General features: G+C 44.7%; 4 protein-coding genes across 5 annotated transcripts; all 4 read right to left on the bottom strand.

The window, feature by feature from the left end:
- Positions 1 to 324: 324 nt before the first annotated feature.
- LOC117864976 (uncharacterized) lies at positions 325 to 2676 on the bottom strand. The gene is made up of 2 exons (XM_034749037.2): positions 2499 to 2676; positions 325 to 2397 (listed from the first exon to the last, which is right to left on the bottom strand). The coding sequence occupies exons 1-2, from the start codon at positions 2536 to 2538 to the stop codon at positions 422 to 424; spliced, it is 2016 nt and encodes a 671-aa protein (XP_034604928.1). The 5' UTR covers positions 2539 to 2676; the 3' UTR covers positions 325 to 421.
- A 2458-nt stretch (positions 2677 to 5134) lies between these two features.
- LOC117863076 (3-hydroxyacyl-[acyl-carrier-protein] dehydratase, mitochondrial) lies at positions 5135 to 7690 on the bottom strand. Of its 2 annotated transcripts, XM_034746661.2 has the most exons (4): positions 7102 to 7536; positions 6865 to 7001; positions 6657 to 6784; positions 5135 to 5522 (listed from the first exon to the last, which is right to left on the bottom strand). In XM_034746661.2, exons 1-3 carry the CDS (start codon positions 7519 to 7521, stop codon positions 6682 to 6684), a joined length of 660 nt encoding a protein of 219 aa, XP_034602552.1. In that variant the 5' UTR covers positions 7522 to 7536; the 3' UTR covers positions 5135 to 5522; positions 6657 to 6681. The 2 variants fall into 2 exon arrangements, with proteins under 2 accessions (XP_034602552.1, XP_072151494.1); XM_072295393.1 differs by lacking the exon at positions 5135 to 5522 and having other exon boundaries at positions 6314 to 6784; positions 7102 to 7690.
- A 16489-nt stretch (positions 7691 to 24179) lies between these two features.
- On the bottom strand, positions 24180 to 27452 carry LOC117865265 (protein ALP1-like). Its single transcript, XM_072295223.1, has 3 exons — positions 26519 to 27452; positions 26212 to 26437; positions 24180 to 26126 (listed from the first exon to the last, which is right to left on the bottom strand). Exons 1-3 carry the CDS (start codon positions 27071 to 27073, stop codon positions 25684 to 25686), a joined length of 1224 nt encoding a protein of 407 aa, XP_072151324.1. The 5' UTR covers positions 27074 to 27452; the 3' UTR covers positions 24180 to 25683.
- Positions 27453 to 30081: 2629 nt separating this feature from the next.
- On the bottom strand, positions 30082 to 32053 carry LOC117862922 (uncharacterized). The gene is made up of 3 exons (XM_072295222.1): positions 31843 to 32053; positions 30629 to 30726; positions 30082 to 30531 (listed from the first exon to the last, which is right to left on the bottom strand). Exons 2-3 carry the CDS (start codon positions 30709 to 30711, stop codon positions 30402 to 30404), a joined length of 213 nt encoding a protein of 70 aa, XP_072151323.1. The 5' UTR covers positions 30712 to 30726; positions 31843 to 32053; the 3' UTR covers positions 30082 to 30401.
- Positions 32054 to 60948: the final 28895 nt, after the last annotated feature.

The raw sequence follows: 60948 nt of genomic DNA, 5'->3' as shown, positions 1-60948 counted from the left end.
AGTTTGTTTTCGAAATCGACTTGATGGACTTTGTTCTTGCTGGGATCGCAGAGAAATTGGGAGGGACCAACCATGCCGCTGTTCTTGCGTCATTGAACAGAGTATTGCACCTTCGGATTGGATAACTGGAGGGATTTTTTATTTAGTGTCGGATTGGTCTTTTCGCAACCTAAGATTAGATTTGATGGATTTGGACTAGCTCACAATTGGATACTCATCCATTACCACCTCAGGATGGAGTACACAAATTATGGAGTTATAAGATGCGCAAACATCTGAAGACTGTATCCCAACCATTAGGAATATTTGTTACCAGGCACCATAGGAACAAACAAAAGGCGAATAGCTTAATACATTATTGGCTTGCATAGTTTATACACAAACACGGATTAAACAAGTGATACAATACAATGATGTCTGTCTATTCGCTAGGTGCATAAACATGCCGGTTAGAGGACACTTGGTGAAGGTGGTCTGTCATAAGCCATACCAGGGTTGTGAACTCACCACCACTGTTGAGCTTCTTTGCGTGGGACTCCCTGCTGCATCGGTTGGCCGTGTAGATCAGAAAATCGGCCCAGACCTCATAGACCAGGTCCAAGGCGTCATCCGTGCTGACCAGTATTTTGGCCAATTCGATTGCCAATTGTAAACGATAATTCTGAACAGAGCGTTCGGATAGCTCCTTGTATAGGGCGCTGGCAAGATTCTCACTTGGCTGGAGCCCAGAATCAGATATGAGTCCATTGCTGATGATTTCATTCCACTGAGTGGCCAGGCTTCTCTTTGTCCATTGGTACAGCTTGTTCTGAGGAAGGCCCGGTAGCATGTCAGGTTGTTTGACGAGGAGGAACATCATGTAATTGGATAGTATCTGCACTTCCTTGACACGCTGTTTATCCTTAGCCTTGGTATTATGCCTTCTAGAGAGGAAGATGTCTGTGGCGATGTGCCAGATGATGATCCCCTCGTGGAGCTCAGCACCAAGGAACTCGTCTATGATAGTAATATTACTACTTTCTTTCCAGCGCTTCAGCGCCTCATTGCCCCAATTCTTTCTGACCATTCCCAGTGTGTTCACATACCCACTCTTGATCATGTATTGTATGTAATCGACCACCAAGTACTTGAGGCCATCTGGAACACCAACAGCCGGCATGCTATAGCCCAGGATACCTGCCAACCTCCCAGGCCTTGTAGTGCACATCTCCAACATGTTGTACTGCCCCATGGTGCCTGACCACCTCCTTGATAACCTGAAGAAGCCAGTGATTCGTATGCTGTGGGCAAGACGTCGAAGAGAAAGGACCATACGACGAAGTTTGTGCCACCTCTCCAAACACAAAGCTGCGTGTCGAAGACCACTCCACTGCGTTGCACATAGGAAGGAGAATGTCCAGGTAGACCAGAGTGCGCTCAGCAGCGATGTCATCTCCATGAGGAAGGCACTACCCAACAAGATGTAGGTGATAGCAATGTCTGTACGTCTGTTTCCCTCCCTGCCATAGAACAGGAACAGCAGAAGGGAAGCAACCACGGCGAGCGGTGAGACAACTCGGATGCAGTAGCCAGGCAGAGTGTGGAGCACGGGTGCCTTGGTGTACAGGACGTCATACATCAGCGACAGCTCCATTTCCACCAGTGTCCACATATACCCCATCTCATTCTCCTTAAGGTATTTAAGTATGCCAACCACATAGTTACCTGGGTTCTTTGAGGAATCCACCATGGCAGACTTGCAGACGCGGAACACAGCGTGCGCACGGAGCATGAGGAATTCCTCTTTGTCGACTACCTTCCCTTTGAATCCCCCCTGAGGTGGTTCATCCTCAAGGTAAAGACGGCATTTTCCTTGTTGCTCTGTGTTCTCAGCCTCCAGAGACTCCCTGATGATGGTGAAGTCAGCACATCTGAGAGCCCATGTCTTCTCACAAAACTTGGCAACCGCAACAGCGCTCATCAAGGTTGTACCTAGCGAGAACAAGATCCCACTGCTGGCGATATGCTTGTAGACAACATACCCAGCTCCCAGGACCTGCACGACAAGAGTCAGAAGATGGCGCTTCCACAGCTTATTATCCTCAAGGGAGTAAGCTGTGATGTTGTCCGGGCCAGCAAGGTGTAGCAGCAAGAATGGCGCCCAGAAGGCGATAAGCCGGTTATGGCGCAGGGTGCTCCTGAGTGAGAGGTTGCCAAGGGCATACATTGCGGTGCTGTCAGCCAGCTGGTATGCCAGCCAGAGGAGGAGCCTTTTGGGGCTACGGCCTTGACGCCTGCGGATCCCAGAGAAGAAGAGCAGGATAACCTGGTGTGTGAGGCTCAGGATTACAAGGATCTGGGTCGCCCATCCATTCCAAAAGTCCAGCAGCCGTTCGGCAGCAACTCTTGGCTCCAGAACTGATTCATCAAATAACATGCAATGTGGCAACATCAAATGATAATGATAGAGCAAATTACATGCGAACATCGAAAGTTAACTAGAATTAGTGTATACATACTATGGGTATCCCCTAGTTGATCAGGACCAAATTTAGTCATGTACCCAGCAGAGGCAGAGATAGGCGACGGCCGGAGGTGAGACAGAATCAAAGGTGATGAGTATGCTGGATTGATGCTTGATTACACCAACTAATTGAGCATGCATGGTCTAGTCTACTGGGTTTTTAAGGGTGGCCAGGTCATCCTGCTGCACCAAACCATATAACAAACAGGGAGAAAGTATTAGCATTTTGTTATTGTTTGGCTGTCATTGTACAAGCTACATTCAATTTGCTAACCATATACTATACATCCATTCACAGAGTGAATCCAAGCCTTCCATTAATCAGTGATCGGGGCCATGTGACGGCTGGAGGTGGATGGCACATGCGATTACACCAACTAATTGAGCATGCATGGTCTAGTCTACCGTGTTTTTAAGGGTGGCCAGGTCACCCTGCCGCACCAAACCATATAACAAACAGGGAGAAAGTATTAACATTTTGTTATTGTTTGGCTGTCAACCTACAAGCTACATTCAATTTGCTAACCATATACTATACATCCATTCACAGAGTGATCCCAAGCGTTCCATTAATCAGTGATCGGGGCCATGTGATGGCTGGAGGTGGATGGCACAACGCACAAGTACAAATATCCTGCCAGGCAAAGACATGGCGGCGAAGCTTATCCACTTCATTAATACATAACAATACTAATATGCTTGGGTGGCATTATTAGTCCAATCTAGATGGCTCAGTATCTTTACTCATTCATAAATCAGGATGATAGGTGCTAAAACTTTTGTGGTGTTCTTCAATAAGAAAAGTAACAGTTTCAAAAACCTTTTACTATATGAAAAACCTACTTCAACTTTCTACAAACGTTAATTAATTCAAGCTCCAGGATTTTTTTTCCAAACTCCAAAATGCTTGAAGTGAGGTTAAACTAAATATGGCTCCATTCAGATGAACTGATCATTGTCACCCTTATGTTCCAGTATAAATTATCACAATGTTGAGGGAGGGATCTGTCAGGATTGGGCCTTGGAGGAGGATTTGGAAAAGCTAGGCTCCTCTGCGTTGTAAGTTTTTCATTTGGTTAGTGTTCTATAACAAGTGCTGGACCGCCGACCGCTTGGCTAAACGTGGCCTGCCTCATCTAGAGGCATGTCCCTTTTGTGACCAAGCTCCGGAGATGATCCATCACTTACTGGTTGGCTGTGTTTTCTCCCGCCAGATTTGGGCTCTGATTCTCCAGCACCTGGGTCTCATAAATCTGGCCCCTGAATCTCCTGAGACCCGCTTCTTTGGCTGGTGGAGGAGAACTTTCGTGGCTGTTCAGAAGGATAGGCGTAAGGGCCTTAATTCTCTGATAATTTTGGTTGCATGGGAGATTTGAAAACATAGAAATGATTGTGTTTTTGAAAGGGTTAGGCCAACAATTCAGGAAGTCCTTAGGGCCATAAGCAATGAGGGAGGCCTATGGTGTATGGCAGGAGCTTCCAGGCTTAAAGAGCTACTGTCCAGGTCGCCATCCCTGGGAGCGTAGGCTCTGTACTTCTGGTCGCCTATTCATACTTCTAGTGCAGCCTTAGTTTTGTTCCTACTGGGGTGTGTGAGTATGTGGGTGTGTGTTTTTGTACCTGGGTAGGAGCTACCCAAACCCTTTTGTTTTCTTCTACCTTAATGAAATGACGCTCCTGCATAGTTCGAGAAAAAAAAATTTATCACAATTACATAGTGTTGCACTTCTATATAAATTATGCTGACACAAAGCGCAATACTTTCAGATGAACTGATCCAAGTAAGGGACATTGTTTGGAAATAATATTATTTGAATAGAAATCTGCAAACCAGGTATCCGTTTTTGGCAACTGAGGGTAGCAGCATTACAAAAGCTGACAGGAGCAGGGAACTCCATCTCAGATCCATGTCTCAGTCAGGAAGCAGTTAGCGCATATCGAGAAGCCAGTCGTCCTGTCGACAACTGCCGACTAGTACCCATGATTTATTGTGCAACTGTCCTTTGTTGACATGCGTAAAGACCATTGTCACCCTTATGTTCCGGTATATAAATATCTCAAGGAAATGGCCATGTTTTATGCCTCCTCGTTGAGCAGCCGCCTGAGCTTTCTCTTTGTTTAGAATTGAAAGAGAAGTTTTTGATAGTGGGGTGCGTGGTGTATTAAAAGTGGATATAGATCCCGGACAAGAAAGCCTTTTCATAAGCACAAATGCGGTACTATTTTGAGCAAGCAATCTCTTCTTTCCATTATACTAATATCTCCAAAAATGACCTATTAAGGCTCTTGAGCAAGTGGCAAAGTCCAAGGAATTTCCCTACTAGGAAGCCCTTATTTACAAAACTTCTTCTACCTCTCTGAGTAACCTTACACTGTAAATAGATGCCCTCTCCCTCATTTCTAACATCATTCTACCATCTACCACTCTGCCACTCAACTGTAGATTTCCGCAATATACAAGAGGAGAGAACTAGTAGAGAGAGATTGGGAAAGAATGCCGCATGGAGACCAGAAATTATCAGAATAAGAACCCAAGATATGTGATATGTGTGGTTGGTCGGTCCACAGCTGGTAGGGTTTTCGCCTAGAGCAAATTTGGACCACATGGTGTTAAATAGATAATCTAACCAATTCAAAATTTAAAATCTCATCAATTTCAACATCTGTGGGGCTTGGTAAACAATATTGGTCCAGGCATGCTTGACTCTGCTTCTGGCATACAAAATGTACCTAATACTTAGTGATCTACTAGAAGACTAAAGTGGACTAGAATTTGGTGCAGCCAAGATTCTGCTCAAGCAGCGAACCATGGATAAGGTTGAAAGAATGACATTAGCTGTCACAACAAGAATATTAGCATTATTTCGAAATGTTTGAGAAAACAACCTTTTGGGGTTTAGTTGAAAATCCAAGATCACTATAGCTGGGGACCCAGTGCATATACATCCTAGGGGAAGTAGACTGTTGTGGCAAAGGTTTTGATAAATTAAAGATAGGCCTCGGCCAGTTCCTTGGTTTCCTGAAAAAAAAAAGAAGAAAAAAGAAAGGTCAACGCGCAACATTTGAATTCAAATATCTTGGAGGGTACTGGAGTGAAATATTTGCACTTACAAATAAAAGGAATGGAAATGCTAAGCCAGCACCAGCGAAGGCTAAGAACCAAGCCAGTGGCAATTAAACATTAACGTTTGCTCCACTAATAATTGTAAAACGAGATAGAGTAATATACTTCATGATAGAAAATAACACCAAGAAGCTCTGACTGTAAACATGAAGGTAATGTCATATCAGAAAATAATCCCCATTTCCTCTTGCCTCTTGGCAGAATAGACGCCCCCGAGCAGATTCAAGCATGAGATTGAGAATTTATTTAGGAATAGGCATGTCAACTAGCTGAAATAAAGAATCTACACTACCAGTTTCCAAACTTCAGTGACAACATTGTTCATCTGCCAAGTGCCAACAACATTTGATAAAAATGAAAATTTAAAGATTTATGTTTGACAGGATTGCCTACTGTTGAGTAAATGGTTTCAGAAACATGAGTAAAAGAAAGAAAGAAGTTGTTTCTGTTAATTGTCATCAGGCAACCAATTTCATTGAAGTTATAGATTATAATTAGTTTGCTAATATCATAAGTAATATAAGAGGAATAGGCAAGATTGAAAAGTGAATACAGCAACCAAAATATCTTGATTTTACACTGTTCTTACTCACTCTTGACATGATTTGGATCATCTTGCACAGATCCCATCACTTCACTGGATGACATAAGTTGATTACAGATTGTCTATATGGTATGATGGTCTATTTATGAAACAACTTAGATACTCTCATTGATAAAATGCAGAAGATATATACAGAAAGTTTGTGGAAGCCCCTGATTATATGGCATTTGCGAGTAGACAGCAGTTAACAGACATGATAGTACAAGATAGACAGGCGCTGGTGCTTGGCCCACTAAACATACTCACATGGATTCATAATTTCTTAGGGAAAACAACAGGTTCACTTCACTGTCCTTGCAAAAAATGTGGCTGCTATAACAAGTTCAATTCACACACAGCATACCCCAGCACACGATGTTCTGACTTGTGACTTGTGTATTGTGCTACTTGTACTAGTACTACAATTAAGCAACAGCAATGGTCACCTTTTTACTACTACTTGGTAGTTGACTAAGAGCTGAGCTCCAGTGTGGGTACAACAGCCATGGCTTCCCCTTCGATCGCCAGAGAGCCCCCCTCTTCATCTGTGAAGCATTTGGTTGCGAACTTGACGCTGCGCAGCGCAATCAATAATTAGGTTAGGATGAAGCCTTAATTAAGGCAAAGGGGTGAGCAAGGCTGCATCGCACATACACGTATCGGTTTGCCGTGCTGCTGTTCGCTGTCGTCATGGCCTTGATGTGGAGTGCCTGAACGCGAGCGACCACCTCATCTCCGACGTACACAGGCGCCGCAAACTTGAGGGTCTGGCTCGCGTACACCGCGCCAGGCTGCACCAACCAAGCATTAGGTGAAGGCACACTGTGAGTCTCCACGCTCACGTGCTGTTCGACGAAATGCCGGGGAGAAGAGAGTGAGGAGCGCGCGTACGAAGCTGGCGGCGATGATGGAAGGGAAGAGGGAGGCCACGAGCATCCCGTGCACGACGCGGCCACGCTGGAACCCGCACAGCTCCCGGGCTACGGCGTCGTCGAGGTGCACCGGGTTGCGGTCGCCGCTGACCGCCGCGTACGCCGCCACGTCCGCCTCCGTGAAGCACCGCCGCTCGCGCAGCGCGTGGCCGACACTCAGCACCGCCGGCGGCGGAGGCGCGGCCGACGTGGTGGAGATGGTGCGGACGAGGGGGAAGATCGCCCGGCGGCCGAGGCGCATGGCGGCGGCGCAGATTGGGAGTTCGGTGGAATCGGAGGATGAACGGACGAGGAAGCTGACAGGTGGGGTAGCAGAGAGTTCCTGAGCAGTGGACTCGTGAGAAATTTTGATATTGGACACCCAATTCGAGCACTTCATTGCTCTTGATACTCAATTTGCGAGCCTTTTAAAAATTTATCTTCGATCCAAGGGATTTTTTTCATATATTTTTTTCAATTCCTCTCTTCTCTTTTTCATTTCTGCATGTAGCTCATATTCGTGGACCATCCTTGTGCCTTATCTCTTTAGGCCGTTTGGATATAGGCAAACCACGCAAATCTCCTCTCTCTCTCTCTCTCAACAAAGAACAGAAGCCGCCGCCCCCGCTGCTAGGGTTTGGCTATCTGAACTGAAATGTCAGCTTTGGGTGTCCGGAGCGGCATGAACGAACGTAATGATCCCTTTGAGGTCCCTCCCATGTAAGCTAGGAATGGCTACAACTAACTACTATTGGTACTCGTTAGTACCGACCCGGATGCAGCATTGAGATTGTGTGTTCAGATTTCTCAGTTCTCAGCCAAGCTAGATGATGGTGGATAATAATGTTTTGGCATGTTCTTTCTATGAAAAGGAAGACAAATCGTAAGCTATTTTCTATTTGTGGATGTTAAGAATAGACCTCTATATAGTGGCTGCCGGCGCGGTGGCGGGGCTTGGCGCAGCCTGTGGTTGCAGCGCATCCTAGCCAGCAGCAGTGGCGCAGCCTAGCGCGACGTGCGGTGGCGGCGCCTCGTGCCCGGCCAGCACCTGCAGCCGCAGCACGTCCCGGCCAGCAGCCCCGGCCATGGCGCACGAGAGGGAGCGCAGCTCTGCCGGCCACGGTGACATGGCCATGGCGCAAGGGGGGGCATGGCCCCGCAGACCAAGGCCCAGCCAAATAGGCGGAGGCGACGCTGGTCAGTGATGGTGGGGAAAAATTGATAGAGAAGAAGGGGAGGATGTGGAGACGCAACGCTCACCTTGAGCAGTTACTGGAAAGTAGGTGGCGCCGCGGTGCTGGTTTCGGTGCTTGTATACTAGGCGCTCAAGCACCCTCACCTCCTCTTGCAGGTGACGCAGCGCCGCCCGCAGCCACTACTCCTCGTCATCCCTCGCCGCCTAGATCCGACGGCGACGTCTGCAGGTGGTAGATGGCGTGGCGGCATGGCTCACAAGAGAGAGGTGAGAGCGGTTGGCTGGCGGGAGCAGGCCCCCCAACGGCAACAGCAGGGATGACTGTGGTCGTGCGGTGGACGGGTTTCGGAGAAGAATGCGGGAGGGACGGCCGACTGGGTGGGTCACACAAGTGAACATGAAAGAAATAAATGAACCATTTTCCCGTGTAATCAGCGGCATGGTGGATAATTACCCCACAGCTCCATGAGGATGTCTGAAATCAAACATGGGTCTGGCTCCAAACTCCACTTTTTTTTTCTGGAGCTAGAGTTGGTGGAGCTAGACGTATTTGGCATGGAATTTTATGAAGTTAGTTTAGTGGAGTTGTTTTTGCTAGAGTGGAGTGCTGCAAAACACTTCCTAAGTCACATGTTTCAAAGGTAGTAATGAGCAATGCAGTCACAGATGCTATTAGTGGATAGGTAAATTCAAGCAATGAGCCAAATATTCCTCATGTGATTGATCGGGACACTCTTGAGATAGTTCCAATTGCAGAAGAGCATATGGGTTCTGCAGTTACATTGATGGATGAAGATGCTATTTATGAATTTGTTGGTCTTAGAGCAGAGGATGAGAGGGCAGAGAATGAAAAGCTAGCAGCAGAAAAGGAGAATGAAGTTGCTGGTGATGTAGACTTAGAAAGTGCAGCATTGCCGGTTGATGATCTGATCAGGGATCTGTTTCTTATGATAGGGATGACCCTCCAAAGCAAGTTGGTACCATATATAGTTGTATAAAGTAATTCAGGGCTGCTTGCGACAGGCGTCGAGCAGCAAATCAGGCCTCCGCCTACCACCTTCCACTGAGGAGTATACCTTAAGGCGATCACCTTAACATATCGTAGTCCTAGGCGCCCAGTTTGGCAGGTTTCTCTTGCTATCAGCCCTCTCCCGTGATCTCTATCCTCTCTTCTTTGTTCCTAGAGTCAATTTGATTTTGCTGTCCATCTACACTTCTACAGGATACAAACCGGTACGTTTATCTCCCTGGTTGTTTACTGTAATCAGTCAGCTAGAAAATTGATGAACTGAATTACTATGAAGCAACATATGTCCCGTGAGGTATGTTTGTTTTTTAGGTTCAGGAGTTCTATCACGAGAATTGGGAATGTGCAATAGTTATGGAGTGTACGAAGATAGGAGAAAGTATTAGACTCATGGTACAGACATATAGTTACAATATGTTATATTTTTATATTTTTTTATGAAACCGCTATTTGCCATAGCTGCGCTATAGCTATGCTCTGCTGGAAAAAAGATGCCGCTATTTGCCATAGCCCGCTAAGCATCTATATATCATTAACCAATTTGTTTTCATTTGGCAGGTTACTCTGAACAAAAGTGAGCATTTTTGCATCCATGGGAAGAGTGAGAACCAAGATGGCATCATATCATTGGGTAGTTGAGAAGGCAAATCCCCTATCTAATGAAGGATCTGAACATAGGTGCAAGGAAATTGCAAAAGGAGTTAGAGGACAAGTATCAAGTGACAATAGGATACTTAACACTGTGGTTTGGTAGCCAGAAAGGCAGCTGAGCATATTTATGGTACATGGAAGAAAGTTTTGCATATTTGTTTGACTTCAATGCTGAAATGTATGGATATCTCCATTATGTGAACCTGTTCGACTTAATTTGGTTATATCTGTAATCCCTCATATTTATCATCTGGTTAGGGTACATGCTGCCAAAATTTAAACAACAAATGCAATATCTCAAGCAACACTTTCTGGTAAGCTCATTTCATTTCAGTGCATACAAATACAAGCTCATTTCAGTGCATACACAAGGATGCCCAACAACAGAACAAATAAGTTCAAGATCCTAGAACAATACAGCACCAATTAATTCTAGATTCTCTGATTGCTACACGCTCCTTCATCTCGTCAAATTCTTGCGGCAGCTCTGGTACGGCATCCAGCAAAGAGGTTGAACCTAAATTTCCTTCTTCGCGTAGATACGCCTCATACTCGTCCTCGAACTTACATATAGGGCATGATGTAGGATCCTGCAGAAGACACAACCATGCAATTCTACCCAGCAATTTGATTGATTGGCCACCAAATCCACCAAAGGAGAAATCCACTTATATTTTGATAATTCCTTGGGCATTTGAAAATACGCCTGCCAAGGTTTTTGCGAGAGTTCCTGTGGTTAGCACAATCAACCTCACGTCCTTACAGTAGGGGCAAATGATCAACAGTATCCCGGTCACCTCGTCGATCATGGGCGCGGGAACAACAGCAAGTGGCTGCGGTGCAGGTGCAAGCTGCGGGTGCAGCCTAACCCTACCTTCAGTGACCCCTCACGTGCGCAAGCCTGAGGATGATGCCTGCGACATGGCGATGCAGGAGAGCTGCAAGGTGAGCGGGAGAAGGCGGGTGGGCGTGCCGGCGACGGCAAGCACGAGTACGTGCGGTGGTGATGGCGGCAAGAAGAATGAGCGGCGATGGCAGGACGGGCGACTCTGCTTGCCTGTGTCATCGATTCACCTATTAGGATAAGGTCAGGGGCATTTAACTGAGGTGTGAAAGCAGGCAGAAATGAAAAAGAAAAGAGAGGAATTGAAGAAAATATGAGAGAATCCCATGGATCGAAGGAATTCGTGTGCTCAGTGTCATTTTTTGAAAGGCTCTCGAATTGGGTGTCAAGCTCTCAAATTGGGTGTCAAATATTGAAATTTCTCTGGATCTTTTTCGTCAGCGCCTAATCCAGGCTGTATATTATAGTACCTCTCTATGTCTCTAACCTTTGTGTACTCGTATGGGCATCAAAGAAATGAAATTCTGAACCTTTGACGGTTTTTACATTTATTTTTTCCTTTTATTTTTTCAGAGGCTCTTTTTATACATAGCCAGCAAAACTTTTAAATTCAGTTGAATTGATCAAGGTAATAAGGTATCTGAACGGATCAAAATTCAAAACGACACAAAATCATTCTTGAATAGAATAATACAAGTACAACACAAGTTACGGACTTGATCTTATCAAATTTGTCCTTATCAAATTTACGATCGACCGCAAGTTCTGGTCATCACTTGTCACTCGTTCTCATACTTGTTACATAAATACACAGTATACAATCACAAATTCATATTTCATAATCCGGCCCATATCCTCAACTCTCAAGTTCATGTTCATGAGTTCATCTATCACAGAACAAATACATCTAATATGGCACAAATAATGATCTGTCAGATGTATATGCAGCGCACCGTCAATAACTCTCCACAATACCAATGCCCAAATGATCATGACTTAATTACTCCAATAGCGACAATTGCAACATGGACTGAAATTCTGATGCCCACAGTAGTATATATGGTGCAGTTTACATCAAGCACAAGAAGGTGTCTCTGCGGCTATGATTTTGTTTCCTTTCAAGATAAACATGCTCTCGGCTCTCTCGGGGCCTTCATGTTTTTAATTTTGGTTCTGTGCAAAAATATGATCATGCATGGAGTAACGGCAATAGATGCCCATATATAACTCCATCTCATGTACAACAGCTAGCACGTGTCTGCTGCCATTAGGTACCTTCATATGCTGTTTAATTTGGTTCTTGGTGTCCTTGTTTTGGTGGCAAAACTTAACGTTCGTGAACAGCATGGATCGGAGTTGATGTGAATAAACGACCACAAATGTGTAGCACTGTGCCTGGACTCCGTGGTCTCTCGCGTCAACAACACCGTCTGAATGGTGAGAAGCCCAACCACGAGCTTCACCAGCGCCGTCAACCGCATTCACCACGACAATACTTTGGCAAAGAGTTATTACGATTAAACACATTTAAAATATAACAAATGCGTAATATTTTAAAACTACTATTAAAGATAAATATAGACATGTCACTTTTAAATGTTATTTTGAAATTTTCAAAGGATATTTATTGGTCAAAACTAAAATGTATTGATTACACGCATCTTAAAATGATAATTATTTGCAGATGGGAGGAAGTAGGGAACTCAGAAAATGGGATTTGCCCTGCCAGAATTTCTCTTGCGATCACTTCTCAACATAGCAAACTCGTTTAGTGCGTGTGTTTCAGAGAATGAACTGTGTGCTTGTAACACATGGTTGATGTGTTGAGGCTAAATTCTAAATGGAACAATGATGCAAACATTCTATCAGCTCACGGAGCATCCGAAATCTATATCTCCTATATAGAAGCATCCCACTACGAAGCATTGATTTCTATTTCTCTAAACCTCAGCGAGCCACATCATCCACAGTGTTTTAACCATCTGATTGTTTTCTGAGCCTCTCTTCTTTACTCAGCACCTTGGTAGATCAAGAGCCTCCCCTCTTTTTTACTCAGCACCTTGCCAGATCAAGAGCCTCTTCTTTACTCAGCACCTTGCCAGATCAAGAGACCACCACAGCTAATGGCACTAATGGCATTAATCCTCCATCAACCATCCATGTTCCCACTCCTAAAATTTGAAGCATCGCATTCTATTGGGCACCCTGCTGGTGAGGTATGCCATTCATGTCCTCCTTTGCATTCACTCAGGGTATGCTGTTCATCTCCTCATTTGGATTCACTCAGGTTCTTCAATCGACTATTTGTGCATTGTTGCTGTTTCTATTTGTGCATTGTTGCTGTTTCAAAATTGTCCATGGTTTCATGCACCCAACCTGTTTGATCTATTGCCTCTTAGAAACTCTTGCATAAACCATTTTGAATTTTCTTTGCAAATCTATAGGTTCATATAAATTGATTTCGCCTCTAGAAATAGCAAGATTATTGGCCTCCTTGAGTCATTCATGTAACAAACTGTGATCCAACTTTATTAGCATTTCTAAGTGTGCAGTTGTCCTCATTTTGTTAGTTTTGCGATTAATTGTTGTGTGGACATCCTTACTTTCGGCAATCAATCAGTTTTTCCCTTATTTTGTTACTTCCAGTTTTTACATGACCTTGGTGTCCCACGTTTGCAATTGTAAATCTGTAGGTTCATATAAATTGATTACATCGATCATATCTCCTCTACTAACAACCAAAATACTATTTTCGATTAGAATGGCACATAAACCCTTATATGCACTTTTTATTTACTCTTCAATCAGTTCTCCCAAGAAGATGCAAGATAGATATGTCCAAGCAATGAATAAGCTCAAAGATGATACAGGCCCAAAAGTTTGTGTTAATCTCACAGGCAATTCTCAGAGTGAACACATAACCACACACCTACCAACTAACAACCACACGATCATTATTCACTACATACGAAAGGGACAACCATACCTGCAAGCTATTTTCAATGAAGAGAACTCCAAGAACACAAATTAAAAGTAGTTCATTTATTGCAAATCTATGTTATTTTCTCAATAATTTCAATTTTCTTACCATACATACCAGCATATGTATCGTCCTCGGCTATATATTAAATAAAATTAATTTTATAGAATAATTTACCTTCGTGTAAAAAAACTCCAAACCTTAATTCTTTCCCGATTGCATCAAATAATCATAAAAAAATTACGCAAAATATCCCACAGCAACGCGCAGGGAATTCACCTAGTTGTATTGGTTTGGTTAACCACAGCTTAGCTTTGGATCCCTATGCCTCCCGATCCTACGTACGGTACACTTCAAAGTGCATCGAGCATCTTTCCTGTTGAGTTTCTGTGGACTATTGTGGTTGACGGACGCTATTGAGCTCTCAATTGCGCTGCCTTTAAGGTCGTTGTTTCTCGATCGATCGGTTGGTGTCACCATACAGCAGCACACCAACATATAGGTGCCACCGTAGTAATCCTGTCTCATGTCGACTTATGTGTTTGCTGCCAGTTCAGCTACTATCAAACGTTTACTTGTCAGCTAGTTCATGAACAGATTATTGCAACTGATGTTATTGTCACAAAATAAAATCACACACTGAATACATTGCTCTCGTTCTCGCTTAAATTATTTGGACTATCCCCTGATGTAAACATACCTGCCAGCCCCTTGCAAAAAAACATTTTTACTAAGATGGTGTTGCTACATTACTACGGAAGGGTAATTAACTCTCTACACACCAGCCAATTAGTATATAAATGTGAACCCTTGAGTCAGTATCTCTTCTTGATATTCTATACTAAATTCTTTTGTCCTTGACGATACTGAATAAGACCTTTTATTTTCCGGATAGATCCTAGAGGTCAGTGATGAATGATAACTTTTTCATGCTTGTAGTCAAGCAAAATGTCCCTAAAAAACTGATATTTACTACTTCTAGATGCATATATGTCAAGATCTGGTTCCGTCTTCCATGGATGCCCACGTCCTTGAGCCATCAAAACCAGGGGTACGTTTGGATGGATGCCACCGCCGGCCAGGCCAAATTTTGGTCGTTGACCGTAGGCAAGCGCTGCGATTGGATCCCAGCCGCGATTTGGCCGCTCTGGCTCCCGTGCGCACGGCGCAGTTCATTTTTGCGCCAAAATGTGGCAGATTCCTGGACGGCTGATTTGGCCACCACTAATAGTGAATGGAGCTTTCGTCCACTATCTTAGTACCGGTTATGTTTGGATCCGGTATTAATGTTGGCATTAGTACCTGATCCAAATTTGGGATTCTCGAAGACCCTTTAGTTCTGGGTCGGAGCTCCACCCGGTACTAATGTGTTTGGTACTAAAGGTTCCCTCACCTCATCTCCCTCCACCTTTTTAATTTACCGCACTGGCCGGCCCCTCCGCTATCTTATCCTCTCCCTCCCCCGCTCTCCTCTGACTCCCTCAGCTCCTTCTCCTCACCTCCCTCAGCTCCCTCCACCGGCCCCCTCCCTCCCTCTCCCCGACCTTCCCTCTCCTCCCCCCTCCGCTCACCCTCACCTTGTGCATGAGGCAAGGAGCAGCGGGTGGCATGGCGGCAGCGGGGGCCAGCGACGGTGGTGCGGGTTGGCAGAGGGGGGGGGGGGGGCGGGCCTGGCGGCGGGGGTGCGGGCCGGCTGCGGGAATTTATTGTTTTAAATTTTTTAATATCCTTTATTACCGATTATCTCAATTAGTACTAAAGGGATTCCTTTAGTACCGAATTTCTAGTACCAGTTCCGTAACCGATACTGTGCCGTTTTCCCTAGTAGTGCGCCAAATATTAGCCGGCCGATGGTTTGGCGGGGCCAGCAGCGGACAGCATCCAAACGTTAACGTACCCCTGATAACAGTTGTGATAAAATTAACCATCATAGGTTCCACAAGCTGTTGTTGTCAATTCTGAATAATATCATAGGTTTTGATGGTTCAGCATCCAACACAGATTCCAATCGTTGTAATTGTAACACAATCGTTATATGCGTGCTTAAACTGAACTCTAAATTTCTAATAGGGGGCAATGAGACAACGACTGTTTAAGCACGCGCAGCACCGGCAGTTTATCCATCTGGTTTGCTTGCTAGTGCGTACGTGTATACATGTTGCTTTAAAATTGCATCCTTTTTCAAATAATATATATAATCCTGTATCGCGTGTATGCATCACAAGAACTCTGGCTCACAAGTAATTATAGTGTAACTGCTATTTAGTGGCATAAAAATAGTTTCTTTTCTTTTGGTGCCTTCGTCGAGGTTTAATAGGGCTCAGTTACTGGCTCATAATAGAAGAGAGGATTATATTTGTCCGGGCGATATTGCGAGGCAACAATGACAAGTGACGATTATCCGGGCGATATTGGCTTGTTAATTTTCAAATAAGAATGCATGCATAGTCGTGAACAATTCAATTCTTCCCCAATCCCCTCTACCCACAATGTGGAGATGATTAACTTAACAAGGCCCCATAAGGATCATGTTCCTCTGTCCAATGCAGCCCTTGTCCTTCATCTTCGTCCTCCTTCAAACATCCAACATCACAGCACACTGACTCAGATGCACATATCTTCGCCAGGCCAGTAGCTAGTAATTTGCTCTGATCGGTGCATAAAGTGATGCTATTGGCAGCCAAATATATATCTCTTTTCACTTATCTCGGGCACATTATTTTAAGTTCACATTTTTTTTTTGTCGAGATGATTCTCCGCTTCCAGCATTTTGTTCAATTCACCAAAGCGAACTCGTTTAATATTTAGACTTCAGAGAATGGTGTGTGCATATAACACGTGATTGATAAGTTCATGTTAAATTTTCATGAAAACAATGATGCATCAAACTTTTCACTCTCAGAGCGGCTGACCATCAGCAACACAGTACGCCTTGTTGATCGAGCGCATGAAATTTGTATGGCCTGATGCTTACACAATCACGACGTAGTTTTGAATCCATGTACCTCCCAATCCTAGATGCACTTCAACCTGGGGCCTAATGGGCATCCAGCACATCCTTCCTATTGAGCTCGGACACTTTGGCAGTACACTGTTGCGCGCGGTTGTGCGTGAGCATTATTTGCTCCATCACTTAAGGGTGTATTTGGTTTGGAGACGAGATAGGATGGGTCGGTCCCGTTTCAGTTTTTTGGATGGGATCATCCCGACTCGTGTTTGTTTCATACGGATGGATTCGTCCCGATTTTTTATTTGGTTAGAGGCACTGCAGTACGTGGGATGAGCACCGTTTTTTCCTTCTGTTAGCCACCGTCAGTGGTCCTCACCTGTCACTCTAATCTTCTTCCTCATGAGCTCACCCCCACCTGGGGAGCTCGCCCGACCTCCCATGGGCGCCGGAAGCGCCGCCTGGGCACCAGCCGTGGCGCCGGGGGAGCTTGCCCTGCTGGTCCTGGGCAGCGCGCCGCCAGCCGCGTTGTTTGGGGCGCTCGCCCCGCTGGCCCTGGGCACCGGCTGCATCGCCGGAGGACCCTGCCGGCCCTGGGTAGCGCGCCGTCGGCCGCGCTGCTTGGGGTGCTCGCCCCGCTGGCCTTGGGCACCGGCCACGCCGTCGGAGGACCCCACCCCTGCCAGCCTTGGGCCCAGGCCGCGCCGCCAGAGGATCCCGCCCTCGCCGGCCTTGGGCCCCTGCCACCCCACTCGTGGAGTCCAGCCGAGCTCCTCTCGCCGTGCTGGAGCTTCTCATCTTGCTCGTGCTTCCAGCCCCAGCGCGCCAGTCTCAAGCGAAGACGGAGAAGGACGGAGCTAGACGGCCCCGAAGTTGGATGACCCCATCCGCTTATTTTGGCCAGACGGGGTCATCCCGCATTTTCACAGCATATTCCCATTTCTCGATCGTCCCATCCCTCGTGACTCCGAACCAAACACCATCAAATTTGGGATCGTCCTATCCCGTCCCATCCTGTCCCCGGTACCAAACACACCGCTAGAGGCCTTCCCCTTGAGCGAGGCACTTCTCTTCAATTCGGTGTATGCCTCCGTCTCTATATGGTTTCGCACTTTGTTAATTCTTTGCCAGATGGACACTTACTCTCAGCTCTCTATATATGGCGAGGATGCCTTTTAAGATCATGATTTTTCGATTCGAGCAATCAAGCTGCAGTGGCCGTGTAAATGCTAACAATTTGATGTCAGGTACAACAGCACGTGTCTTGCTGCGATTTGGTACCTTCATAATTTATTTTGCAATACTGTCCTTTCTTCGTTTGGTAAACCTTAACGTTCATGAGTACTAATTAGTGGATGCATATAGCACACTGCCTGGACCCTGTTTTTCTCCTTCAACATAATTAACACTGCTGTATCTCAGCCACATTATTATTTTAAGTTTGATATTTTTTGAAGGTAATTCTCGACTGAAAGATCCATGCATGCCCAAAATTATTTTCCTCTAACATTTTGCGGCAATTTCGTGTATAGGGAAATCAGGAAAGTGATTTGCCCTCTCAGCATTTGCTTGTTCACTTCTCACCAAAAAGAACTCATTTCATTGTGGACATCTTTGTAGAAAGCTTTTGTTCCTCCCTTCTTCTTTTCTACTATCATATTTTTTGTTTTCTACTTAATTGAAACAATGTTCATAAGAAGATTATTCTTTCACTGATAATTATTTTTTATCAGATATGTTTCACTGAAAATGAGTTCATGGTGACGAAGCTATATAGGTTACAGGTTCATACAAAATATCTAAGTTTGTGCAAAATATCTAAATTTGTGATGCTCCATACAAAAATCTCAGTTTGTGCAAAAATGGAAAAATGAAAAAAATTGATGTTACGCTTATGTGTTCGTTGATCATCGCTTTCATGATTCTTAGAAATTTCTTCCTCACCTGAATGCTGACTAGAGTCACGAAATACAACGTAAAAAATCAAGATTAGTGAATAATTACAAAGAAGAGAATACAGATATTGATCGCATGAACTTTAATATCTAAATATCATGAGCTCGCCGAGATGAACATGGTGTGCAAGTTTAGCAAGCACTTCATGTTGTTGTGCAAGTTTAGAGGAGGGCTATCTTCCAAAGGTCATATTTGTTGTTGTGCAAAAGATGATAACTACCATGTGATAAGTTGATTTGCCTTTGGAAAGTGGTGCGGGGAGTTGGTGAGAGGTCATAAGTGCGTTTTGACGTGGTACTTTGAAATATGTTGACGGGCCAAATGTTCCTCTATCTCTTCATCATCAGAGTGCTCATAAGTATCATTATCATCTACAAGTATCTTTGCAATCATTTGTTTTGCCAACTGCTATTGGACCATTAAAAACCTCATTTTCATCACTTCCATCATCCTCATCGTCATCCGTAAATCTCATCATGTTATTATGACTATCCTCCTCTTCCTCAGCTTCATCATCTAGAAATCTTTCAAGATGGCATTATCTGGACATGAGTCTCCAAGTGCTTAGTTACTTCTGACTTCTGATCCCCATCAGAAATGTCCAAGTCAAAAGGAGCTTACAACATCCCAATGGCAATCAATTATTTGAATTGCACATGGAACGTGAAAACTCTTTCTGCAATGTTCATAATAACAACCAAGGGCTGCTCCCTGGAGTCCACATCTTGCACATCTCAGTCTTGAAGAACACCTGATTTCTAACTCCAAGTTGTCAACAATGTTAGCCTCAAAGTCCCAGCATACTTCAAAGACACTACCATGTGATAAGCTGATTTGCCTTTGGAAAGTGGTGGGCATCTACTTCATGCCTTTTGAGGCTGAGGTGTTCATGGTAAGCACAACGCACCCTAGTACTTCATGAGCTCACTGAGATGAACACGGTGTGCAAGTTCAGCAAGCACTTCATGTTGTTGTGCAAATTTAGAGGAGGGCTATCTTCCAAAGGTCACATTTGTTGTTGTGCAAAAGATAATAAACATAATGTGTTGTGCCCTAAACATGTTTCAAAGACACTACCATGTGATAAGCTGATTTGCCTTTGAAAAGTGGTGGCATCTGCTTCATGCCTTTTGAGGTTGAGGTGTTCATGGTAAGCACACCGCACTCTAGTACTTCATGAGCTCGCCGAGATGAACACAGTGTGCAAGTTCAGCAAGTACTTCATGTTGTTGTGCAAGTTTAGAGGAGGGCTATCTTCCAAAGGTCACATTTGTTGTTGTGCAAAAGATGATAAACGTAATGTGTTGTGCCCTAAACATGTTTCAAAGACACTACCATGTGATAAGCTGATTTGCCTTTGGAAAGTGGTGTAAGAGTTGGTGAGAGGTCTCGAGTGTGATTTGACGTGGTACTTTGAAATACGTTGACGGGCCAAATGTTCCTCTATCTCTTCATCATCAAAGTGCTCACAAGTATCATTATCATCTGCAAACATCTTTACAACCATTTTTTTGCCAACTGCTATCAGATCATTAAAAACTTCATTTTCATCCCTTTCATCATCCTCATCGCCATCCATAAATCTCATCATGTCATTATCACTATCATCCTCTTCCTTAGCTTCATCATCTAGAAAATCTTTCCGGATGACATTATCTAGACATGAGTCTCCAGGTGCTCAGTTACTTCTAACTTTGATCCCCATCAGAAATGTCCAAGACGACGAGGAAGGCGACCTACCAGCAACCTTACCATTTTAGGGCCGGTCCATACCATGCGCAAGCATTCCCAGCCCAGCCCAGTTGAGAAACTGGTTGGTGGAAATGGAGCAGCAGTAACGAGCGTGGGAGCGGTGATTGGCGGTAAATGAATGAATAGTTTCCCTTCCCCCCCGCGCGCTTTTGTTCATCCTTCCTTCAATTCTTCTTTTCCCTTCCCTCTCTCCCTTCTTCCTTCACTCCCGCCTTGGTTCGTTTTTTCCCTCCGCGATCCATTTCCCTCCTCTTCTCCATAGTGCTGCAGTAGTACCAGGTTCTGGCATCAACCCGTACTAGAGGGTATTACCGGTTGATGCCACCAACCGGTACTAAATAGTGCGTGGAGCATTAGTACCGGTTTGAGACAGCAACCGGTACTAAAGGGGTCATCGGGGGTGCCCTCCCGGCAGTATCCTTTGGAATCGGTTAGCATTAGTACCGGTTCCAAATGCAACCAGTACTAAGGCTAGGGATGAGAGGCCAGTTTTCTACTCGTGTACACTTCATCTGCATCTTTTTTAGGAACAGGCCAGGAATACAATGCATCTTAGCTGAGTTGTCTTTGTTGCAGAGGAAGAACGGTCCATGGATCCTTGATACGTTGGCGAAGTAGCGGATCCGAAGAGCGATGGGATTGTTCAATCCTAGATGCCTCCTGAACCTACAGTTTACCACTAGGAATGGAACATAGGGCGTGATTGGTTGCTCCGGTCCGGACCGTCCAGAATGGACCGGTTGTTCTGAATCGTGGGAGACGGAATAGAGTGATACAGGGAGGTTTGTTTGGTTGCATTTTGCTGTCGTCCTGAATCATGCGAGGTTGTGTTTGGTTGTTCTGGTTGTATCGCTCTCGTGTACGACAGGAGTCACTAGCTTGTGTTTGGTACAGAGAACAGGATGAGGTCGGAGCACCCTAGCACCATATTGGTGAGGTTACCAACAATGAGATGAACATGAGATGTTTTAATATTACAAAGGCTAATCTCGTGCTTGACTACTTCCAAAGATAATAGATTAGTAGTAGGAGTACAATAATAATTATAAATTGTAGCCCGGCTACGATATGGACCCAACTAACTTCAGTTGCCGTGTTTTTTGAACCGTCGGTCGCTTCTTTGATATCGACATCTCCGTCACCAGTGCACTCTAGAAAAGATGCAATTGCCTCCTCTTTCGAACTAAAACTCTTATAGCAACAGTTTGGATAACCGGTGACCTGCTGATGACAGGTTACCCAAGTTGCATAGACTCCAGGTTTCCTACCACGGTACACAACGTACCAAGCCATTGTGCCTTAGGAACAAAATGAAACTTGATTCAATTGCAGCAACAGATGAATGAGAAAACAAAAAGTGGAAATTAAACTATTGGCCTCAGATGTTATTTGCATCTTCTCTTAACCTTGAGCTTGGAGCATCAGTGACACTAGATGAATTGCAGACCACAATTAGTAAGACAACAGCACAACCAGAAAAAACCAAGATCAAGCAGTACCAAAGAGGAACAAAATGAAACTTGATTCAATTGCAGCAACAGATGAATGAGAAAACAAAAGGTGGAAATTAAACTATTGGCCTCAGATGTTATTTGCATCTTCTCTTAACCTTGAGCTTGGAGCATCAGTGACACTAGATGAATTGCAGACCACAATTAGTAAGACAACAGCACAACCAAAAAAAACCAAGATCAAGCAGTACCAAAGAGGAACAAAATGAAACTTGATTCAATTGCAGCAACAGATGAATGAGAAAACAAAAAGTGGAACAGAATGACAGTATGACAACTAGATGAATTGGAGACCACAAATAGTAAGACAGTGGCAACAGAAAAGCAACAGAATGACAAGTATGACAACAGCACAACCAGAAAAAACCAAGATCAAGCAGTACCAAAGAGGTCGACAACAAAAACAATATGACCATCTGCATGACAGGTTACCCAGTTTGCAACAGAGGCAACAGAAACCATCCTAGGACTACCAACAGAAATAGCAACCTTTGAGCATCCATCCCAGGACAGCATCTGAGAAACAACAGAAGTTTGGACAAGCAGTACCAAGGGATAGGTGGCAACAACATCAAATTGCTTGGGTAACCAAGATAGGTAACTCCATATGCATATTATCCAATTTGCATAGGTATATGTCTGTAAACTAGCAAGTCTGATATAGTAAGTTATAAAAAAAATAGCCGCAGATGTAATTCAACTCCACTTGATCTTGAGGTTGGAGCATCAGTGACAGAACAGGAAAATAAGACCAATAACAGTAGCAGAATGGCAACAGAAACAATAGCAATGTCACCAGAAATAACAGCATAGGCACAATGGACAATAGCTAAGGAACAGCACAAGCATAAGTAAGGAACATGCACTACTAGTTGGCAACAAGAACAACAACATCAATGTCATGGTCCCTCACAAGCTCAAGGTCATCTTATGCTACCCATATAGTTTTAATTGGGCAAATAAGTTTGTCATCATAGGCATTTTGCCTTACCTTAAATAAAATAAGTAACCATCAAGACAGTAGATAAATAGCAGAGCAGAAACAGTAGGTCAATGGCAATGGAAACAGCAGGACATTGCCAAGAAAAAGAGCAGAACCAAGGGATAGGTGCAACAACATCAAATTGGTCAGGTAACCATGACAGGTAACCCCATATGCATATTATCCAATGTGTAGGTGTATGGGCGTGATTGGTTGCAAAGGTCCCACCGTCCGCTGCATGACCCCGAAGCATCCCGTGCACTCTTGCAGGAGTGACACAGGTTGAAAATAAGACCAAAACCAGTAACAGAATGGCAACAGGAACAGCAGCAAGGTCAGCAGAAATCAGAAATGCACCAGACCAAAATAAGACCAGAATGGCAACAGGAACAACATGCAGTACTAGTTGGCAACAACAACAGCAACATCAATGTCATGGTCCCTCACAAGCTCAGGTCATCTGATGCTATCCATATAGTTTTAATTGGGCAAATAAGTGTGTCATCATAGGCATTTTGTCTTACCTTAAATAACATAAGTAACCAACAAGGCAGAAGGAAGCAACCAACAAATAGGATTCATGCTGAAAATATGGACTTACCAGGTATGCAGAAGCAGTAGCAGGTAAAAATAACAAGAACAATGGCATAGTCAGTCAGAAGCTCAAGGTCATATGCATCAACCCAAGGGGAAAATAATTTATCATGAACAGGACAACTACAAAAAATGAACAAGTAGCAAGTCTGATATGCTAAGTGACAAAAGAATTGGCCTCAGATGTTATTTTCATCTTCCCTTGACCCTGAGCTTGGAGCATCAGTGACACAAGACCAACATAAGACCAAAAACAGTAGCACAATGGCAACAGGAAATATAGCACAGAGAACACAAAAAACAGCAGTAGCACAACATGGACAACAGCTCAGGAATAACACAACCATAAGGAACAAGAATCACAAGATCAATGTCATAGTCCCTCACAAGCTCAAGGTCATCTGATGATACCCATATACTTCTAATTGGGCAAATAAGTTTGTCATCATAGGCATTTTTTCTTACCTTAAATAACAAAAGTAACCATCAAGGCAGAAGGAAGCAACCATCATACAGGAAAGGATGAAAATAAGATGGACTTACCATGTAGCAGTTCTTAATAAGAAGAACAAGAACAACATATGCATCCATGAAATCAGATCATGTATCCAAGATGAAAGACTTGGCATCCATCACATTGACCAGGTGTAGGTGTTCATGTTTACACACCCAACAGATCCCTCCAAACCACCTTTAGCAGATGGAAGCATGTAGCCTATGCTATACAAAAATATTTGCAGCAATGCAAATATCCCAAATGGTGTCCCTACCCTCACCATCAGTGGTTAGTGCTCACCCAAAATGTCAGACTACAGCATAGGCAAGCAAAATAACACATAACAGTCCACATCCACCTAGAGGAAGTTAGATTGGCTCAGGTAGGTCCTAAGCCAAAGGATCCTATGGGCTTCACTCATCTGAACAAAGCATAGGCCTTCTGCTTTGTTCTTGAGCAAGTACACAAGAGCAAACATCAAGGCCTCCTGTGTGTACCCAGGACAGGACATGACACAACCATAGAGATCTGCATGGACCTCATTGTGCTGGGGAGCTTTGAGGGCTTCTGCAACAGAGGCAACAGCAACAGTCATACCATGCATCAGCTGGTATTCTTCCTCACCCAACTTCCTCCTTTTACCACCTCTCCCTTCTTTATCATCAGAACTCTTAGAGGTGTCCAGGCCATTGGAACCTACATTTTTCTTACCAGAGTCACCCTCATTCCCATCTAAAGTAATTGTCTCTGTTGCAAGATCCTCCCCCTCAAGGTGTCCAAGGTCAGTAGGTACACCTAAAGGTTCATTGGAACCCATGGCAAACCTACCAGTAGCCTGACTAGACCCAAAAATGGCCTCCATTTGGACATAGTTCTCAATTGGGGTGTTCAAGAACTTGGCATCAGCAGGATGATCCTAGTTGGGCAAAAGGTTGTGCAACAGTTAGAGATAAGGGTAGCTATTAATCATAACAGTGAGGTATATGTAAGCTGTGGCCTAACCTTAGTGTGTCCTATCAGATGCTCCTCCTCAAGGACTATCATATGAAGGTCCTCATTCCAGAGAGCACCACTGAGGTCCTTGAGCCTAGCAATCTTAACCCACCTCTGTCTCCATTTGCGTAGGTGGTTATAAATTTGGTTGGTGGTAACATTCACCTCAGCAAAATCAGAAACCATCCTAGCAACTTGCCTAACATGCACTTCCTTGAAGCCTTTGTCAGTTTTGACCCCTTGCCCAACCAGATCATGAAACCTCCTAAGCATGAAGGCTGACTGAACACTGGTCCATTGCATTGGCCCCCCAGGCTGGGGTCCATTGGGTGGAGGGGCTGCTGGGAACACTTCCTCCACAGCAGCCACCCCACCCTCGGCCCCTGCCTCATTGACAACACCAACCACATCCTCACCCATCACAGCCATGTCCTAACCATCATACCATAACAAAAACAAACACCAAAGCACTTAGAAATCAAACATGAAAGTAAGTACTGCATTCAAATATCATACCAAGTTGTATTGTTCATGATTGCAGTTACACATCATAGCAAAGTACCAAGGTCTCAGACCATATTACAAATTCATCAATGCTAGTTAACAGTACATGACCCCAAATAGTTAAGTGCAATTAAACTCTAGAAGATCCCCTATTCTGCCACATTTGTGCAGCCCATTCATCCCTTTGCTGTGCCCAGGTTCCATTATCAGCACTAAGTTCTGGCTCAGGGGGGGTATCAGTTGAGTTAGGAGTCCAAATTGCTTCAGTGGGAACATGTTCATCTTCTCCATGCCTAAGTATCCAATTGTGCAGAATACAACAGGCAAGAACCAACTTAACTTGGGTTTTGTAAGGATGGAAAGGCTTGTTATCAAGGATTCTGAACCTATTCTTTAAAGCACCAAAGGCCCTCTCTACTGTCACCCTAAGGGAAGAATGCCTCAGGTTAAACAACTCCCTTTGATTTTGTGGCCTATTTGAACCAAACTCCCTCAGGTGGTACCTTGTACCACGATATGGTGGCAGGAACCCAGGCCTGGCTGCATATCCAGCATCCACAAGATAGAATTTCCCTAGACAACGTAACAAATGGAGATGGTTTATCAGTTTACTCCATGCCTAAGTATTGTTGCCATGTGTGTATGTGAGTTATGGTACCTTGTGGGACTGTAAGACCATCTGCCCTTTCAAGAGCATCTGATAAAATCAGAGCATCATGTGCAGATCCCTCCCAACCAGCAAGCACATATGTGAACCTTAGATCAAAGTCCACTGCTGCAAGTACATTCTGAGTGATGGTGTGCTTCCTGCCTCTAAAGGCAGCTTGCATCTTCAAAGGCACTCTAGCTAAGACATGTGTCCCATCAATTGCTCCTATGCAATCCTAAAAATAAAAAGCCATATTAACAGGTTGGTACCATATTGGTCAGGTCAATTGGGTTGCAATTAGGAAAGGGCCACCAACCTTGAAATATGGGTTCCATCTCCTGCTGCCAAGGATCCTAGGATGGACACTAGTGGATGGTGGAACAATCAACTCATTTCTCAACTCACCAACTGCATACAAGACTTGATGAAAGAACCTACTAATAGTTTCAATTGACCTCCTAAATGTCATGTTAATGACCCTGAACCTTTGGTTGTGTCCAACTACATGCAAGAACATTGCTACCTGTTCTTCAACAGTGGCATGGATGCTATCCACAACCAACTCTCTAGACCTAAACAGGTCACACAGTTGGAAAAAAGGTGCCCTTCTCATTCTTAGCAGGTTGACACAATGCACATCATCAGATTCATAAATGAATCTGAGGTTGCTATTCCTCTCTCTGTCCCTCTCTGCCATGGGACCATAGGTAATAGATCGAGCATCAGCACTTCTCCTTCTAAACCACAAGAAAAACCAAGCAGCAACAGCAGCAACAAGAGCAGCCGCAGCCCGGCGCCTACCTTGGAAGTCCATGTCTAACAATACAATGCAGTGTTCATTAGAGCTCAGTATACAAAAACTTGGGGTCATGTTGTTAACCAAGCAAACATTCTGAACTACATTATATCCTAGACGCGGCTGCCACACCCGAAGGTGCTCCTCCGGCGGCAAGGAATCATCATCGACCTAGGCACTTTGCTCAGCTAACTAGGGGCTCATTGGTTGCAATGCAGTTACCCAATTTCAGGATTCAAGAAATCAGATCCACAAATATACACGACAACCTTAGATGCGCATAAGAACGAACATAGGGTTCATCAAAACCATATATGCCAGATGCACAAACAACATAGGGTGGATGAAAACCAACCAAGATGTACCGTCGCAGGACCGGCGGAGGCACAGGGTGCCGCCGCCGGACCCCGACCCACACAAGAACCGAACAAAAAAACAGATCGACCTCTACACATGTGAGAACCATAGATCTGCATCACAAAAAGTACCTACGGTTCATCACAACCTTAAATCCACAAAAGGAGCGCACGGATCTGACAGAAGAATAGCCTAGGGTTCATCGACAACAACCAAAAAAAGACGAATCGACAGATCAGCGGGGGAGAGGGGATCAAGCAGCGTAAAGAGGAGGGGGAGATGTACCGTCGCAGCACCGCCGGGGGCACAGGGCGCCGCCGGAGTACCTCGAGCCACCGGCGACCCGAGAGCGAACAGGAGGAGGAAGAGGAGAAGGCGCACCGGGGAGGAGGGGAGCGAGAAGAAAATGGCGCGAGGATGGGAGGTCACCGTAACCTCCCGCGCCTTTAGCCCCGGTACGGCGCCATCTCCCGCCCTCCGCCGAAAATCTTCCCGCCAGCACCGCGCCGTCCTGGCTCGCGAGAGAAGGTGCCCTCTGGGCGGATGGGGCGATGCGGGACGGAGTGAGGGAAATGAACGGGCGCATGCGCCGTTTCAGTTCCGGGAGGCAAACCGAACACGCGAGAGTGCACGGGATGCTTCGGGGTCATGCAGCGGACGGTGGGACGCGGGCAACCAATCACGCCCATAGTGTTCTACTGGTGAAAAGTCACCGTACTCTAATACCGAGTGTACCCATTCCGTATGGCCATGGCTTGAAACACTTTTCACCGGAGTCTTATCACTCTCCTATATATCTTGAAAACATTTACTTTGAATTAAATTCTTGCCAGTTTTCCATGTGCATGATGAACTCATTGCTGCTTGGAAGAGATTAAATCCTTGTGAAGCATCACGTTCATTCTATAACACTTTTCACCGGAGTCTCATCACTCTCCTATATATCTTGAAAACATTTATTTTGAAGTAAATTCTTGCCAGTTTTCCATGTGCATGGTGAACTCATTGCTACTTGAAAGAAATTAAATCTTTGTGAAGCATCGCGTTCATTGTGTAATGTGTGGTACTCGGATCGGCCATAGTTCTGCATTTTTTTCACTTTATTACAAACGTTGAAGTTCACTCGGTAATGAATGATGAAATAAAGCTTCGACTTTTCAACTCTAGAAAAAGCTAAGTGTGGCCAACCATAGGATTCTACAGCAGGTTGAAATTGGGCAGCTACAATTGTCTCGTGCAAGCAGTTCTTCCAATATCTACAGTATGTTCAAGCATCAATATGAAATACTCAATCTTTGTTGAAAAAGGAAAACATGACCACTGAACGCTGAGATCTCTATGTATAAACAAACAATGGGTGGGACTGAGGTGAGCTCCATTTGTTTTGGAGGTTGAATTTGCTATGTAATCTGTTGGGGAAAAAAATGAAATTCTATCTTGACAAAAAAATACTACAGTCAGATACTGCTTATTCTGGTAGGGCCAAGTTATAATAGCGCTGGCTAGTTCAGTGTAGCTATTAGACTCATTACAGCATAACAGGTTCGATTTATTTTATCTAACGTATTTCAGCGATTTTATGGAGAAATTTTCTAGCTTGAGAAATAAGAAAACCAACCGCAGCCCCACAGCCTATGCAACAAACACAGTAAAAGAAGAGCAGAAATTATCTCTATATCACTACATATTTCCTGAATCCTAGATCTCTCAGTACATGATCTTGTCCGTCATTTATGCCACACAGCCATTTTTTCATGGAGCTAAAACAATTCTGCATGAAGAGTGGAAAGGGGAAGGCATGCTCATTCAAACGATGATAATCAACTCTACCAAACTCTATGGATTTGTGTGCTTGCTTGCAGGAAAATGCAATATAATGTTATTCCATTCAGAATTTATGCATCGTTATTTACCAACTGATTTTCTGTGTTTCTTCTGTTTGTTCTCACAGGACTAGTCCCTGCAGGCATAGTTGCAAAACTCTATTGCTTAGAAAATGAAGTTATATGCTTCAATTTAGGCAATACAATACAAATTTATGCTGCAGACCATAAAAGGTCAAGTACAATATTTTTTAATCCTTTGCCTGTCTTAGTACATGCCAACTAGTATATGAAGAAAACAGAAGAGGACAAGTGACTCTAAAACACCACCATAGCATATAGACATACATGGCAAAGAAGTTCTCATTGTGATGTGGTCCACTAGTTAAGCATGGCATGGCGAAATATAGCTCCAGCAAAGGTCACTACAACTCCAGGTCCCATTTGGATTTTAAAAAAGAAATCACAGAAAAATGCAATCCAATTTCAACAGGATGAAGGGAATTTCCCATGTTCTAAATAGCAATTTAACAAAGATTATATAGCTGAGTACCATGGATAAAAGGATACATGCCCAGCAGAAGTTGAATATATGAGCGCATTGCTTTTAGTCCCTCAAATGATCATTATTTGTTAGAAAACAGTAAAGGGCAGTAGAAGCTTCGCAGGACAAGGTCTGCACACTATAAAGGGTACCAGGCTACATCATATAAAAACATTAAATGCAATAAAAGAAAACAACGTGTTGAAAGAAACATGGATAATGTTAACAGTTTAGATGTTCGGTCGTTAAAGAAAGAAACATGTTCTGAATCAAGTGATATTGAATGAGATAATAAATGAATGATAACATATTTTTATTAGATGATGATAAGCAACCAGAGCAACATGAACAATTTAAAGTTGACCAAACATAAGACTATCTCCCACAGGGTTTTTTTATTTATATTATTTACAGAGTTCTGCTTTCACTAAGTTGTTTACTTTTTATTATCTGAATACACTATAGAAAGTATTCAATATCCATCCTTCTTTATATAGGAGATACTGAAAAAAATTCATTGTCAAGGTAAATGCAAAATTAGATGTCCAAAGGCCCAACCATGATAAAGACGCACAGAATACTAGGTAATTCTTTATGCGGCACTATTTCAGAGTTGTACACTTTTGTGGTCTGCCCAAAGAGAGGAGGAATGGTGTCTCAATTATCAGGAAAGAATACATCACTTCTTCGGATAGTTGGTGGGATCAGGTCCGATATCGCGTGATCCAGTATTCACATATGGCCCTCGGAATGTAGCCTGTGGTGGCAGGGGTTTTGTTGAATCAATGATAGGCCTGTTCTTTGATTTCCTGAAAACAATGTGCAGATTAGAAATAAAAAGGTCAATGCACAATGCTTCTTCCCAAGTTTCATGGTGGTGCAAGACAGTGCAGAGCTTGGACTTACACGAAAAGGAATGGAAATGATAAGCCAGCACCAGCAAAGATCAGCAAGCCAGTGGCAACTAAAGCATTACGTGCCCTGGACATGAGTTCTCCTTATAACTGTAGAAATAAGGGAGAAATACATCAGATTAGAAATTACTACCAAAATCTCCAATTATGAATATTAAAAAAAGGAGTTGCACATTAGACAACTGGAAGGTAAAAGCCATATTGTTCCTCACAACATTTTGTAGTTAGATTATAATAAAAGTTTAGTTGCCAAAGATTTTATTTGACACAGTCTTCTTATTTGTGACTGGAGAGAGCAATTGGGAAACCTGAGAAATCTCAAAAAAAGCTACATCTAATTCCTGTACAACGTAGAAAGTTGAATGGCATGCTGGTCAGGGTGACAAAATGAAGCTTTTGTGCACTGTCTTGCTCAGTACTTGGCAAATTGCTTCCACATTTTAGCCATACAAAGAGAAGTAGTAAATAAAAAAAAGGGAAACCAACAAAATGATTATATTTATTATGGCACAGTTTTGCTGGGGCACATATACTATATACAAACAAATTATTCTAACAATAGTTCCTGATGGCAGTATCAGAAGGTGTGCTAGATTGAGTGTTTATTACTTTATTTCAATTTTCTCAATTAAGGAGGAAATAAGGGTTTATGAAGTATTTGAGAGAATCTCATGAGTAGCATTATAGTTGGCATTTAATTTACAGTGTTGGCTTCAATTTATCTTAAACAGCTTCATTGAGTTTCTCCGAACGTCACTCTATTGAGTCTATAGAGACCAACTTAGTAAAGTCTAAAGTTTCAGTGAGATGTTTTCACATATATTTACACATTTAAACATATTACTATGAGAAACTACTTAATCACTGCCTCTTGGTTCATAACTTTACACCTCAATTGCAGTATCACTATCTCTTGTATCTCATCGGACAATGGGTGACTGGAAAGGGACATAGTTCATCGCATAGGTACTTCCAAGCAAATGGAAATGACCATATACCTTCGAATTTGAACCCCACGGACACTGAATTTGAACCCTACATGGAGATCGAATTTGAACCGCCAGGGGATGGCACAAACTCACTGAAGCAAATCCTACTTTTTAGATCACGAGAACCAAAATCAACAGAATTGGTATCAAACCCCAACCACACTCCTAATCACGTGGTTCAGACATCGGAAGATACATGGGAGCTGCGTCGACTTACCGGTGTCGACGATGTCGCGATGGGCGGCGACGCTGGCGAGGAGGAGCCGGGGACCGGCGCTCCTCAGCGCAGGGAGAGCGACGAGAGGTTGTCGGGAGAACAGCAGCGCCGCAGGAACAGGACTGGCTGTAGGCGGGGAGATCGACGGGCACGACCGCAGGCGGCAGCGCGACGGGCGGCGAGGCGGCGGCGCAAGGGTTGTGGCGTTGGCGTCGTGGGCTTGTGAAGTTGTTGCTTATGCTGTAAATGGGCTGGCCTCGCCAAATGAAATTGTGAATGGGCTAGATGCAATTATGGAGTGGGCTGGACTAACTTTCTTCTTCTTCTTCTTCTTTGTCGTTCTGGGCCGTATTATATATGTTTGCTGCATTTTGGACTTTTGGTCCACCTTAAGAAGTCGTCGTTGTTATACAAGCAGCCCGCTACTTGAAGTCATTATTTTTTTTCAAGATTTGTTTCAAGATTGCTGAAATGATTTTTCGGCTTGATCTTGGGCCAAAGGAAAACTTCACTATTTTCTTTTGATTTTTATATTATTATTTCTGGATAATATATGGCCAGAAACATGGACTCTGGAGTAACAAAAAAAATTTGTCGGGAACACCTCTGCTATTTTAATCTGTGTTTATGCAGTATCAGATAATTTGTTCTTTCAATATATTGTGGCCATATACATGCTTTTTAGTCCTTATGTAACACACTACTTTTCTTGAATGTTTACACTTACTATCTATTAAATGTTTTAAACAGCCGGCTGTGCCATTTAGTGGCAGCCTTCTATATAAGCTAACGATGGTTATAGATTCAATAAGAGGATTTATAAGGAAAGCAAAGAAATCCGTAATTAATACAAACAAATTGGGACAGTCGGTCTAAATTTATTTCTAGCCCACCCCATCCATTTCAGGCCCAAATAATTATAAGCATACATGTTTGTTTCTTACCCATCATCAACTTCTACACAATAAACCCGCCTTATGTTGGGATTTAGAACCGTTGTAGAGAGAAGGAAGGGGAGAACAAGCAAGTAATTAAGAGAACCAGGTGAGCAAATGACCAAAAGTCCTCTCCTCTCACCTCTTGTTTCCTTTTATAGGGAGGAGGAGGAGGTTGTTTATACTTTTTCCATTGGTGGGATGGAATATTACAACAAGGTCCCTAGACTATTACAACGAGGTCCCTGGATGTTATAACCAAGTCCATAACCCTTATAGACAAGTCCTTAGACCCCATTTTGGGCCTCTTTTACACACATGGGAGGTTTCTAGCCTTAGTCCACCTAAGGCGTACCCTCAAAAGTAGCCCCTCAACTATTCGGTCTTGGTCAGCACAACATAACCTAATATATAGTTGCTCCTGTTAAAAGAGGCCCAATTACAACTCAGACTCTTGGTTGCGATGAGCTTTGATCTACATGTGGCTTCACTTCTAAGCCTCGATCATCGGGACTTGCTTCAAAAGCCGATGTAGTCGAAATAGTCGTCATCAATGGTAGTTGCAACACCTTCGGATTTTCTCTCGCGGGCACTAGGAAACTAGGATGGACCGGTCCTCCAGTACACCCCCCAGCCCCTCTTGGCTGGTGTTCGCGGGAGAAGCTCCGCATGTAGTGGAAGTAGTCGATGCAGCAGTGGTGGCCGAGGTTGAGTTGTACGTGAAGTTGGTGATGACCTCGATGCTGACGGCAATGCCGAGGGTGAGCCCCTCAAGTCGATGTAGCGGAGGTGAAGTCAAGGGTGATGCCGAGGTTGAGCCCTTTGAGCTGACGTAGCGGAAGGACACGAAGTCACGGACGTTGTCGAGGTTGATCCCCTCGAACCGATGTAGTAGATGATGCCGAGGTTGAGTCCCTTGATTGTCCTAACTTTTTCAGAAAACCCAAACCTTTGAAATAGGTTAGTATAGCCGGGATATCAATAATGGCGGGTTGGCTAATCGGGTTCGCGTGTTATGGTGACAAATTAACTTAGCATGTTAGCTACATGATGCCTTTAGATACCTTCAATCAAGGGGAAAAAGATTAACCCATTAGTGCTTAGCAATTTCTAGCGTAGAATAGAATTTTAACCATCGAAGGTAAACATAATTGCCAATGTACTTGCTTCGGCCAGTTTGGCAGGAAGTTATTAGCTTCAGGAGAGTTAGCCGGATTGTTCTGGTGGCAGCTGCTTTTGCGCATGTATGTAGAGTTTCTACAAGTGCGAATGCTTTTTGCTTGACGCGCGCCAATGTACGTTGCCATGCAGTTCAAGAGGCTCGGGTGTTTAGTTAGCTTCGGAAATTTGAGCCATCCATCGAGGTCCGCGATGGCCGCGAGCTTGCGAGGGATCAGCTCGCGGGCTTGTTAACCTGTTTGCAAACGCGAGGTTGCCACGAAGTTGGCGTGAGCGAGGTTGGTGCGAGCCGTGAGCGAGGTTGGTGCGAGCCGCGAGCGAGGCTGCTGCGAGTGAGGGTGCCGCGTGCCGCGAGGTCGGCACGAATGGGGTTGGCGCGAGCCGCGAGCGAGGCTGCTGCGAGCCGCAAGGTTGGCGCGAGCGAGGCTGCTGCGAGGTTGGCTTGCAACCTTGCTTCAGGTATAGGTAAGCAGAGACTGCATGGTACTTGGCTCTTCATAGTTTTGGCTGCATGCTCGTGGTGCTTGGTTTGACGCCCGATCTTGACTTTTAGCTTCGCTTGGAGATAATGCGGCGTGACCGCTACACAGCTTCGATTAGTCATCTGCTCATTTGCTTTTGCCGGTGTAAAGGCCTTTTCGCTAGCATGCCGAGGCAATGAATGCAAATTGACTTGCGATCTGACAACCTTGCGGGGCCGCCGTGTGAAGGTGACAAGCGCCGACCGTTGTTGTCTGGCGCGTGATGTTCTTGCATTCTTGCTGATTAGTTTTAATCGAAAAGAAAACTAAGTAACAGGGTCATACACGTGGACATGCACTGAGGGTTTCTGCTCTAGGGAACAACTTCGATCCTGGACGCCTAGCTTTCTTGTGCCTGCACACGAGGGTAGTGCATGCGAGGGCAACAAGCTTACAAGCCTAGGGCGATGAGCCTCGCTATAATCAGCAGCTGCTGAGCGCCTTTGCCCTGGTGCCGTCGACCTCCTCGTGGAAGTGACAACCCAATTTCTTTCCTTGCATGCACCCACGCTGGCCACTGACGCGCTTGCCAGACAACCTCGCGAAGCGCCCAGGGATAGACCAAAGGAGCAAGGTGATTAGAAAGGGTGCCTGCGAGGGCAACAATACACGTGCCTGCATATATGCATGCGAGGGTAATGCATGGGAGGTGCTTGCTGCGAGGTTCTTGGCAACCTCGAGGGTTGGCTTCGGGCTGGAGTTTCTGAGCACGGTTTGATTTGCGATTTTGCGAGGTTAGCCGGTTTCGAGGGTTCCTTAGCTTGGTGCGAAGCTCGGGGTTGTCGCCGTCGAGGTTCCAAGCACATGTTGACTTGTGCACGTCAAGGAAGGTAGAAAGTGAACTCCTATTTTTGAAGAAGCGTCACCCCCCTCAGGGTTTCGTGAGGGAGAGGAGAGTGCCGGGCAGAAGCTGTTTTTGGCGATGTAGTCGGAGCGATGCCTCAAAAAACGTCTCCCTAATCCGAGGGGTCATTAGGACATACCTGAGGATTTTTGACATTTTTGAAGTTTGAAGTTTGTGAATAAGAGAGGGAAATATTTTTACAAATATGTTGCTCTTGCGACCTTGGCCGAGGTTGGGCTCCCTCGCGCGAAAAGGTAGGTTGACTTTGTACTTTTTCAAAAATGTCACCCCTCCTCCTGCCGCTCCGCGTGACAAGGTGCCCAGTCCGAAGATTGCTTCGCTCTAGATGCCATCTCCGGTCATCATGACTGACTCTTTTTGTAAACGAGAAAAATGAGAGTAAAAAATGTACATTCGTGCGCGTATAGCGCGCTTTGGTCTGTAGTATAGTATATATTATCATTGCTAGGCTCGCCCGGAGCCGCTATCTTTCCTCCGCGTTAAGTCACAGGGCTAAGACATTTTCTTTTTGATATTGAATCATTGCGCAAGAGTGCAAAATTTTTTTCTCCGCACAAGAACGCAAGGCTACACAACTTGTTGTTGCACTAAAACTTTGATGGAATCACACTTTTCTCCTCTGCATAATAGCATGAGGTTATGCAACTTGTTGTTGCACTGAATCTTTGATGGAATCATACTTTTCTCCTCCGCATAAAAGCGTGAGGTTACGCAACTTGTTGTTGCATTGATATCTTGCGAGGAAACGCAATGTAGTGGCCTTTTGAGGCTTAGCAATGTTGCAAAAAAGGTAAACTCGTGGGTCATCACCCAATTTATCTTTTACGAAATCGAACCTCTTAGCCTCTTGGGCTTTTCTGATTTATGCACAAAAGTAACGCGTCCATGCAATGCGATGCTTTTGATGCATGCTTTTGCTGCATGTGAATGAAATGTTTGCATATGCAAGAGTATATGCCATAGTTGTCATATCATCAGCTCTGTAAGAGAAGGTAGTTTCAATTGAAACTTGAGCATGTAATAGAGTAGTGCTCTAAATTGCCTTGATCAACCTCCGAAGGTTCTGACTTGGTACTTTGAAAACCATTATAGTGGTAGGCCAGTGATTGATGAGAGTCAATAGAGATAATTCTAATAGTTGATGAGAGCGAAAGGTCCGTGGGATATATCCCGTGATGAAAACTAACACGCCATTGAAACCAATGTATCATGCTCTAATTCTTGCACGCCATTGAAACCAATATATCATGCCCCAATTCTTGACTTGGTTATGAGGTGAAAATCAATGTTCCTACAAAAAGATACGAGAACGTAATTCTTTACTCCAGATGATGAGTACTCTAGATGATGCAACTTTCCTGTAGAGCTTGTCTCCGACTAGAACGTAATTCTTTACTCGCCGGGAGATTTGCTCAGCTTTATTCTTATCGGATGGTAACTGGTGATCTTTGATGTAGTCGATGAAGGGTGTCCTCCAGTCGACTTCTATCATCATGACTTCTCGGGAGATGTCAGCAGTCGGGACTACTAGCGGTGTGACTTGTTCAAGTATGGACGGCTTGCGCAGTTCGTGTACGAAAATTCCTGCTGGAACTTCAGCACGAGTTGAGCCCATTTTGGATAAAACGTCGGCGGCAAAGTTGCTGTCGCGGACAATGTGATGAAACTCCAAGCCTGAGAATTTGTTTTCCAGTTTACGGACTTCTTTGCAATAAGCGTCCATGTTGTCCTTGTTTTGGTCCCACTCGTCATTGACCTGGTTTATAACGACTAGGGAGTCGCCGTACACCAGTAGTCATTTGATGCCGAGGGAGATTGCGAGGCGAAGGCCATGTAGCAGTGCTTCGTACTCGGCTTCATTATTATATGCTTCCCAGAATATCTGCAGCATGTACTTGAGTTGGTCTCCCTTGGGGGAGATGAGTAAGACGCCTGTGCCAGCTCCTTCAAGTTTGAGGGATCCGTCAAAGTACATTACCCAATGTTCTGGTCGTTCGACTGGTGTTGGAACTTGATTTTTAGTCCACTCAGCTATGAAGTCGACCAAAGCCTGAGACTTGATGATTGTCCTTGGCTTGAAGTTCAAAGTGAGAGTTCCGAGTTCAACTGCCCATTTGGAGATTCTACCCGTGGCATCTCTGTTGTGGAGAATTTCGCCGAGCGGGAAATCAGAGATGACTGTAATGTTGTGCTCTTGGAAGTAATGGCGCAGCTTCCGGGAGGTGAGCAAAATAGCGTATAGGAGCTTTTGTATCGATGAATACCAAGTTTTGGAGTTCGAGAGTACTTCGCTGACGAAGTAGATAGGTCGTTAGACCTTGTAAGCATGGCCCGGTTCAGACCGTTCGACTACTATTGTCGTGCTGACGACATGAGTAGTAGCGGAGATGTATAGGAGCAAGTCTTCATTCGGAGAGGGAGCGGTGAGTACAGGAGGCTTTGACAGAAAGTCTTTGAGTTGTGTTAATGCCTCCTCTGCCTCTTCCGTCCATTTGAACTTGTCCTGGCATTTGAGAAGCTTGAAGAAGGGTAGTCCCCGTTCTCCAAGTCTCGAGATGAACTGGTTGAGAGCGGCCATGCAGCCTGTGAGTTTCTACACATCCTTAATGCTGGCTGGTGCCTGCATATTTGTGATGGCAGATATTTTCTCCAGGTTGGCCTCAATGCCGCGATGGCTAATGATGAACCCGAGTAGTTTACCGGAAGGTACTCCAAAGACACACTTAGTAGGATTGAGTTTCCATCGAAAAGCGCGGAGACTAGAGAAAGTTTCTTCCAAGTCGGCAACGAGTTCCTCCCGGTTTCTTGTTTTGACGACGACGTCGTCGACATAAGCTTCGATATTGCGGTGAAGTTGTTTTTCAAAGCATATCTGTATAGCCCTTTGGTAAGTTGTTCCTGCATTTTTTAGTCCGAAGGACATTGTCTTGTAGCAGAAAGCTCCAAAGGGCGTGATGAATGTTGTTTTGGCTTGATCTTCTTCTTTGAGGTTTATCTGGTGATGGCCGGAGTAGTAGTCGAGAAAACATAGCAAAGCGCACCCAGTGGTGGAGTCAACCACTTGATCGATCCTGGGTAGCCCGAAAAGATCTTTTGAGCAGTGTTTGTTGAGGTCGGTGTAGTCAACACACATTCTCCATTCGTTGTTTTTCTTACGAACAAGCACAGGATTGGCGAGCTAGTCAGGATGAAAGACTTCTTTGATGAATCCTACCGCGAGTAGTTTGACTAACTCTTTTTTGATTGCTTCTCGTCTGTCCTGAGCGAACCGGCGTAGTCGTTGCCGTTTTGGAGTAGCTTTGGGGTCGACATTGAGGGAATGCTCGATCAGTTCCTTGGGCACACCTGGCATGTCAACCGGCTTCCAAGTGAAGATATCATGGTTAGCCTGAAGGAAGCTGACGAGCATGAATTCCTATTTAGGATCTAGCCCTGTTCTGATCAGGGCTGCCTTGGAAGGATCACCGGTCTGGAGGTCGACTGATTTGAAGTCTTGCTCACTGGCGGGTTTCACCTTTTTGGACCCCGACTTGTTTTCCAGGATCTCTAGTTCGGTTGGATGAAGCTTCTTTGAAGCTGTAAAGACTTGCTGCATGGGACTAGGAGATTGAGTAGTCGCAGCAATTTCCACAGCTTCGGTGTCGCATTCGTAGGATCTCCGGAAATCTCCTCGTAGCGTGAGCTCCCCCTTGGGGCCTGGCATTTTGAGTACTAGGTAGACATAATGTGGAATGGCCATGAATTTGGTGAGTGCTGGCCGTCCGAGTATAGCATGGTAAGATGTTTCAAAGTCGGCGACCTCGAATCTGATGTACTCGGTACAGTAATGTTCCTTAGTTCCGAAGGTGACCGGAAGGACAACTTGTCCTAGTGGTATAGCCGCGTTTCCGGGCACGATGCCGTAGAAAGGTGAATCCGTTGGGGTAAGCATTTTAGTGACGTCGAGGCACATCTTTCTTAATGTTTTGGCGAAGATAACGTTGAGGCCGCTTCCGCCATCAATGAGTCCTTTGGTTAACTTTGATCCTGCCACAACTGGATCCAGGACTAGTGGGAAACGGTCGGGTTCTGAAAATTTTGTCCATTGATCTTTTGTGCTGAAAGAAATTGGGACTTCTAACCATTTTAACGGTGTGGGGTCCATTGGCTTGATGGCCATGATCTCCCTGAGTACGAGTTTGTTGGCTCGCTTGGATGCAGTGCCTGGGATACCGCCAAAAATGACGTTGACGGTTTTTGAAGCGGTTTGGAAGTCACCTTCCTCATCTTCGTCGTTGCGGGCTTTATTTTTACCCTTATCTCTGTTCTTGGAGTACTCTTCAGGGGGTGGTGGTGCGGGTAAGTCTTGCATGACTCGGCGCATGCTGTAGAAGTCTATCGCCGAGTGCTTGCTAGTCGGATGCCATGGGCACTGCTTTTTTAGTAGCTCTGTGAAGGTTCGCCCTTCGTCATTTCTGCGGTGTCCCTTTTTTCCGGAGCTGGTCATGGCAGCAACGGTGTTGTCGGGCTTCCTTTTGCGACTGTGGTTACTCGGATATGAGTTCCGAGCATCATTATGCCGAGTTCTATCTGGTTCATTGTTGTGGTTGCTGTCGCGTCCGCGGTTACGGTGGGAACCGAACCGTTCTCGCTCTTTGTCTTCTTCATCGGCCCACTGTTGCACCATGACTTTGAGTTCTTTGACATCAGCTGGTCGTCGGCGACCGAAGTCTTGGTATGTTCATCGATCATAGAGTCCATTTTGGAAGCACTCAATGACGTCTGTTTAGGAGATGTCAACTATGGTAGCCTTCTTTTCAAAGAACCGTCGCAGATAGTCGTGTAAGGTCTCGCTTTCTTTTTGCTTAATTTGTCTTAAGTCGATCTTTTTGCCTGGTCTAGCCATGGAGCCGGCGAAGTTGTTGGTGAAAACCATTGTCAAGTCTGCCCAAGAATCAATAGACTTGGGTTTGAGTGACTCGAGCCAGGTTAGTGGTGTGGGTTCCATGCATATGGGGACATGGATGACTTTGGTGTCGTTATTGCCCCTGGCTGCTTGGACGGCTAGCGAGTAACAGCGTAGCCATTGAACTGGGTCTTGCTTGCCGTCTTACTTGGTAATTCCGGTTGGCTTGAACTTATCGGGTAATTTTGTTTTCATTACCCGGTTCGTGAAAGCAGGAAAATGGTTGTAGCTGTCGACTTCTCGTTCGCGCCGACTGTTGAGAATTTCTCGCAGATCGCTGAAGTTGGACATTTCGCGGATCTTCCGAGTAGGGCGGATGCTTTTAACCGAGTTGGTGCAGCTGACCTCACCAACATCCTTATGTCGAGTAGTAACTTTGTGCTTGCTTGGACCTTGGCTATGTTGGCGAGGTTGGTTGACTGCATCATCGTTTCGTGGGGCGCATTTTTGTCTACAGCTCCCCTGCTGCCTTGTGATACGAGGAACAGACGGGATTGGTGATTCTTTGTCGAGTAGCTTGTAAGCTTGCTCCGCGAGTTGTGCGATCAGTCCATTGCTGCGCTGTACGAGTTGAGCTGTGGCTGCGTTATCCTTATCCTGCGGCATCAATGTCGTCAAAAGGTTGATTGAGGCGATAGCCGCAAGTGGAGTATTGTGCTCCTGAGCCTGGACTACGTTAAAAGCCCTTTCAAGGTTTGTAATAGGAATATTTGTAGCCATCGACTGTCGTCGCTCAGCTCGAGTGGCATTGCGCGCCCTTCGCTGGTTGCGCTGCTCGGAAGTTTCACCGTGAGGGGCGTCAGCTGTAGACTCATCTTCGGAGATGTTGTCGATTTGTGCTAATCGCCTGGGGGTTCTGTTCTGGCTAGTACCCAGATTGTTATTCTGAGTAATAACAAGTATCTCCCTATCCGGGTAGTAGCTTTCGGAGCTTGATGTTGCAATCTCTGTGTAACTTTCCTCGCGGTTGAAAGTGAGTGGAACGCCTTCTTGATATGGTAGGTTGTCTATATGGGCGACAAGGCGCGAGTCGTAGTCACGGTTGAGAAAAGATGGTCGCAATCCTGGCCAGTGGACGAATCTGCCTTGAGATGTCAAAGTTATTACCAACCCTTGGGCTGAACCAAATAATGGTATCTCTGGTGAATAGGATGAGTCGGAGTCGACGTCTTCGTCATGCCCGAGTTTGGATCGGGTTCGAGCGAGAGAACCTTGGTAGACTTTGGTTGTGTTGCGGAGTCCGTGCGGGAACCGCCTTGAAGTTGAAACTAACTTGGACACTGGCTGGGACTGATTAGTCCGAGGCGAGCCCGACCCTGAGTCGTGGGGTCGGCTGAGCCCGTCCCTTTGTGTGTGAAATTCCACCTCGCCCGACCCTGAGCCCCGGGGTCGGGAGCGCCTGACCCCTTGAGGGTGGAACTCCGCCTCGCCCGACCTTGAGTCCTGGGGTCGGGTGCGCCCGACCCCTTAGCGGAGAGTTGGAGTAGTCCGAGGTGAAGTCGAATCCGACGCGTAGTCGAACTCAAACTCGTTGACTTTGAAATCTTGGTTTTTTCTGGTCAGATTTTCTGGTTTCTTCTCCTGAATGTCGACGATCTGGCACCGGAACGATCCCAAGCCTTCAGCGACGCAAAGCCAGGATCCAAAAATGAAGGTGGCGCCGGCTTCGATGAAGAAAACGGGCCTGATGATGACCTTTGCCATTGAGTTCGTGCTAAGAAACTCGATGAGTCCGCCTACCTGGCGCGCCAGCTGTCGGTGTTTTAGATCGGCAACCCGCCTAGGGGGTACCCTAGGTGGTCTTTTGTGCGGTAAGGGTCGTCCAGAATCAAGGAATCAATGGTGACGCAAGGAACACGATTTAGACAGGTTCGGGCCGCTAGATCGCGTAATACCCTACGTCCTGTGTGTTGGTTTGTATTGATGTATGTTCGGGTCTTGAGAGATGTGTTGAGGGGGTCCCTGCCCGGCCTTATATACACGGGAGGGTAGGGTTACAAGTCTGAGTCCTAGTCGGGTACTATTACAGAGTTCTACTCGGTATTGGCCCAAGTAGTTTTCCATAAACATACAAGACTAATCCGAGAAGGATACACCCATCCTTGTTCTGATCTTGTCCGAGTACGTCCCTTGGTGGGCCGTCCAAGGCCTACTCGTGGACCTGGGGTGTATGCCCGACAACAAGGGTCTAGTTTACAAGGCTTAACTTAAGTGGGTGGAGAACTACTTACAATGGTGAGGACCTGCATGTTAGAGAAAGAAAATTTCAATATATGAGTTGTAACCTGCGTGACTAGAGTCCGTGTTATAGTAACAATACAAGTAAATAGATAAGTCGATAAAAGTTTGTTTGTGCTCAAACTTTTGTGGACTTACTTTTCAAGTGTCAAGCTCTAGTAGATATCGCAACTCTTGGTTGCTTCGACTATATTTGAACTTAGTCTCGTGCGGGATAAAATATTGCATTGAAAATGAGTTGATGATATGTTTGCATATGTTAGATAGCCATATGTATAAGTAGTGCAAATAATCACATGTTTCTAGAGTTAACTTGTGTTGGTAGAGGGATACTTACATTGACGAAGTCCTGCTGGTTAGTGTCAAAAATTTCTGAGGAAAAGAAGCGAGTTTCGAAGTGTAACCCCTCTAGTGTTCATGGCATAGTATGAAGCAACCAAAGTCTTGCTGCTCGAGGATTGCTGCTGCGAGGCGCTTGCTGCGCGAGGTTCCTAGCAACCTCGAAGGCTGCTGCTGCACGAGGTTCTTTTCGCTTGTTGCTGGTTTGTTCTTAGCGCGATCGTGGCCGGTGGAGGCGCCGGGGAGCTTGGGGGAGTTTGTCGGGTTGTTCTAGCTCGGAGGTTCGTCGTTCACCGCCGAGGTTCGAGCTTGCCGTAGGGGCCGTTCTTGTTGGGAGGTTTCCAGGCTTTTAGCAACCCACTTGCTGCGACGGTAAGGTTCTTGACAACCTGCTTGCTGCGAGGTTGACCGTAGAGCTTGCTGCGAGGGTAGAGCAACCTGCCGCGAGGGTTGACAATCTCGAGGGTGTTGAGCTCGTCTTGGAGTGCTCAGCAGCTTCGATGATGTTCGGAGATGGCACGCGATGCCCTCGGAAGCCGAACCGGCAAATGCGAGGAAGCCTCGATTGTTGCGGCAGCCTCGCTGCCCAGCTGTAATGGCTAGCTTCGATGCAATAATACAGCAGTAGAATGCTTGGCTTGGTATCTCAAATGATTTGTCTGTCGGTGATTGCATGCATATGTAGGCTGCTTATGGTAAAACTCTGGCGGGCCTTCGAGTTCCCTCCTTGTGCCGGTGGTACCCGGCGAGCCTTAGCTTTACGTTGGATTGACTGTGTTGGCATGCAACCTCGCGCCAGGTATGTGCGGGGCGGAAACTGCATGGTGCTTGGACCCTCGCGATCTGCGCACTTTAGGCTGCATGTGCATGGTACGGAGCCTGACGCCGGATCTTGACTCGGGGCTTAGCTTGGTGAGAATGCAACATGGTCAGCGACCTGCACATTTGCTTGCTGGTGTAATACCCTACTTGCTAACTTGTTTATGAGCTTCGTTAGTGTGCTGAGGTTCCAAGGGTAGCTTGGTAGGAGGCTAGGGGTGAAACTTGGCTTGCGAGGGTTCCGCGGCTTCGAATCTGGTAACCTTGCAGTGCTGTCGTGCGAGGGTTCACCAGCTCTGAAAAGTCGGGTGAGATGGCTTGCGGTGGATGTCCACGCTTGCCGCGAGGGTCGGCGTTTGCTGCCGATGACTTGGAGCTTCCTGTGCTGCCGAGGGTGATGAGCGTTCGTGTGCGGATGTGAGTGATATTAGCTGTGTTTCTGGGTAATAGCTTCGCTCGGCCAGCAGCTTCAATTCGCCGAGGGCCTTGCTAGTAGCTTCGATGCTTGCTTGGCGCGGCTCGGGTGACCCTCGACCGTTGACCACTCGTTGGTGGCAGCCTGCAACCTCGAGGGTTGCTGCTTCAAGATAAATAGCAGCTTCGATAGAGTTAACGCAGCTTCGGCCAATGGCTCGGAACTTGACGTTAACAGCTTCGGGTACTTCGGGAGAGCTTACAGCTTCGGACACTTCAGGCACTTCAGGAGAGCTTACAGCTTCGATCGCGTGGGCACTTCGGGAGAGCTTGCTGGCAGCTTCGATGCTTGCCCTGGCTGCTTCCGTGCCATGCGGTTGCATGCAGGGGATGCTGGTAACCTCGGGAGCTTCCCTGGGTAGTAGCTTCGCTCGGCGCCGGTGCCATGGATGCGGTAGCCGGCAGCTGCGAGGGTGACGAGCCTGTTTTTGTACTATCTTGTGTAGCCTCGCGGACTGAATTTTTGCTTAGCGAGGTTAACTTTTGCGAGGTTAACTGATGGAAGGTAGAGCGTAGAGTTTGCAGAAGGTTCTTTCCAACCTTCTTGCTACGAGGTTAACTGATGAGTTTGCTGCGAGGGCTCTTGTTTTGCTGTCATGTTGCTTATGGTAGCTTCGCTATCAACTTGAGTTGCTCAGCATCTTCGATGCTGCTCTGAGATGGCACGGGGTGCCCTTGGGGCCGTATTGCCCAAGTCGGACATGAGGCGCTGCTTTTCTTTGGATTAGTGTCTTGATCTCCGGCTGCTCTAAGCAACTTCGTGTGGTAGTCCTCGCCTTTTATGAGGATGCCCATGTATTGAGCTGTTGAATGCTTTTTATGTTGTCGCTGCTGACCGGCCTGCTGCTGGGTTGCCAGGAACTAGTGCTGCCGAGGTCCTTAATCCCACTTCTTTATGCACGATAATTATTTTTATGTACTTCAGTGTTGCCAAAACCTGCTAGCTTCGATCATGCACTTGACATCAACTGGGCCACCTTCATTGGTTGAAAACATGACGTAGAGGTTAAGTTCCTGCCGTGGAGGTTGTCGCTCGCTACGGAGGGCATAGCTGCGTAGGTGGCTGCTATGCTTGTTCGTTGCTATGCTTTTCGCTTCAGACACAGACTGCGTAGTTCGCTGCCATGCTTAGTGCTCAACAGCCCAAGAGTTTCCGCGAGGTCGCGGAGTTTCGGAGCGGAGGTCCTACGGTGGCTAGCAGCTTCAAGGCTTGCCCTGGCAGCTTCCGTGCGTGCCATGCAGTTGCATGCAGGGTAACTCCGTATCACGCGGTTGCATGCAGGGATACGGTAACAAATAGCTTCGTTTGGCGTTAGCTGGCTCTTATATTAGCTTCGTTCGGCTGTTCCTGTTAGCTTCGCTCGGCTGTTCGGTTGCGCCGGTAGCTTCGGGCAAAACACAAACTGGACTGCCAGCTTCGCTTTGATTACTTATAATCTCTTTGTCTCTTATGGTGATTGTGAATCTTATTTCGTGTCAAAACATGGGCACCACTGTTGTGATTTAGAACCCCAAACAGGTTGTAGAGAGGAGAAGGAAGGGAAGAACAAACCAAATAATTAAACTAAATAATTAAGAGAACCAAGTGAGCATATGACCAAAAGTCCTCTCCTCTCACCTCTTGTTCCTCTTATAGGGAGGAGGAGAAGGTTATTTATACTTTTTCCATTGGTGGGGTGGAATATTACAACAAGGTCCCTGGACTATTACAACGAGATTTCTGGATGCAATAACCGAGTCCCTAACCCATACATATAAGCCCTTAGACTCCATTTTAAATCTCTTTTACACATACGGGGAGTTTCTAATCTTAGTCCACCTAAGACTAATCCCCTCTTTTAAAGTCATCTTTCTGGTCTTGTTCTCTCGTTGGCCATCGGTTCTCCTCTGCCCTTGGATGACGTATTTTTCATGTTCTTCGAGCCCTTTGTGTTGTGCATACCAACGGCGTCTCTGCTGCATGGGGGCAGAGCTAGGCTCAGTTATTGGGATGACCCCCAATAAAATGACATTAATCCTGTATAAACTACTTTAATTTTCACATGTGTTCATGATCTGAGCATGAAAAAGCAACCCCAGTGGTCTTTTTATCTAGCTCCACCCTTGCCTCCGCAGTACTGGCCGCTTGCCTAGCGGCGTTAATTAGGGGCTCCTATACATGTTCCGGAAGGTGGATAAGCGTTGCATCGTACAGCCTGTTCACGGACCATTCATCCAAAAAAACAGACAGCCTGCTTATTTTTTTCCGCTACCGTTGAAACCAGCCACCAGCAGAAGGACAATAGCTTCTGACATGAGCTTCAGTTATTTTGCAAAACGAAGATTCGTTGAAAAAAAATCTGTAGTTTCCGAACCTGTCCAAATTAAATTTCGATTGAACTACGGTGTTTCTTACGACGAGATTTACAAAACAAAATCACACTTGCCATATTTTGAATCAAATTATTTTTGAACATTTTTTGAATATACCAATATTTTATTGTTGTTGACAGAGATTTTGCTATAACATTCTTTTACATTCACTAATATTTTATTGTTGTTGACCAACATTTTTTTATAACATTTTTTTTGCATTCACCAATATTTTTTTATTCATCAATATTTTCTTTAAATCGAGCTTAATTATCACCAACATTTCTTGACGTTAATCAACATTTTTTATATGCACTGGTATTTTTCTTCAACTTTTTTACATTCACCAACACTATCGCTCAACATTTTTTACTCTCACCAATATTTTTCTTCATTTTTTTTACATTCACCTCAACAATTTTTTTTAAAATGTTGATTTTTTTAAAATATTTAAAATATATTTATGACGCATCTTATTTTGTTGCATAAATTCTCAATAGGACGAAGGTTCAAATGGAATCCAAAACTCATTTACAGTTTGAAAGAAAAATGAAGTTAAAGTTTAAAATCTAAAAGGAATCTCCCTATCCCACCATGCACAGCTATCACCCATCATTTGACACGTATACAGATCCACAACCAAAAGTAGTATAACTTCTTCCGAAAGATGGATAAGAATCCCGCGTTAAGGAATGCCTTGTGCCCTATCCTTCTTTTCCAATTTTCAGCCCACCATGTGATCCGATAGCAAAACAAATCATCCGATTTTTGTTCCTCCGGCATATTACACTACTGAAAAATGCATCTTTAGTCTCGGTTTGCAAGTATCCTAGATCTCGAAAATCCAATCAGGACTAGCTATTCGAGACAAAAGGCAGTCCTTTAGTCCCGGTAATTCCGGTGGTGTTACCAATCGAGACTAAAAAGTTTCAAAAAAATAAAAAAAATGGGCCACCTGTGCCAGCCACCCGCCGCTCACCCGCGCCAGCTACCTGTGCCCGTGCCGCCCACCCACGCGGGAGCTGCCTACCTGGAAGAAAGGGAAAGGAAGAGGAGGGAGAGGAGGAGGTGGAAGAAGAGGTGGAGAGAGGTGGAGAGTCGCTCCATTACAACCAGGACTAAAGGGGCTCTTTAGTCCCCGTTGATATTACCAACCGGGACTAAAGAACCTGTCAGAGATGGCCATCGGTGATTTATTTTTGAGCCGGGACTAAAGACCTTTTAATCTAGGATTCAAAGATAACTAGAATAAAAAAGGGTTAGATGGAATATGAGTTCTCTTCAGCCGTAGCGGCGCTCACGATCATCTATCACTGTTTAGCAGCGCTAAACCACACGACTGCCATAGCTCCTATTATTAGCGCTGCTAATAAGTGATTTCGTAGCGTTGAGCCTTTCCAAGCACTATTGAGCCACTATAGCCCGTATTCCCGCAATTTAAATCCTTCGATTGTATTAGTTAGGTTGTTTTATGCATATTGGTTTTCAATAACTGCTCATAGGTACATGTTTAATTTGGCCAAAAAGCACTATGATTGCAACAAGTATCAGCAAGTGTACGTTGCTCATTTCTTGTCTGTTTCATCAGAGTTTCGTACTCTAAGGGTAGCTCCGGTGCCAATTTCGTCATATGTTTCTTACTCCAAGAGCACCTCCATTGTTACATCGATTTTGCTCTGCAAAATAAGCGAGGCTACGTGGAGTTCGACAGCTACATCATATTGTTCGATTTATTGGGGGCACTTATAAATAAAAAAATGGAGAAAACAACTTATCTATATCTACTACACTAGTCATCTCAGACTTCACAACCTCCAACATCCACTCGACGTTCTCATCAAGTACTATTAGGCTATTTCCAGTGGCAAGTTCCATCTCACGGTTTCTAAGAGTGACATATCATCAAAATAGATTTGAGTTGATACAATGAAACCGATCCCCAATGTAAAATTTCATTTCACAATTTGAATTGATAGGCAACCCATACCATTATTTAATTGCAAAGCGTGTGATTGGATATGATTTGATGAGATGAAACTCTCTAGCCTCCAATGCCGGTTTCATCAGGTTTCATAGTTTTGGAAACAATGCATACACAGTTTCATCCTAATGAAAATCCTTCCCTATCTCTCTTCATAATTAACTTGCCATGTCATCACATATGCTAATGTGTCATCATATTTAATGCGCATAAAACCTTTATCAAACTTGCACTGGCATTAGCCTTATATTCACGTAACAGCTCACGGTTTGAACTTTTGTTGAAGGTTGATTTTCCGGTCTAACGCACAACATTCGATGTCCACTATGTGTAAGATTCGATTTTTGCCTTCATCAATTGATTTTTATCATACACTGGAGCTGCCCTGGTGGATCGATGACTGGTGTGTTTCTTCGAGGACACTATAACACGTGGTTTTTAAATGCTTTTCAACCCAAAAGTAGATGTGAATTATTATCTTTTCACCGGTCGGGCCTGGCAATGAACTCCCACTACTATATCCATCCTACATCGAATCAGTTGGAAACATCTATACCATATGATGAAACGTTGTGGTTTGATGGTCCCAACCAGTTGTATCAAAGCAATCCAGCAGATGGTTTTATTCCGGGCGGCCTTCAAACACTAAATTTTTTTTTCCAACTAGTGACCAACAAAAATATCATAAACACATTTTTTTCATCATAAATCGTGATTTATGATGCGAGAGTGACGAAAATCTTTCGTCATTAGTCGAGCGTCGTAAACCGCGACTAGTGACATTCTTTATTTCTGTACGTCACTAAGATAATGACGAATGAAATTCATCCCACATGTTGTCATAAACAGGCTCCTACATAGCATGCCACATCGGACAACAGTCTGACGTGGCATGGTGGTTGTGACGAACTATTTCGTCATATATTGAATTAGGTCCAATTCTTGTTGGACCGTGCCCAATAATTGCTGTCATCGTAGCTTGATTTAGATCCAACTCTTCTTGGACCGAGCCTAATAATTGCTGACATCATAACTTAGTTTATGCCCAATTCTTGTTGGATCAAGTGGAATATATGCTGACATCATAACTTTGTTTAGGTCCAATTCTTAATGGATTTAGCCAAACAATTACTGACGTTATAACTTTGTTTAGCTCACGAAATAATGGGTTGAGAGGGCAAGCCCACGAAATTTTGGGCCCAGTTATTTTCGGGTGTAGCCCAGGTAGCGTTGAATGAAAATGTAATCTAATTTATTATTACATGCAAATCAATTCGGTAATTGACAGCACAATTAATCTTTACATACCACACATACAAATAAATATTTCTCATCACACTTCACACATTATTATTCATGACCAAAGAACTAGCACAAGTATATTATCCATAAGAGATCACAAACCACTACATATGATATCTCTCTGACCAAGAACAAAGATGGCCTAGAAACACATTGAGCACAAACCACAATACTGACAAATCAGCACAAGACATGGGCAGATGCGTAAGAAACACATTGACCTTACCCTCTGAAGTTTAGCAATTGATGAAGGAGGTACTCAGTTTCTCTTACTACTTTCTTCAAACTATCAATCTCCTCAGACTGCATTTTCATTACTGCATCTGAAGCTTGTGCCTTCTTCTCGAAGTCGCTCAATATTTACTCTTATTCAACAACTTGTTGTCTTAGTTCTATAGCTTCTTGTAGCCCTCCCAAAGAAACTTCAGATCTTGAGCTTGTAGCTGAGGCTGGCTGCACGGCCACATAATCAAGGAAGGAACTTGGCTGCAAATAATGATGATTGGAATTTCGTACTGCAACCCCAAGAATTGTTTTCAGTATTTTAGCCTATAAATGAAAAAAGCAGAACTCAAACTTCAATCTTAAACAAAGCAATTGAATAAAGTATAAAATACAGAAATAGGATAATCACTACTTTAGTTACATACCACAACAAGTGATTGAATTTCAGCAATGTAGGAACGTGATACTAGGCCCTGCACAGTAACTATCTGGTCAGTTGTCTTAGATGTAAGGAACATAATGTACCATGGCCATAGAAATGTAGATGCCGGCCTTGCAGATAGATCTAGAGCGGTCAGGTAAGAGAAGGATCTCAAATCTAACACAATACGCTGAGAAATTTACTTTTTCGCTAGAGAAATACTCCAGCAGCATAGGGGCCATGGCCACATCTAGGCATAACTAGCCTCTGCTCTAGATAGAAATAAACTTGAGCAGTGTGCTCTCCGGTGAAGTAGATGTAGATCCAGAAAATTGGAGGGGACTAAAGAGAAAAGAAATGAGATTCTCACTTGTGGTGCTCGAAGATGCAGAGGCACATGGTTGGACAGGGCAGCCGGTGCTTACGCGACATCCTCGCTCAATTGCTCAACTGCGCAAGCATGGTGTAGCCACTGCAAGGATGCTGAGATGTTCCTCCAAGAGTGCCGCTGACCATGCCACACCTTGATGCCCGCCGCACGTGGAGCTTGCCACCACCGCTGAGGTACCCCACGGCCGTTGAGCTCAGCCACCACCACAGATCTAGTTGGACTTTAGAGCTTGCAAATAGGAGAGTGCTGATTTTGGTCCTTCCATCCCTCTCCCTCTCCACCCCCTCCCGACATCGACCCCTCACCCTCCCCTCCCTCTCCCGCCACCGCCACCGCCCCCTCCCTCTCCCTTATGACGACCGACCCCAAATCTCTGGAGTTAATCTTAATCCGAGTCCCTAATCCCCTCTCATCTTCCCGAGATGAAGTGCTCAACCTCCAGTCCGGTCCCGACCCCTGAGATCCGACCCCTCTCCGCTGGCCCCCAGTTCCGACCCCGTCGACTCCAACTCACCCGCCGGATCCTTCTAAGTCTTCCCACAACGCCTCCCTTCAATCTGAGCAGTGGACTAACCGAGACTGACCGGTGGACCCACAAAATCTTTCTCCCAGATCTCCCGCGACAGATGCACTCGAGTAGCATGCCCGCCTCAGAGCTTCTCCGCCGCGTGGCTCAACTTCTCCGACACCCACCGCTCCGCCTCGTTGCCTGCCACGACCGGATGGATATCCGCGCCCCCTTTCCCAATCGCAGCGGAAGCTCCTCTGCTACCCTTTCCGCAGTACCTCACGGCTCGCGCCCATCATCACCCCGTTGGACCCCGGCTGCAGAGCCCGACGCCTCCCGTCTTTTCCACCGTATCTCCACCATCGCGCCACCCCAGATACGCTACGTGACGATTCCTCCTCCGCCAACCCAGACCACGGCCACGACAGCTCCTTTTTCCGCCCTGTCAGAGCTACGCCCTCGACAATCTGTTGCTTCACGCTCGCCCGCGCGACCGTAGCCGTCTGTCTTCTCACCTGTGCGCCCTCGCTTCTAGCGTCGTTCCCCCGGTCGCTTCCATCAGATCCACCGCACGACGACGCCCGCCTCTGCCAAATCTCAACCACCGCCAAAACCGCGCCTGCGCCGCCCCGTCTCTGGTGCCCAATGACCGCCGGTGTTCCCCTGCGGCCGCATGTGGTGGCAAGTGTGATCACAGAACGGCAGAGGCCGGGTCTGTGGAACATTGCACCAAAGGAAATGGGCTCAACATGGGTTGGGGAATTGACGGGGAAGGCCGACACAGGAAGCGACCCTCGGTGGTGCGCGGATGTCGTGAGGTTAGGTTCACCATGCATGGTTAAAGAACTCGAATCGATTCGTCTGCCTGTCACAGATTGAGACTGCTTGATCGCTATGCTACACTGAGTAATAAAGGAATCTGATGATGACATGGTCTTGATGATGATATACACCATTGGTTGGTTCTATGTTTGCTTAGAGTAAGTGACAACTTAGACCGGTTAATAAACCTAGAATCTGAGCTAAAACTGGAAAATAAGGATCTACTTAGTGCTTCTTGGCAAACAAACCCCTCAGCCAAAGAGCCTTGCATGTCTAAAAGTGGTGGAGTAGTTACTCCTGGTCGGTTAAGTCTTGTTGAGCTTAGTAGCTCAGCCTTATTGTGGCTCTTCTTTTTCAGGTGAAGTTGCTGCTCCCGAGTCCTCCCCTGTTGGCACTTGGCCGCCCCAACTCCCTCCGGGTTGGACGGTCGAGTGGGATCCCTCCTCAGACAGCGAGGAGAGGGATCACTGACGTCTTGGCAGGTCTCACCAAGGACGTCCGACCCCAACGAAGTAGCTTCCGCTCATTTTGCTTTCTGTCTGTTCCGGTTGAGTCTTGTAAAACTTTGATGTTGTTTGTTGTTGAACTAAAATGGTCAATTTGGATTAACTCAGTGGACTTGTTGTATTCTCTGGAACCGCTCACCTTCGTGTGAGTTTGCTAACTCGGTCCTGTTCAAGTGGTTAAATCGGATGAAATCCAACGACATCTCGTGTTAGCTCGATTAAGGCCGAGTGTCACATGTTAGGTGAGTTAACTGTGCCTTGATTTAGCTAATCCGAGGTGGATCCGCCACATCCCTGCTGCCCGTCCCCTTCCCCTCTACTCATCCCTCATTGGCAGTGAGGAGCGGCAGCGGGGCGAGGTGCAGGGTAGCGCAGTGGCGCGCGGAGGAGCGGCATCTGGCGACGACGGGGCAATGAGTTGTGGCGGTAGGAGTGCTTGGTACATGCTCTCTCTCTCTCTCCCTCTCCCCCCATTTCCTCCCTCTCCCTCTTTTTTTTGCATAGGTGGTGGCGGGGGCGGCGGGCTGGGCGGGCGACGGTGGTGAGGTAGTGGGATGCGGTGGCGAGGCAGTGGGATGTGGTGGTGGTGACAGTGGGGCAGTGGGATGCAGTGGCGGCAAGGCAGCGGGATGCGGTGGCGGGGCAGTGGGATGTGGTGGTGGCAGCGGCGGCAGCGGGATGTGGTGGTGGGGCCGAGGTAGTGGGATATGGTGGCAGGGCCGAGGCAGCAGGATGTGGTGGTGGTGGGCCGAGGCGAGCGGGCAGGGGGGGCTTTTTTATTTTTTGTTGAAATTTTTTTTGCCAAGCGTCGGTTTTAGCAGCAAAGTCTTTGCCGAGTGCCCGATAGAAAACACTCGGCAAAGAAACTTTTACCAGCACTGTGTACGCCATGTGCCGTTTGCCGAGTGTAACACTCAGCATAGGCTTTGCTGAGTGTTTTTTGGGCTTTGCCGTGTGCCGTGGACACACGACAAACTTGAGCATTCCGGCACATGGTACGAGCATGTATTTTTTCTATGAATACTAGCTTGCTAGGTGCTTGGTAGTTGCACGTGAATTAGCAATTTCTATGTTGATCCGCAATGCATTACAAACACTAGGTCATGATTTGATGTTTGGTCGCATTTGCAATGACTTAGCTCATCATCGACCGTAGTAGCAAGGTCTCGGAAATTACCCAAGGACTTCAAAAAAATTCAACACAAAATATTCCAGGATTGTCAGCTTAACGTGTCTCTTGCTGTCTCCGAATTTCAAGAGGGCCAATCAGCCATGGCTGGCATAGACGAGGACAAAGAAATATGAAATCAATACTGGCATTTGTCATTTGTGGCTTAGGATGTGTACTAGAACTCTGGGCGCGGCGCCATTTAGAGTTTGGCCAGTGTTTTCTGGTAACGTGTAACATTGCCCCAGTAGTGTCAGCGCTTGGATGAGCATCAAAATGATACAACATAAGCATGACTGCATGAGTAATCAACATGATCGAGATTAGTGCCTTAGTACTCCTTTTTTTTTTTGCCTGCCCTCTGAGTAAATTAGCTAAGCCGGGACTCCTACCCCAGTCTGCTGTTTTGACATTGAGAGGTATCTAAAAATCATGTTGATAATATCCCAATAATTCTAAAGGAAGAAATATAATACTACAAATTTGGCAAATTAAATTTTGGCTCTAGACAGAAGACATGATAATCTTCTGAAAGGGCATCAAATCCTCAAGGAGCGTTTAGATAAAAAGCTCACAGGGACCAGCCATCCACAAATCATGGGTATGCCTATTTCCTGTGGAAGTACTCCAATGTCAACTTTGGAGTTCCAATTAATTGAGCACCTCGAGAAGCTCTGTTGTCGTTGAAGCTCTAATATTGGCGAACCACCATGCCTCTTTCCATCATAGTTCTTGAGGACCACTTTTATTTTAATATTCTTCTGTGGGTGAGACTTTGAGAAAGAAGAAACAATTAATTTGTAAACAATTTAACCAGATTATGTTTAAAAGCAATTTGTTAAAGTTTAAAAAGGAAGCAAAGACGATGACTAAGAATGATATACAGCTTTTGCAGGCTGGGGAAACATTTGATGAAGCCAACAACTGAGTCCAGATCAGGACCTCTAGAGTCAAGAACCAAAATCTTCACTGTGGTCATTGAGGTTGTGTTGGAGCCTAAAAGTGGCACGGCCCGAGATATGTGAGGCTAAAACCAGAATTTCTTAGTACTAAATCTTGGTATTTTGCAAAGTTTGGCTTGAATATGAATTGTGCAGGACAAAAGGGTCATTTCGGATGCTCTGAACGTGATTTTGCTAAAAGGGATAAATAAGCACCTGGAATGACACCAAAATTAGCAGATATGGCTGATATGACGAAGCCAACCAGTTTGACCAGCCTACTGAAGTAGTTTGACCGGTCAGATCAAAGTACTCACAATGTAAATTGGACTTCACCATTGCGTAAATCTCGTTGAGACGATTGAAATGCATATGTGAAATTCCTAATTTGGAGTCCGACTGAGAGAGTTATGGCTTCGACAGAATTCAGCCCTGGGCTGACCGGTCAGACCGGTTTGGATGGGCGGTCTCACTGGTCTACCAAGCCTAATCCAAGTTAAGAGTAGTATTTGACACGGGATTTATATAACCTTAAACTCCTAGTAGGGAAAGACCTCCCCGCCCTATAAATGCACGGCCGATTGAGGGCATCCGAATCGAATCAATCTAAAATTTATTTTTATCTTCTCAACCCTAATACTTTTCCAACCTCCATGCTGTTCATCTACTGTTCTCCACGACCATAGATGGTGTTCTAGGCTTGCTAGTCGACCTAGGGCACGCCAGGGACGTCCACGCCTTGATGGGGACCCTCCCGGGCGAGGGCTTCGACGACCTTTGCTAGTTTGCTCGTAAACTAATCGTTCTTCGCTATGTAAGTGCGTCAGTTATCTCTTTGCTAGTTTGCTCATAAACCTAGCCGACCTCCACCACGTAAGTGTGGTAGTCACCTCCTCGAATGACCGACTCAAGCCAAACCCCAGGAAACCAGTTTTACCGGGTTGTTGTACTGGTCTGACCAGCCTGTGCAGCATCTACGCCATTCGGTCCGTTCACGACCCGCGCGATCTAGCACACTCATGTGTTGGCTAGAAAAGGCGCCAACATGTTGTGAAGATGATAAGTGATCATTTCCTGTTCCAAAACCAAGAGTTGACACAATTAATAACCTGCACATAGAAATACCATATGTAAAGTTCAGAAGGCTACTGATACCCGAAAAGATACTTCCCATGTTCAAGTTTGAAAATGCCATATGACAGCTAGCCCTATACCGCCAACTAGCTAGGAGGCAAGAACTCAAGCTTGACCTTGGTGGCTTTGGCAATATTTGGCTGCTCGTAAATATTCAACATCTACTAGTCAAAACCTAAGAAAGGAGTGCACTAACCGATTTGTTAATCTCTATGGTGCATAGATGTTTGATAAACAATCTAATTATTCATTGTGAATGAATGATGAAGGCATTCTAACTCATGAATATAACAGGTGATTTGATATTGGGTACAGAATGTTATATTTGGAAATCAGGTATTCATGTACGAAGCAATTAACGGGGCCTTAATTTCATTGGTTGATTGCTATACCTGGGAGATAAAAAAATTGTCCGGAATGTTCTGTGAAACATTAAAGAAAAATTTCGTATACAAAGTAAGACTTATGATTGTCATGGAATAAAGGCTACAATAGCTAAATAAGAGGGGTAAAAGGGGACTGCAGTTTTGAAATAAGTTTTTTATTTTATAACTCATGATGAAATATGTGTTGAAATCAAAACTTTCCTACATAGTATAAGTACTGCCTGGAAATGGAGTAAAATGTTATGAAGTCCCAAGAAGCTTTCGTACCTACATATTAAATCAACTTACATTGTTTGTATCTTACCAATGGAGCGGAGCAAAGCTGTCAGTTATGATGTGTAGACATTTCAATTTCATATCTACAAAAATAAAGAGTGCAGTTGCTAACCCAAAATTTGAGAGATCTTTTACGGTACACAATACTACTACTTCGTAGTATATAGTGTATAGATAAGATCTAGATATATACTATATACTACGAAGTTATACACCTGAATAATCTAAGGAATAAACCAAATTGGACCTTGAAGAATATATTTAAGTTTCTCAACAAGTATTATTACAAGAAGTACATATTACTACCGTGGAACTTCGAGTGAGCGTTTTTCCCATCTTTTTCTTTTCCGAACTTGCAGTTAAACGTAATACTAACTAGCTTCAATTTGGATATACAACTTCCATTAGATACTTCTTGTTATTGTACCCAATATGAGCTTCGTGTAACTTCAATTTGGATGTACAGTTTCTATTAGATACTCCTTGTTATTGTGCCCGATATGAGCTTCATGTATGTCTTTGACAATTTGAGGAAACCAAAAGAAGCATACGCTAACATCATCAACGCTGTGAACAAATGCTGGGCTTGATTCCGTCAAACTCACACGGGTGAATTCAAGGAGCAACCTGTTTGGAAAACAGATTTGCCAATATGTGTTGAATTTTCACATCTCGTGACCTTCCTTTAACACAACAAATGTTTCATAACTTTTTTCCATATATATTTCATGACTTTTTTCCATTTATGCGGATACTACATTTGTGTCACCATCCACGCCTTTATGGGTCCGAACCGTATCACCGACCACTAATTAACCGTACGTATACAAAATTCTCAACGATAAATTAGTTCTTGTATATATTCTCCAAAATTCAATTCATTTGTTTATACTTCAAAAAACAAATGCATGTGTATATACTTAGAAAAATTGGATTAAGTATTTCAATTCATTTGCTTATACTTCAAAAACTAATCAATGTGTATATACTTAGAAAAATTAGATTAAGTATTTCAATTCATTTGCTTATACTTCAAAAACCAATCCATGTTTATATATTTAGAAAAATTAGATTAAGTATTTCAATTTATTTGCTTATACTTCAAAAACCAATCCATGTGTATATACTTAGAAAAATTAGATTAAGTATTTCAATTCATTTGCTTATACTTTAAAAAAGATTCAATTGTTCAAAAAATTAATATTAAGTATTTCTAATTTATTTGCCAATGACACAAATAATTGCTAGGAAGGATAAACTCCTCGAGACCAAAGTTTTCAGGGCAATATAAGAACAATTATATGGATTTCTTCTGGACGAGGTCACAAATCCTGCAGGAGAGTTTCATAATGACGGATCTAATCTAGTGCACCCTTCGGAGTCGGGTTCAGAATAGTAAATATGATATGAGTATGCACAATATATATGTATATATATATAAGAGTATTTCAAATGTTATATTAAAGATAAATAGAACTTTACATATATTAGCATATTAGAACATATTAGAACTAGTAGTAAAAGAAACAAATACAAAATACGAATATAGAATAAAGAAATAGAAAATAAAAAAGAAAGGAAAAAAATTAGTACCGGTTGGGGATACCAACCGGTACTAATGAGGGTGCCCCCCTCGCGCGCGATTTTAATACCAGTTGGTATCCCTAACCAGTACTAAAGGGTACCCTTAGTACCGATTATTTCAACTGGTATTGAAGGATCCCCTCTAGTACCGGATTGCCAGTACCGGTTGTACAACCGGTACTAGGGGGTTGGGAACCACTACTAGAGGTGATTTTTTCCAGATCTAAATGTTCATGATTATTATAGATGATTTAGTAATTATTACATGTGAAAAGTGATATTTCAAATGAAATGACCATTTAAATTTTAAGCTAGTGTCAAAAATAAAATTTTAGTGATGTCATTTGTGTTCTTTTACCATGATACCTTTATACTACCTATACTACTCATGTATACTACCCAGACCACAGGTGAAGGTTTTAGTAGTATCAAATTAATCTTGACCGTCGGATATTTGTATATTAGTCCTTTTCGAACACTAGTATAGCTTAATATTGTGCACGGTAAAAAGCTCAAATTTGAACATACCCTTCATATATGGCGTCAGGAATGTCTTGGATGCTACAATCAGGTCACATCTAATCCTACTGATTTTTGTAACTCTATGTGATAACTTAGCAGATCCATAAAATGAATATCATTCTCATATTAACAGCCAGTGGCTTTGTACATCCAAAAGAATTTCACAACAGCTGGGTATGCAATCGACAAAATCTGAGGAAACTATGAAGCATATGGAAGGAACAAAAATAAGGTCTGTATACTTTCAGATAGAAAAGCAGTGGCAAAACTCACATTCTCAGCATTGCATATCATGCTCCCTCGACGGACCACTGCAGGAGGTATGGACGGTGCTTGTGGGTGGGTGCAGAGGAGCGTCAGCCAGCCGTACGTGAAATAGCGGTGCAACCATGGACGTCGATCAACAGAGAAGTTGATGCTGCTGGCGGATTGGCCGACAGCAAGGAGAGCGAGAGGAGGTGGAGCCCCACATGGTTCCAGTGAAGTGAACCGGAGAGAGCTCCTCTTGCGCCTTAACAGCCATGGAGGCGAGTGGGGCGGTGGCGACTGGCGGCAGCGGCTGCGGTCTAGAAATGCTAGATCATTTCTGTATGGTAGTGGACGGCCAGATCAAGATCCAACAGATGAGAATTGACTGCGACGTGGCTGAATGAGATGCAAGAGTTATGGAACATGATTTCGTTCTTTAGAGATATATATCCAGAGCATAGCAGCATATGTAGTTGTATGATTGCATGTCAAATTGGACAAATTGTTTAGACAATTCACGTACCATTGTTAGAAACTGGAAATGTACCCCAGCGTCTGTATTATTTGCACACAGCCTAGTTCATTATCACATCATCTCAGCACTGCTACTTGGCTGGAAACGGCAACTTAAAGCAAATAACGATATAAACTACATGATATATGACATGTATCTGGCACAGAAAAATCTTGCTAATCCTCAATTCATTCTTTGCATAGAATACTATAGTTATTTCATCAGAATCAAAAGGATAGTGGCAACGGTTCAAAAGCGAAAGTCAATTCTTATATTTTGTTTAGAAAATGGATAAATATCCGATCTCCGCGACCACACACAGCCAAGTTTTACAATATTCAATTCTCAGCACATCAGCTGATCACATAAATAAGTGTAATAGTACGCAAACGATAGCAAGAAATCAAAAGCAAAGTCAATTCTTATATGTGTATTCATAGCTATGATAGCTCACTTCTTTGAGTTTCTGGCTGCGACCTGCAGTTCTGCATGCATAGCTATAGTATGCCGCTCATTTTTGTTGAGGCTTGGTCATGGCTGAAAGCACTGTCATTACCTTTTTCCAGGATCTTCTTCTTTTTAATACAATGGGCAGCTCTCCTGCCAGTTTGTTTAAAAAAATTGCATATTCACATAATATGGTCACTTTTATGGACACCAAAAGCCCAATTGGCATTTATAGTGAAGGCAGAGTGTGTCCTGCCATTCCTGATCTTTTTCTAACACCCTCCATTGGTAATTTCGCATCTCGCCCAGGTCCAGAAGCTACAATAACAAAAGCACATGTTATAATTTGGAAAGCTAGTGACAACTATTTGTAACCACACCCTTGGCCGGCAATGAGTTTAGTTCGCTGACATGACCAAATCATAGCAAGAAATCGGAGGGAGATCGATCTCAAGCAGGAGGCCGGCCCTAAACCTCGAGTTCATGATTTCGATTTTGAGGAATAACTTCTCTTTTCTGCATACTCCCATTGGCATTTAATGCCCACGCACACCACTCTCTGTCCAATTAGGCCAACATTACAGACACTAAATGATTACTAAGTACTAACTAGCTAAAGAGAAATGTTAATCCCTCGATGCACTTTTAGTCCTTCACTTTGAGCCTTGCATTGTTTTTCCTCTTAAAAACAAGTTGCCTGAACAGCTTGGTTTCTGTCCTCAGGTCCAAGGCCGGCTTCTGTCGTATAGCCTCCTTCTCACTCTCCAGCAACTTCTTTTTCTCTTTGAGGGCTTTTATTGCAGCAGCATTCTTATTCTGAAGCCACTCGTCCTGATGCCCATCCTCTGTTGTCAGCACATACTGTTTAAGTAACAAAATATGAGTTCTGTTAGCGCCAACAAGTTTCAAATGCACCAAATTGTGACGGCTATTTCATGGCAAATATGCAAATGAAGAGAAATATAAATGCTGTATGATTTACCTCAAGGTCATGAATGAGAGAGTCAAGGGACTTGATTTTCCGGTGAGGCCAGCGAGGTATCCCATATTGCCGGCATTTTG

This window comes from Setaria viridis, chromosome 7 (assembly GCF_005286985.2).
Source record: "Setaria viridis chromosome 7, Setaria_viridis_v4.0, whole genome shotgun sequence".
Classification (NCBI taxonomy): domain Eukaryota; kingdom Viridiplantae; phylum Streptophyta; class Magnoliopsida; order Poales; family Poaceae; genus Setaria; species Setaria viridis.
The sequence above is the reverse complement of the archived record's forward strand: the minus strand, read 5'-3'. Positions and strand labels throughout refer to the sequence as shown.

Excerpts from the sequence above, each read along its gene's own strand:
- LOC117864976 (XM_034749037.2), bottom strand. The coding sequence starts at position 2,538 with ATGACTAAATTTGGTCCTGATCAACTAGGGGATACCCATA. Across the intron at positions 2,398-2,498 it reads TCAACTAGGGGATACCCATA|TTCTGGAGCCAAGAGTTGCT; the intron begins GTATGTATACAC and ends TTGATGAATCAG.
- LOC117865265 (XM_072295223.1), bottom strand. The coding sequence starts at position 27,073 with ATGACCCCAAGTTTTTGTATACTGAGCTCTAATGAACACTGCATTGTA. Across the intron at positions 26,438-26,518 it reads GATGGAACCCATATTTCAAG|GATTGCATAGGAGCAATTGA; the intron begins GTTGGTGGCCCT and ends TTTTATTTTTAG. Across the intron at positions 26,127-26,211 it reads TGGTCTTACAGTCCCACAAG|GGAAATTCTATCTTGTGGAT; the intron begins GTACCATAACTC and ends TACGTTGTCTAG.
- LOC117863076 (XM_072295393.1), bottom strand. The coding sequence starts at position 7,521 with ATGAAGTGCTCGAATTGGGTGTCCAATATCAAAATTTCTCACGAGTCC. Across the intron at positions 7,002-7,101 it reads CCATCATCGCCGCCAGCTTC|CCTGGCGCGGTGTACGCGAG; the intron begins GTACGCGCGCTC and ends TGGTTGGTGCAG. Across the intron at positions 6,785-6,864 it reads AGCACGGCAAACCGATACGT|CGTCAAGTTCGCAACCAAAT; the intron begins GTATGTGCGATG and ends TGCGCTGCGCAG.
- LOC117862922 (XM_072295222.1), bottom strand. The coding sequence starts at position 30,711 with ATGTCCAGGGCACGTAATGCTTTAGTTGCCACTGGCTTGCTGATCTTT. Across the intron at positions 30,532-30,628 it reads TCATTTCCATTCCTTTTCGT|GAAATCAAAGAACAGGCCTA; the intron begins GTAAGTCCAAGC and ends CATTGTTTTCAG.